This window comes from Erithacus rubecula (assembly GCF_903797595.1).
Source record: "Erithacus rubecula genome assembly, chromosome: 23".
NCBI classification, from domain to species: domain Eukaryota; kingdom Metazoa; phylum Chordata; class Aves; order Passeriformes; family Muscicapidae; genus Erithacus; species Erithacus rubecula.
The window spans coordinates 3,400,924-3,471,548 of NC_136675.1; the positions used below are offsets into that span (position 1 = coordinate 3,400,924).

Here is a 70,625-nt window from a genome sequence, read left to right on the forward strand (position 1 = left end):
TGGGGGCGATGGGGCTGGGGGCACTGAGGCTGGGGGCTCTGGGGCTGGGGGCGATGGAGCTGGGGGCGATGGGGCTGGGGGCTCTGGGGCTGGGGGCGCTGGGGCTGGGGCACTGGGGCTGGGGGCACTGGGGCTGGGGGCGATGGGGCTGGGGGCGCTGAGGCTGGGGGCTCTGGGGCTGGGGGCGCTGGGGCTGGGGCACTGGGGCTGGGGGCACTGGGGCTGGGGGCGATGGGGCTGAGGGCGCTGGGGTTGAGGCTGGGGGCACTGAGGCTGGGGGCGATGGGGCTGGGGGCACTGGGGCTGGGGGCACTGAGGCTGGGGGCGATGGGGCTGGGGGCGCTGGGGTTGAGGCTGGGGGCACTGAGGCTGGGGGCGATGGGGCTGGGGGCGATGGGGCTGGGGGCACTGGGGCTGGGGGCACTGGGGCTGGGGGCGATGGGGCTGGGGGCGCTGGGGCTGGGGGCACTGAGGCTGGGGGCGATGGGGCTGGGGGCGCTGGGGTTGAGGCTGGGGGCACTGAGGCTGGGGGCGATGGGGCTGGGGGCGATGGGGCTGGGGGCACTGGGGCTGGGGGCACTGGGGCTGGGGGCGATGGGGCTGGGGGCGCTGAGGCTGAGGCTGGGGGCACTGGGGCTGAGGGCTCTGGGGCTGGGGGCGCTGAGGCTGAGGCTGGGGGCACTGGGGCTGGGGGCACTGGGGCTGGGGGCGCTGGGGCTGGGAGCGATGGGGCTGGGGGCTCTGGGGCTGGGGGCGCTGGGGTTGAGGCTGGGGGCACTGGGGCTGGGGGCGCTGGGGTTGAGGCTGGGGGCACTGGGGCTGGGGGCGCTGGGGCTGGGGGCGCTGGGGCTGGGGGCACTGGGGCTGGGGGCGATGGGGCTGGGGGCACTGGGGCTGGGGGCACTGGGGCTGGGGGCGATGGGGCTGGGGGCTCTGGGGTTGTGGCAACAGCTGGGGCGGGGGGCGCTGGCCAAGGAGGGACCCTCGCTGTCCCGACCCACGGGCGGGCAGAGCTCTTGCATCCCGACCCCGAGCGGCCCGCCCCGGCACGCTGGGGAGCGGAGGAGCAGGAGGGAGGGGAGAGAAGGGGAGGGAGCGAGCGGGACCAGCAGAGCCGCGGCCGGCGGGGTTCGAGGCGGGCGCTGGCGGAGCCGGGCGAGAGCAGCACGGCGGGGACAGCGGGTGAGTGCCGGGAGATGCGGGGAGATGTCGGGGTGATTCCGGGGAGCTGCTGGGGAGACGTCGGGGTGATTCCGGGGAGATGCGGGGAGATGTCGGGGTGATTCCGGGGAGATGCCGAGGAGATGCCGAGGAGACGTCGGGGTGATGCCGGGGCGATGTCGGGGAGATGCCGACGGGGCGAGTGCTTGGCCCCGGCTGAAGTTGGCTCCCGGGAACAGAGTGTTGTGCTCTTCTTTCCCCGGGAAAAGCCCGGGGAGCCGCCGGGGGAGGATGGCGAGCGGGAGGCGGGGGTCGGGAGCGGGAGGCTGCGGTGCGCGGCGGCATCGAGCCGGGATCCCCGCACGGCTCCGGCTCCGCGATCTGCAGGTGGATGGGGCGGGCAGAACTCCCCGGGCATCGCCCTGCGGGGAGCGGGGACCCCGCAGCGCCCGGCGCGGGCAACACGGAATGACCGGATGGTTTGGGTGGGAAGGGACCTTTAGAGGTCACCTAATCCATCCCCCAGCCACGAGATGCCTCTTCAACAAAATCAGGCTGCTCAGAGCCCTGTCCAAGCTGACCTTGAGTGTTTCGAGCCCCAGCCTTTCCGGGCAGCCTGTAATGACCCTTTTTTTATGCTGCGTATGTGGGAGGGAAGCTCACAGGCTCACAGAGTTTTAAATGCTCATTGCAGGTCTTTTCCCCCAGGTACAGGGTAATACTGTATTAAATGAAGTAAGCACCTTTAGAAGTGTCATTTTATGTGGATTTTCCTGGGGAAAGCTTTGGGTTACTTTAAGTGTTTTCCTGTAATTGTCCCACACCATCCTGGTTTGTGTTCCACGAGTGACACAGCTCCTGGTTCCTTCTTCACCCCTGCTTCAGGTGTGATGGTGGCCAAGGGTCACCTCTGCTCAGGAGCTAGGGCAAAGCCAAGAGTGTCCTCTGTAATACTGGAACCTCAGAATCCTCACCTATCTGTATGTACCTGCTTGATGCAAGCCAGGCTTTTTGGGACAAAAACCACTATTTGCTCACATGGAGCCAATGAACCACCTGTCACCTGTTGTGTCAATGATGAATGTGAGCCACTTTGGGGATGAGCTTTGGTCTGCTGCAAAGAGCAGGGCCCAGGCAGGAACAAGGACTGCCAGCTTTGCAGTCTGGTGTTTCCAGTGTGCTGCAGGCAGCAGTGCATGAAACTGGAACATGGACCTCAGGGAGAATAATGCTTCTTCCACAGAGACAGTCCCCTTCCCAGTTGTGAGCCTAACGTGAATCCCAGGGAAAAAAACAAACTTCCTTTGCAAAATTAAGAGGACAACTGACTTTAGAGATGTGGAATTACTGTGCCAATAATTCTAACCTCCTCCTTCCAGGAATTGCTGTCAATAGAGTGTTAAACAGATTATTCCAGAAAGCAATCTGGGGTCTGTGACGTTTCTCAAGGCAAATTTACTTTTTCTTTTCATATTGTAATTAAAGTTAAACCAGCATCATAACAAAGGATTTAGGATGTACATCACACATGCCTCTCAAATATTTAAATTAGTAAATATCAAAAACATAGTCAATTTGTTGTTTTCCATGTAAAGTTCTCTGGTTTTCACATTTACTCCCAGATCTGGATGATCTCAGAGCAGCATTCTCACCAGTCACTCATTAATTTTCTTCTGAAGTATCACACTTGTGATGGGCTGGGAATCAAGCACATTGCAGTCCAAAAATTCTGCTTTTCACCATTTTACATGGGGTAGAATAATTCACTTGGTACTTCATTGGTTTAGGGAAATCACACTTCGAAAAGATGATGTGACCTCTCCTTGTGACTTTGTGTGACTGAGATTTCACAGTGTCTCTAAGCAATACTTTGTTTCACTACTCTTACTTTCTCCAAAGTTTTCCTAATGGCTCACTCTTCCTTGCTGTAATTAAGTCCCTCTCCTTCCAGTGATATTAGTCAGAGCCACAGGGAACAGACTATTCCTTCCTTTTCTGCAGGTTCTCATGCAAAGACTGTTGAACACCTCCCTCAGCTGTGCTCAGCCCAATATCCCTGTTCCCATGCAGTTTATTCCCATACATTTTCTTCCCATACATTTTTTTTCCTGATGATTCCTGCTGCTATCTTCTGATCTCTTGCTGTGTGCTCTGCATCTTCTTGGGAACAGTGCCCAAAGCTGAATGCCAGGCTGTCATTTGGTCTTGTTCAAAATGAACAGAACAAGATTTCTTCAAGGCCTTATTCCAGTTCCACACTCACCAAGGTGTTTGCTGTTTTGGTACAATGTCACTGGCTCTGCTGACAGTGCACATTTGTCTGACACTGTGCAGAGCCTTTGCTGAGCTGGTTACTCTCCATCACTCAACAGGGGAACTGTTCATCTCTGCCTGAGCTACACACCTTGCACTTGTCCTTAAGCTCAACTTTAACCTTAATCCCCTTCCCTAAGTGCTCTGAGCTGGAATTCCAGCAGTGTCATTCCACTGGCTGAAACACACCACCTACTTCATCACCCAAACAATTACTGAGAATCCCAACTACTTGGCCCCCTCATTCCTATCATGGCACAATTGCTGTTAGAATTGTGGAACTGGATGGTAGAATATGTTTCATCCTGCTTGTTCTAGGTAAAACCTCTGTATGTTCCTTCACACACCTCCTGCAGCTGGAGGTCATTCAGGCAGAAATTGTTCCAAATTTTTTCCTGAATTGCCTTTAGAACAGAGGGTAAGAGGGTCTAGGGTGCTACTTCCAATAGGAGTAAATCACATTTCTGCAAAATTTCATTTATTTATTAAGTGAGGAAATGCTGCAGGAGGAGCCTTCTGAAGTGCTCTCATCCTCATTGTTGGCAATCAGGGGTACACTCTCACTCAGATTTTATAATTAGGCAGACCAGTAATGATCTTTCATCACAGCTTGTATTTTTAAGGCATACCTTTTAATGTCAGTGCAAGTATTACCACACCAACCAATGCCTTCAAACCCCTTTGCTGTCAACCCTTTGAGATCCTTTCTAGAAAAAAATAAAATTCTTGACTTCTGGACTGGACAAAAAGCTCAGGCAAAGAGTAATGGCCAAAGCAGAAAAGTGAAAATATGGGTAGCCTTAAAAAATCTGAATGGACTGCTGTGCTCATGGATGAAGTCTCATGGGAGTGGCTGTGCAGATTGAAACTGAGTTCAGTGAAGCATCAGTAGAGGAGCCACAGAGCTGAACCAAACAAGGATGATGTGGATGAGACTTGCAAGAACTTTTCCATCTTTGCAGGTCTCTCTAGCATTTATCATTATAGATTCCAGCTGATTTTAAACATTGGAAGGTTTGAGCACTGAGGACTCTGAATGCACTGGCATTTTCCAGAGAACCCAGTATGAGCCTTATTCCCATTGCTCCATTGGATGTATGGGAACATTTTGTTGACTTAAGAATAAAGGTATTTAAACATAATTAAACACTTAGAAAAGTTCCCAGGCCTGAAAACATCCTAGAGGTACAATGTAGGAATTTTTAACAGTGGTTCCCCATTCTTTTTAGCACTTCAGGGCAGGTACTTGGGAGACCCCACCTGATCTGTCCCTGCTCCAGCTCTCCTGCCATCCCCCATTGCTTCCAGACATCAGGCAAGGCTGATAACCTCAAGTTAGGCTTTTATAGGGTGGTGTCACCCTAGGTCCTTGTCAGAAACTGGAAATAAATGGGCACCACTCAACAGCTTCTGGAACAGTAGAGGAAAGTAATTTCCATAGCTGAGTCTGAGCTGAACAGCCACTCGTGTGCCAGATAAAAATTTCTGTGTCACTTAGCTCAGCCAGATCAGCCAGTGTCATTCTGCTTGCTCCAGATCCCACTTTGCTGGCTCTTGGACAGTTGGCATTACAATCTCACACCCCACTGGATTTCTTTGGCCCTTAAAATTCCACTGATTACATGACACTGAGTCATAATGGGAGAAAAAAATGTGAGAAGGAAGAAGTTAATTGGATATTTTGCATGGTGGATGTTTGTCATTGGAGAATTTATGGCTGAGAGCTGAGTGCTCCAGCCCCTCCTCCCTCCAAAGATCTTATTGGGAACATATTGTAGAGTCTGTTTTTGCAATATAGTATTTACCAGGATCACATTAAATCCCAGACTTTCTCTTTGATAAGTAATATTTAGTTTATAAGTTATATAAAAAGTGTAACAGCAATTGTAACTTGGGAACTAACAATGGGTTGGATAGCTAACACATATTGGTGGTGTGTAAATAAAGGTAAGAGAGGAAAAATACCAATAATTTCTTAAAAGCTAGCAAAAATAGAGGGTGGGGAGAAGAGAACAGAGATGTTAAACATTGCTAATATTTGCTTGCTAATTTTTGTAAAATGAGAAATATTTTGCATATAGTTTCTCACATAGAATGCCATTTTCTATATCAAATGGACTAAATAGGAATGCTTGATTTACTTGGGAAGAGTCACAAGGCAGATTAGACACCTAGCCATGCTGCATGTGCTGTGCTGGAGTGAACACTCTCTGAGTCAGGCACTTTCCCAGCAGGATGAACTCTTCTCTACCAGCTCCCCTCACTGGCTGTGAAGGGAGATGCTCAGCCCTAAAGGGCTCAGCTACTGCTGGGCTTGAGCACAAATTCAGATGCAAAGAGGATTTGCATAGATTATACCTTTGATTTTTCAGCATTGGCTGATTTTCTCCCAGCAGCTGCATCCATGTTTGGTTATGGATGGGCAGATTCCTCCAGCTAGTACTAAATGGATTTCTTGTTTTGTCTTCAGGTTGAGCTCCATACCTACTCTATGATGTATGCTTGAGTCAATTGTTCCAAATATGCAAGAACTTATAAAAAACAGTATGTTGAAGATTTAGAACTCATTTGAACTCTAGACTAGCTCATGAGACTGCAAACACCATGTTTCATATCAGTTTATTTTTCTCCCACAGTGACTTCAAGCTGGTGGAAGCAATAGGACTAACAGGCTTGTTCAGGTAGGTGAGGGGCAGTCACTTTAGTTCACATTGCTGGAATGTTGAAACAGAGAGAAAAAGCTGATACAGAATATGGGAAAGGCTTGATATCTCTTTTTTTCAGTGACAATTGACAGCAAGGTTGGATTTGGCTTTGATTTTTAGGTAAAACAGCCATTTAACAGTCTTTAATAGTGCTAATAAGTCTGGCTGGTGATTTTAGTTTAGATTTTCTCCTGTGTGGGATGTACAATCAGCCCATTATTTCAGGTAAGGGATTTCTTAGTCCCTAAAAATGAGAGTTCTGAAGTGAGCCATTACTGTGTTAAAGGTATGGTAAAAATAAATAAAGGCAATTCCTTAGAGAAACTAGATTAACTTCAGCATCTCTATTCACTAAAGAGAAATCAGGAGATATTTACAAGTGGAATCTTTATTTTTGGCCAAAGGGGACAACAACAACAAAATTTTACTATCAGACAGTGCTCAGCTAGGAAGTTCAATGCAACTGGAAGTGTGATGGTGGCATCAGCAGGGGTCAGCCTCTACTCAACTCCCTCTGCAGCTGCCAGCTGCAGGACAAACACTGTGGTGATACCCTGAAATCTGAACACACAGCAGAAATTACAAGGAACAGTGTATTGCTTTACACACAATAAATATGGTGATTTGGGTAACCTCCTACTTTAGTAAAGGAAGATGTGCTTCAGCAATCTGGTAATTAATTAGAAAAGTTGGTAAGTATGAAGTGAGTGAAGTCCAACTAATAAAATTATTTAGACTCTCAAGAGACTTTGAGTGATGTGGAAAGTCCATGAATAGTGTGGTGATGGCATCTGATGATTAAACAAAGCTCTTCAGGGTATTAAAGACAAGGACTGACTGTACAGAGTTGCAAAGTTACAAAGTGGGAGAAGGAATACAATGCTCACAGATGCAAAAACTGAGCAGACAGGGGAAAAAAGCTGATATCACCCAAGGTATTTGGAATTACATTAATTGGGACTGCTCTGTGGAAATGTCAGATTGGTGCTATGCAATGATTCAAAAAGCAAAATACTTCTCAGAAATCATTAGGAAATAAACTGAGGAAAAACCCACCATTATGCTGAAGTATAAATCTATGGATTTATCTACATCAACAACTGTTTGTGTTTCCTTCAGGTTTGTGAAGACTTCAGGAGATCCAGTCCTGGTGAATACAAGGAAAATGCAGATTGCATACAGTGCAGTAATGTGCACCAATGCATTGGGGTCTGGTGCTCAACACCTGATTTCAGCATTTGAAGACTAATTGTTGAAGAAAAAAGTCTGAATAGTCTGAAGAAATAAATGAAAATGGAGATCTGCACTTGAAGAAGTCTTGATTTGCAAATCTGACAAAAAATATGTTTACAGAAGGAATCCAGATGTGTTGGTTTATATGTTTGGTATTCTACTAATAAAGGGTCCCCTGTAAATACCAAAACCATGACCCATACTCAGCTATTAGAGAGAAAAGGAAAATATTCTTGAGTGTAGCAAAGGGGCATCAACTGCATGCCCAGATGGTTTTTCCCATCTCTTACTCTTCAGTATTGATTTAACTTTGCAGAAGATTATACCAGAAAGGAGGTGTGAAAAAAACTACAATAAATAATTATTTCATTTTCTTCAACGTGAAAACCACCTAAATTCCAATAATTTATAGTACTGTTTTCATTGTCATACACCAGACTCATATCTGGATGATATTTTGCTTCAACAATGGTGTAATTGATGTGATGTGATGGAAAATATTGCATAGGGGAGTACCTCATCTACTGCCTCAGCTGAAGTTTTCAACAAGTCAATAATTCTTCAGTGCAGGACCAAAGTATGAAAAATTTTATTTTATCAAAAAAAGTAAGCATCTTCCTTCATCATCCCAGAAATATTACACTGGAAGGTGAAAGCAGAGCAGAGGATGGCTCAGTACAACCACTCAGCACAGTTCTCTCTCCAAAGCCCAGCAAACAAATCATTAAATGTCACTGAAACCCCACTGTCTTGGGATGAAAGGACCCTCTTAGGGCTGAAGATCTCACTGTCCATCCTCCTGTCCGTTATAACTTTGGCCACAATCCTGGCCAACGCTTTTGTTGTCATCACCATTTTCCTGACGAGGAAGCTGCACACACCCGCCAATTACCTGATCGGCTCCCTGGCACTGACCGACCTCTTGGTGTCCGTGCTGGTGATGCCTGTCAGCATTGTCTACACTGTCACCCACACCTGGGCCTTTGGCCAGCTGCTCTGTGACATCTGGCTGTCATCAGACGTCACCTGCTGCACAGCCTCCATCCTGCACCTGTGTGTCATTGCTCTGGACAGGTACTGGGCCATCACTGATGCTCTGGAGTACAGCAAGCGCCGCACGGCCGGCCGCGCAGCTCTCATGGTGGCCGTGGTCTGGATGATTTCTGTCAGTATCTCCGTGCCACCGTTTTTTTTGGAGGCAAGTGAAAGCTCCTGGAGAAATTGCAAAATGTGCTGTAAACACGGATCAGATTTCCTACACGATTTATTCCACTTGTGGAGCTTTCTACATCCCAACCGTGCTGCTGCTGATATTGTACGGCAGAATTTATGTGGCAGCTCGGTCCAGGATTCTGAAGCCACCCCCCTTGTATGGGAAACGTTTCACTACTGCACACCTGATTGCTGGTTCTGCAGGCTCTTCCCTCTGCTCCATCAATGCCAGCCTCCATGAAGGGCATTCCCATGCAGATGGATCCCCAATATTTCTTGGTCATGTTAAAATAAAACTTGCAGATAGTGTGCTGGAAAGGAAAAGGATTTCTGCTGCGAGAGAAAGGAAAGCTACCAAAACTTTAGGCATCATTCTGGGAGCTTTCATTTTCTGCTGGCTGCCTTTTTTTGTCATATCCCTGGTTGTTCCAATCTGCCAAGATGCCTGTTGGTTTCATCCCATCCTACTGGACTTTTTTACCTGGTTGGGTTACCTAAACTCCTTAATCAATCCAGTCATTTATACAGCTTTTAATGAAGAATTTAAACAGGCTTTCCAAAAACTAATACTTTTCCAGAAATGTTCCTCTTGAGACTCTTCTCTTGTATAACTGACCCTTGTGCATTCTCACAGCCCACCTGGAACTTTCCACGCTTTAATTCCTGAGGAACAGAGTAATTGCCATCTCTGCTGCTACCCTGGTCTGTGCATGTAACTGGAAATTTCTTGCCAATTTGATCTTTCTGTCTGGGATTGTACATGGCATGAACTTGTCCATGGTCTCTGCAGTGATCATGGCTGTAAATAAGATCAATGACACATGAAATAAACTCTGCAACAAGACAAGATGTGTGACCCAGGGAGCTTGTCTTGTGTGATGAGGTGACACATTATCCCATTTTACCACGCTTTCTAACCTAATGGGATGACATTGTGTGTGTATTCACAAGATGTTTGTGTTTCTGCTGTATATTATTAACCATTTATGTAGGCTGAGAAAGTTTCTGAAGACCAGCATCTAATACTTACATTTCCTATGGCATGTATCTTACCCATGTGAAGCTGATAAAACCTGTAACTTTTTCAGAAGATGTATGACACAGCCTGACTATATTCAGCAGCAGGGCAGAGCAGCATAGCACAGATTGTTATGTGGATATTTCACAAATGCTGCATTTGAAGTTATGCTTTTGGTGAAGTGTAGAAAGGAGACAATATGATTGAATTAATTATGACACATTTTATCATGAATAGAACAACCAGTGCAGAAATGCTACAAAATAAATAGCATGAAAATGATTGATCTTACATTTCTGTCAGTTAATTTTTTGCATGCATAAACTGAAACAGAAGAATATGGTTAGTGCAGTGGGGAATGACTAGGACCTCATAAAATATCCAGAAGGTTCACTCCTTGATGACAAGATATGGGAAGTTAGAGAGGGGAGAATGAAGTGACACACTAAAGAAAAGTTTCAGAGTAATTAAGGTTGTTGGGGTGGATGCAGCACCCCTGTGTCTGTTTAAATGGTTTAAATGCTGCTCAGATAAACTGTGGTCAGAAATGACTGTCAGGACCCTCTGCTGGGGTCACAGAGCAGGTCTCTGCTAACATGCACTTCTCTGCCTCTGGGATTATTTCTCTGATTTGGGAAGGTGGCCCATGGAGGTCTTGGATGAGGTCTCAGACAAGACAGCACACCAAGAGGTGCAGCCCAAATTTCATGCAACGTTTTAGTCTCTGGGTATTTACATCAGAAGTGCCATGTCTATACTGAATATGAGCCACACATTGCTTTGAAAATCACCCCATGATCCTTCTGAGTGCCCTCCCATCTCTCAGCCTGCCCCAATTCATCTCCACCATCCACTGCTGTGGCCACCCCAAACACTCCACAGTGCACATCCACCCCAGGTTTCTGCCTCTCCTTTGCATTTGTAGCACAGCTTTGCAGCTTTCTCCCTATTGCTGGTGCCTGTGCTGAGGATGGAGCATAAAGTGATGCTGCAGAGTTAGACAGAGCAGTTGTGTGGCCAGAGAACAGCAGTCCTCTCTCTCACTGAGGGCATTTTGAAGCTCCTCTGTTTGAGACACAGCCCCTCTACTCTCCCAAAAGTGCACTGATCCAGCTCTGTCAGTTTTGAGGTGCCACTGGCCATGTCCACACAGTCTGTTTCCAACTTGTGCCAGGGCAGACTGCTGCCTGTGCTCACTCCTGAGCTGTGCTGCTGCACTGCCTGGGGACATGTGAGCTGAGACAGGCCACAGCTGAACCATTAACTGTGCAGATATTCACTGCACATTAACCAGTGCAGACAACTGAGCTCCCACACTGGAACAGGCCCTGGCACTGTTCCATTTGCTGCTATAACAGCAGTCAATTTTTCATCCTCCTCTGATGATGTTTGTCCAAAATGCTCACCTTGGGCCAGTTTGTGATGAATTCCAAGGTGCCTGGGTGATTCACCTGCTCAGTGTGAAACAAAAAATGACAAATCATGGTCCTAGAAGGGCCTTTGAGAGGCTGGCTAGTCCATTCTTTACCTGTATCAATTATGCTTTTTCCCTTTTCCTGTGTTTCCTACTCGTGATTTGGAATGAAGAAAAGAATGGCAAAATACAACATAGGAAGATGATCCACCATGCTTCTTTGATCCTGTTTAATTCAAGAGTAAACAAAGTAAGCCCTTTCTTTGATTAGATTATAAGTGAATTTTAAAAGGCACTTGATCTAATATTACACCATTCTTATTGTTAGTAAATATTAGATGGTGTGCCTCAACAATTTGTATCAGAAAAACCAGTGATATGGAATTGGCAGATGAAAACACTTGCTAGGAATGATCATAAATTAAAGATAAATAACACCCACAGCCTCTGAGTTGAAAGGAGGAGACTCTCATGTCTCAGAGATCAATGTCCATATTTGCCATGTTTTACAATGCTCTGTGAATTGCAGTCCAGAGCACACAAATGTATTTCACAAAAGGTACATGAGGGCTGAGTGATATCTCAGTGCATCTCCAGTGAAGCTCTTGCAATACAGAGCACAAAGGTAAGTTAAAACATGTTATGTTTGTATAGAAATATTGATATTGATGTGTCCAAGTAGATAGATATTTCAATGATAATGTAAAATTTTTTGAAAATAGAAGAAATAGCTAAATATATGTCAAGGCATGTATGTGCACTGCAGCACACTGCAATTAAATTCCAGTGCAGGTTATTCCTACAAGCAGGGAAGAGGATGAGTTTCTGCAATGAGGAGTCACCATGACTGAAGACTGGCAGGACAATGAAAGTGGAACATGATCACTCCTCCCAGGACAAACCTGAATCTTGCTATGTGAAAGAAAGATGGTCATTGAAACCTATGGGTTGAAGCAATCCTACCATGCTCACCAATCTGAGAACAGCTCCTTGCAGGGGAGTTCAAAGGAACAAATGCTGTATATGTGACTGCTTAAGTATATGAAGCCCTAGTGATGAGCTGATCACATCCTCACAAACAAATCTGCCCAAAAATCCTCTTCCTGTTTTGTATATCTATGATAAGAATGAAATATTTCTGCAGAACACACTTTATAACACAGCATCAGAATGCTTTCATTTACAATTATTATACCACTCTGATATTCTAATACATAAGGTATCTTGGTACTGTGAAGATATGGTTTGTATTTTCCTGTCTATTCCATAGCAGTTAATGATGGATAGACAATTTCAAATTCTGAACTACCATGGAAACAACTCAGTACCCTGCTTTTCTTTTTTGAGTTCACAACTCCCTCTGCAGTAAACCTTGTAAGTCCTGGAATGAATGTCAAGAGAGACAGATGTAGCTGTATGGTTCCCATGCAGTTTATTTTATGACAATTTTGCTACAGGTTCTCAGTGCCTCTTGTCACTCACAGGTGAGGAATTCCCAACAGCTCCAGCAAAATGAATCCACCTTTTCTGAACTCTTTTTCAGCCAAGATGATTCACTTGAAAACATCAATGACTAGGCACATATTCCATACACTTCTGGTCAGTAACAGATTTTTACATTTAGATTTCATCATCGCTGGTGACAAAGAAGGAAATGAGAAGTTAAGAGCTCTTTCTGCCAGATTTCATCTATGTCATCTTTTTCACATTTATGGTACCTCCAACTTCTGGTGGCAAGTTACATCTCCTGAGCAGCTGTTTCTTGATCTCTTACTGGGGAGGTTCTCTTACCCAGCCCTGACCTACAACATAGTGCAATTGCTCTCCACAATTTGGTGTTTGGTTTGCAAACCTGCTGAGTGTGCAAGATAACTCATTGTCCAGGTCATTATTAAAGGCATTAATCACTATTAACCTGTCAGCATGCATCCCTGATGGATGCCCCTAGGAACTAGTTGCCCACTGGGCTTCATATTGTGGATATGAACCTTTCAGCTCAACCACCAAGCCACTTCTTCATTCCCTTCACACTCAAGTCCAAGATCCAGTCCAAATCTCACCAACTTGCCTACAAGTAGACTGTGGGGATTGTGTCAAAAGCTTGATAAAGCAAACACTACAATCAATCAGTACAACACCAGGCCTTCCTGTTGGCAACACAGGCTGCTGCATCTTTGTAGAAAGTAATCAGGTTGGTCAGGCAAATCCTTGCTGGCTCCTGCCAGTCACTTCTTAGTCCTTAACATGCTTGGAAAATACTTCCAGGAGGATGTGCTGTCCAGTCTTCCCAATGGCTGAGCTGAGACTGACCAAAGAGCTGAGTATTGCCTGAATTCTCCTTCTTGCCATTCTTGATGACAGGTATGATGACATTTGGCTTTTTTCAATCACCTTTTCAATCACAATTTCAAAGATGCTAATCTTGAAATTATTTTGGCAAGCACCCTTGAAATCCTGAAATGCACCCTTTCCAGCCCCATGTGTAGACCTAATTCAGCTGACATTTAAAAAAATGTCTGCTCCAGGAAGAGGTGAAACATCCCCTCAAACCAACTGACTTTATTGACATTATTTACATTATCTAGGTTGTAAGATTGAAATGAGACTTGTGTAGAAGAATCAGTAGTGGAGATGTCTGATGTATTCAGACAAACCCTACTCATAATGTGTGTAAATTCTGTTTATTATTTCCAGCAACTGCCACTCCCCATCCTGGTGTTCTCCAGGTGTGTCAGGTTCTGGCTCCTTATGCAGCTGGTGAAGAGTGATATGATGAAGACTCAGTTTGAGGAGATGGTGTTTATGCTTTCTGACTGAGAGGAAGACAGCAGCAGTACAAACTTCCATCAACCCATTTCTTATGTGCTGCAGGCTTCTCAGCGTCTTTGTTACCATTCCTTGACATGGTTACAGACTTCTCTGAGGGCTTGTGGTGGCACCTTGTTGATTCTAGGAACAAGAAACAGTTATACACACAAAACCCCAAATCAAACAAAACTTACATTGCCCTATAGACTGCTGAGAATGATGTGAGACTCACAAGCTATGCAGCACATTTGTCCACACAACCACAATTCTGTTTCTTTTTCCCTGAATGCTGTGTTTAGTACTGCTCTGAAACTCTGTGTGGCATCTAGCACAACCAAGGCTCCAGCTCTGTCAGGAGTTGTTAGAAATTAATTCAACAAGTATCAGGATCTTATAATGACTCTGATCTTCTAAATATTTAAAACCTGAACAACAGAATCAGGTAATAACAGGAGAATCTCCACTTCTAGTTTGCAGAGAGAAGCAAATAACCACTGGCTTAGAAAGCAGTGGGCTAATAAAACTCACTAGAGGCAGAGAAGTATTCACTCTGAGTTAGTTGTCTGCCAGTCTGATAAACTGAACAAATCCCAGAACTGGTGTAGAAGAAGCAGCACATACACACAAGTAATTTTAGGAGGGACATTCAACTGCATGCAACAAGATCAACTCAGACACCTCACTTACATTCACCATACAAACAGAGGGAGTACAGAATAGCAATACCTGAAGAGTCAGTTCAGGGCCTTCATGAACTGGAAGATGACCCAGATAGACATTTTCAATAACCACTGAGGAATCTGCTCTCTGTAAGCTTGGCTAATCCCTTTTGAATCTCATGCCTCTGGTGTTCATGGCATCCTAGAGCCATCCACTTCTCACGTTATCAAGCTGTGCATAAGATGCATGAGTTAATTTTATTTGTTTAAAGCCACTACACCCATGTGGATCCTCTGTTGTCAGACACACTGACAGCTCCCGCTGCTTCCGCATGTCATTCATGATTTTATTGTGTTTGTCATCTCCCCCTGCCCATCATCTCTGGTCACACCTGCCCACATTACTTACAGCTCCCTTGGAACTGTACAGCCTTTCTATCAACCATTGTGGGGACATCTGGGGACTACCAGTGGTGCTGGCACCCTGTTTTGGGTTTTGGAAACAGCACCCATCCTCCTAATCCAAGAGATAAGCATTGCAACCATGCCTCAGGCTTTGGTGAGTCCTCATCGTGCAGTATGGCAAACAAGAGCAAATGCTCACTAAGGGCTGAGACTGCTCATCCTCCTGTGCCACCAGATCCCAGCAGCACTGGCACAGTGAGCTGCTGCTGCAGGGAGAGCTCAAGGAGTGGGGTAAAATCCTGACCACACACTGATGGAAGGAGGCGAGGGGAAACAAACTGAGCTGAGCTGATAAAGGAGGAGAAAGAAGCCCCTCACCAAGGTGGCAACTGAAGCAGCTGCTGGGTGGGGCCTGCGGTGTGAGGAAAAGAGGGAATGGAAAACCAGAGAGTGATAAATATCCAATCTCTGGATCCAAGTGAGACAACCTGCCTGCTGTGTGTCATGCAGAAGCAGCACGGACACAGTGCCTGTAGCAACAGGAACTGCCATTGCCCAGGCTGGTATTTTGGAGAAAAAAGCTTAGTGGTGTGAAGTTAGAGACTTAGAAATTTCTGTCCACGGAAAGGAAATGATGTAGAGGAAAACTAAGGAAGCTCTGGCTGCTCTAAGAGAAAGCAATTTTTTTCTTTAATAATGTTATTGATGGGGACTTAGTGCAGTCAATGGAAGCTGCAGAAATACAGAGATAAGTGGAATGAGAGATGTTAGAGGTGAGGAGGCAGCTCCACCTTTCCCCCAGATGTCCCCACAGTGGCCAATAGGTTCCAAGGCTGCCACGTCTCGCTGCCTGGCCGGGAGGCTGGAATCACTCACCGGCCTCTGAGTCTGCCGGGGACTCAGCCGGGCGAGGGCAGCGCGGTGACGGACAGAGCGTGGGGACACATCCCGGTGTCCTTGCCCACCCGCGAGCAGAGCCCCCGGCCAGCGCTGGGGGAGCTCTGCTGCCTCCGATCCCATCTCGGCACCCCCGGGCTGCACACACCAGCCTCGGCTGGGTTCACCACCGAGTCCCAAACTCTCCAAGAGATGGCACTGAAGTGGGGAAAGGGGGGTGGGACGGGAGAAGAGGAAAAATCCTCCTTGTGCCACCTGGTGCGGGGCTCTGCCCTGCTTTTAAAGAGCCGGGACCGGCGCTGCCCGCCCCGAGGCGGTGGTAGGGGGCCAGGGCTGGAGAAGGGGCTGTCCGGCAGGCTCTGCAGCACGAACCCCCCGTAAAACCAGGGCAGCGCCTGCGCTGCGCCTCACCCGCGACTCCCAGGCCCGCCCAGCTCCTCCCTGGCCCCTTTCGCAAAGTTTCCCCTCCCTGCCCCCAGCGCCCTCAGACCCCCCCCAAAATGGCGGCCGGGCCTGCCCGCCCTCCTGAGGGCCGGGGGCGGACGCGGCGGAGCTGCACGGCTGCCGGGCCGGGCGCCTCCGCCCCGCTCCCGCTGACGTCAAGCACCGCCCGGTACCGCGTCCCTCCCCTCATTGTCAGCGCCCGCACCCGCCGCCCGAGCTCCGGAGCCCCTCGCGGGCTGCGGCTGCCCAAGCCCGGGCTGGGAGGGAGGGAAGCCTGGCGCTCCTGCTGCCCAGGTAGGCAGAGGTGGGCGATGAAGGGGCGGAGGGCGGGGGGTGCCGCAGACCGGCGGGGCGGGGAGGAATTTGAGGCATCCGCTTTGTCTTTGACCGCCGCCGCCTTTCCCGTCCCTTCCCGTGCGGGCGAGCGGGTGCCTCAAGGCCGGGCTGCCCGCGGGCGGCGGCGGGGACCCCCCTCGGGAGCGCCGGCCCTGAGGCGCCCGCCGGGGCCTCGGCTCCCGCTCGGAAATGGAGCCGCCGTCGGGCTCCTTCCGACGGGACCGGAACAGCCGCTTTCCTGAGCGGAGATCGGTGCGTCCCCGCCCGGGAAGGGCTCCGTCCCGCCGCTCCTGCTGTCGCGGGCTGCCCGCAGGGAAGTTGCTGAACCCATTGGCTGGGGCTTGGTTGAGATTTTGGAGGTTTCCAAGCGTTTTCGGTTGGATAACCATTTTTTTTTTTCCTTGCCGCGGCCACATACTCCCTTTCCTGTTGCTTATTTTTTCTCAATTCCCCCTTCTTTCCCAGGGCGCTCACGTATATCATGTAATTACTAACGTTCTTTTATATACGTGCTTTACTGATGCTCTGACTTTGTTAATCACTTCATTCTTCTTTACTCCCCCGTCGTGAGGGAATTAATTGATGGAGCATTGTGAAACTTTTCTTTGCCTCTTTCGAAAATTTCTGAAACTTCCCCCGTTTGGCTTTGTCAGGTGTCCCATGTGCTGGCATGTGAAGCACGGCAGACCTTTGCTGGTTGTCCTTGGTGATTGCGCTCTCATTGCAAATCTGCATTTCCCCTCCCTTCTAATGCTACATCTGAAGCCTTTAAACCAATTAAACACAAGTTAAAGTGACCATCCCGACTAATCAGCACATTTGAGTTAGGTGCAGTGGGATTAGATTTTAACCGGTGCGTAAATTCTGTTACAATATTCCACAAAAATCGGGGGAGGGAGTGCTCAGCGCTGCCGCGTGTGTTGGGGCTGTTGCTTATGGCTGGGGTGGGCGAGCTCCTCTCCCAGCAGCACTACAGCGATGACAGCGGGAAGGGGGATTTTTACAACCTGGAATCGTCTGTGGCATTCCGCGTTTAGGAGGAAAAAACGCAGTAACTCACCGCATGCCTACAGCCTCATGGCAGAGGTATGCATCTGCTGAGCTGCGGGGCTCGGAGCGCACGTCGTTCCCCGTGTCACAGCCTGTGCGATGGTCAGTGTGTGCAGCCCGTGGCCGGCTGGCCATTCCGGCAGGCACGGCGTGCTCTGGGGCTGCTTGGCAGAAGTGTAATTAATTCCTCCATTGCCGCGGCTCCGCAGCAGCGGGGGCTGCACAAAGCAGTGTCTGCCAGGCTGACGCCCCACCGCGATTTGTGATCCTTGTGCAAGACCCCTCCTGGACATGGGACCCTCTCGGCAGGCATCGAGCCTGGGGCTGCTCAGGGCAGTAACACTGCAAGGAGGAGGAGGACATGGAGAGCCGATTGCTGTGTTTCTTTTGGATATGTGTCTGAAAGTTCCTGGGGGAAGGAATGAGTTGGGGCAAAGGGAGTGTGGGAGAGCAGCACAGTTCAAGAGTGATCAGGTCCCCATTAACTAACCCCTGCATCTCCTGGTCTAAGTCTCCTCAACCCCAGCTGCCTCCCAATGCTATGAAATGATAAAGTTTCTGCACTCCAGTACAGGCCAGTGTTGACTTCCTAAGAGGTAGAAATAAGTTACAAGAGCACAGACTTTTCGCTGGCCTTCTGACTGTCTCTGTGTTCTGAAAATTGCCCAATTGAGAGTAAGTTACTGATTTTCTGTATTTAATATGAGGCTAGGAATTGTAGGCAAAAATAAGTCTTGTTTAAAAAGAGAACTCTCAATTGTGGCTATTACAAGAAATGATAATATTTAAAAGCCCAGTATGCCTTGCAGTCTAGACCACATTATTTTGTATGTTCAGATGGGTTGGTGATTACGTCTATGAGTGTGACCTTACCAGAGTATTGTACCCAGGCATTCTGAGGCTGTGCATGTCCTCCATAAAACCTTTTCTTCCCACCATGGGCTGCAGCTGGTGAGGAACCAAAGATCTCTTTCCTCATGGAAGTTTTTCACAAAGTATGGCTGTCATTACTGAGCGAAATGAGGGAAAAAAAGGAGAGTTTTGATACAATTGTTACACTGCAAGGAAGCACAGTCTCTTTAGGAGGTCGTTTTGATTGGAAGATCCCCACGAGGGTGATGATTTGTAGCAGTAATTTGTCTTTTACTAGTGGACTGCAGATCATGGGAACCCTTAAAATGTGTCAGAATGGTGAAGCTTGTTGTGGTGGTTATGGCATGGTTACATGGTTACAGATGTCTTCACACCTCTAAGGCCTGCTGTACACACTTTTTGCCTTGGGTAATGGTTTATTTGCACATGTGGAGTAGAAAGCATGGATGTTTTCAAATACTTGGTGACAGCTGATGAGCAGGTGTTGCTTGCTTGCATTTCCTGCATTCCCAAAGCTGGTGGTTGGCTTTGTCCTTCCATACTGTTATTCTTTCTGCTTTCAGTGAGCTGAATCTTTGGAGGGCTTTAGTCTTTTAACTTGATCTCCTCTTCTGGTAGCCACCAAAGGTGTGATTCATCTCTCTGTCCAAGCTCAGCTGTTTGCCAGGGTAACAGGGGCTGGCAGCCTTCTCCTAGTGGCAACTGTCACATCTCTCTGGATTTGAGGGTTTAGAGCTGGTGGCAGAATCAGTTTGGTGGAAAACCCACAAACCATTTGCCCTTAAGTGTCCAGATTTAGGAGCCTTCATAACCACCCTGCCTGAGAAGGCATGCCAGGCATGCCATTCCTGTGAAGTCGGTGGGGTTTGGGTTGATTCAGCAGCCTGAAAACCAATGTTTTTGAAATGATCAAATAAAAAGTGTGGCATTGCATGTCAGCCATCAGAATGTAGAATTTAGGCCTTAATGCTTTTGTGTCTCTCGTGGTGTCTTAGGTTTTGGCAGTGATGTTCCCCTGCTGAGGCCCTAATGTTGGCAGAGAAGGGGCTGTAAGGATGTCTCAGCCCTGTGTGCTTTAACCCTCACCAAGGTGGAGTAAGTTATGCAGGTGCAGCACACAGCTTTACCTATTTACCATTCATGGAAGCATGAATGCTATGCACAGGCAGTTTGTGTTTCTGTAAAAGAAAGCTGAGAATATTTTGGTGCTTTCTTGTGATATTTGTGCAGGAAATGTAACATTTGTATTCCTGAACATTTGAGTTTCTCATAGAAACACAGTCCAGAGAGGTGAATGCAATCTAAATATAGCTGTCTCTGTCACCACCATGCTTTCACAGTGAGTTTGGATGTGCTACCTTTGCAAAGTTCCTGCTTGTGCTGCCCAGGTTTGGGCAGAGGAGTAGAGACATCGTGTTTAGAGGACTCCAGTAGAAAATTTTCTACATGTATTAAGTCCTAATCTTTTTGGCCCTTTTGTCAGAGCTTAATTGAATTGAACAAACCTCAAATGTCCTCCTTGCAAAGTGACTTCAGAGTCCTGTCATCTGGGCTCTGAGCAGCTCTATTGAACTTGGGCCAGCAAAGTGCACCAGTCTCACGTGTAAGTGCTTTGTGTGAGCTGGAAACTTCCGTGTGGCTGCTCCTTGGCCTGCTGCAGCAAAATAGCTGCCATCCTGCCCTGCCCTGCCCTGCCCTGCCAGGGACCCACTGTCCACAACCCAGCCATGCTCACTGTCCTCCCTTCAGGCACATGCACCTGGCCTGCTTCCATGGGCAGGTTGTTCTTCTGACAGGTGGGCTCCTGGCTGCTCTAGGATGAAGTAAAGGGAGACATGCACTGTCAGCTGTGGATGCTTCCTCATCATTCCTCCTTGCTGTCTGCCCTGGTTTGTGAGGAATGTGGTGGTTTTGCTGCTTTAAGTCACAAAGGGGAAAGTGTAGGCTTTAACGATTTTTAATCAGTACTGGATGGACAAGCCCCTGCATGTAAACATTTATAGTTCTGAATTTACTTAGCTAATTGGTTTTTAAGTCATAGATTAAGTCATAGTTTGGCCTGCTGTACTGCCCAGGCCATAGTATCAAACCTTACTTAGTATTGAATTAACTCATTAACTCAGCCGATTTTGAGGTTTGTGATTTCAACTTGCGAACTTGATGCCTGGAGGGGGGGGAAGGGGCGTTGATCTAAATAAGATTTTTTTGCCACAAAACTCCCGTGTTCCTTGCTTGGATTTGTGGTTGTTTGGCTCAGAAGTAGCAGGACTGATTTCATTCAGACCCCTTGCAAATAGTGTTGTGGCTATCCTTGATTGTGCATGCATGCCTCTGAGAAAGCAGAGCAGCAGGAGATGAGAACCAAGGCTTTCTTAGCCCTGGTAGGATTCGGCTTTGGTGGTTAATATTACAAAACCACTGGAGCTTGGGGCTCATGTGTCAGGCTGCAAAGTAGGAGAGGAAAGCATCTGTGTCTGTAGGCAGGTGATGTGAGAGGGCTGCTGACCTGTGCCATGCACAGCAGTCCTGTGGGGCTGATGAGGAAGGTGCTTCTGGTGACACACAGCAGCTCTGCTCCAGGACAGCAGCCAGTGGGCAACAGGTCCCAGAGTGGGATCTCATTGACTGCTCCTGGCTCCCCTGAGGGTCCTGGGGCAGGTCACAGCAAGTACACTGCACTGGAAGTGCCAGTGCCAGGGTAGGTGAAGGTTGTGTGGCAGCAAAAGAGGGAGCATGTTGTTGTGTGACTTGTGTAAGTGTTGCAGCGTTCTAATTGACCTCTAAAAACAGATGCTTCATCCTAAGCTGAAAATGTCTTTCTACATGACTGATCACGATGAACATAAGTTCAAGCAACTCTTTAATTAGCTCAAGAATGTTTCTCTTTACCTTGAATGCTTACTTTTCACATTTTCCTGTGTTGCTGCATGCAATGCAGTGCTTGCAGAAAAGTAGCTCTGGGCTGTGCAGCAGGGAATTCTGAGAGTGTGGCTGTGCTGCTGGGTGCTGTCAGCCCTGCCAGGCATGCTGCATGCAGCACAGCTCTGTAATTTGGGAGTGACAGCTTTTGCTGCATGCAGCACAGCTCTGTAATTTGGGAGTGACAGCTTTTGCTGCATGCAGCACAGCTCTGTAGTTTGGGAGTGACAGCTTTTGCTGCATGCAGCACAGCTCTGTAGGATGGGAGTGACAGCTTTTGCTGCATGCAGCACAGCTCTGTAATTTGGGAGTGACAGCTTTTGCTGCAGTGCTGCACCCTCTGTACGTGTTGCAGCAAAATCTGTCAGGCTTTCTTTTCACGTTCATTCTCAAAATTGCTTTAATTAAAATTGCTTCTGTATGCATTATCTGGCTCTTAAGGTGCAGCACTGGCTTGTGTCTTCCCCACTGGATTGATTTGAAAATCATAGGATTTTCTGAGGCTGCAGAGGCTCCAAGGTTGTGCTGATCATCTGATTCCACTGCAGCACTTTCAGTTGCTTGTGCCTTTGAGGTGCCTGTGCCTCACGTGGGAGTGCAGTGGGTTACCTTAAAGGGAAAATCTGATGAAACTTCTTCAAGAACTTGTTGTTACATGTGATATCTTAGTGGAATTTGCCGGAATAGAATGGAGATTCCTGACCTAGGATCTGGAACAGAGCTGCAAAAACATTAATTTCTCAGGTAGTGTGAATCATTTGGAAATATGTCTGTTTTTACTGGAAAACAATAATTCCTGGATGATAATAAATAACTACTAGTACTGCTTTGTGGTGAGAATTTGAACTTGAAGCAATTGAGAATTCCTAATGAAGTCTCTCACTCTTCTGTCTGCATCCCATTCTGTATAGCTGTTCTTCAGGATTGTTTTTAATGTTGCTGAGTGTGACTAATGTCTTTGCATAAAGGTGTCCTGTGTAATGTGGGTGTTGATGTTTCTGTGTGAGTGTTGGCTGTTAGTATATTGTAAACTGCATATACTCTGAAATTCTCTGGATGTTACCTTTTTTGCACTGGGCAGAGTATGGGAACAAGAAGCACAGTTTGGAGCAGGGCTTTTCCTTTTGCCTGTACCCACTGTCAGAGGTGCTGTGAAGGGGATGCAGAGTGTCAGCAGTGCTTTGGGAAAGCTGTGGAGTGGTGTGTTTGAAGGTGACTGCAGTGACAATGCTGCAGTGGAGCATTATTACCAGCTGTGGAGGTGGGGATTCTTTTCCCACCCATCCATTCCCATTTTTCCAGCAGTGATGGGAAGATGGGGAGGCTCTCTGGGGTGTAGTTCTGCAGAGCATAGAGCACAATCAGGCTGCTGGGGTACAAGAGCTGGGCTGAGAGGCTGCCTGAAGGTGCAGGCAGGGAGAACCAGCAGCTGTGAGTGCAGGGAAGCAGCTGTGCCTTGCTGACTGCCCTGATTGCCAGGTGGCATTCCTTAGGGTCACCTGCCCCTCATTTCCCTCCTTCAGCAGCAGGAGTGGCAAACCCCATTCTCTATTTTGCTTTCTGGCAGTTTTACAGCACAAACATGCTCCCAAGTCCTTACACACAGATCATCTTCATTCACTTTTCCTCTGCTGCCTACGCTCTGAGCTGATTTGCAGAGAAGGGTGGGTTTTCTCTTTTTTTTCCTTTTTTTAGTAATCTCTGCTCTGTGTGCATCTAGTGACTGCTACAACTGCTGGGGTGTGTGGGCTGGGAGTTCAGCACAGCCCTTGCTTTGGAGCCCAGCTGTGTGTGAGTTGGTGGGGCACACAGAGCATCTCTCTGTGCAAAAGCAAGAAGACAGCAGCAAGCTGGAGAGGCTCAGCAAAGCACTGGCAGCATGGCAGTGACTTCAGTGAGGCAGGTCAAGAGAAGGCTGTTCTTACCTGCTCAGTACTGGTGAGATGGTGGCTGAAGTGTCATGAGATTCAAGTGGATATTTCACTAGACCAGGTTGCTCCAAGCCCCATCCAACTTGACCTTGGATATTTCCAGGGATGGGGCACCCACAGCTTCTTTAGGCAAGACTTGTGCCAGTGATTCACCACCTTCACAGGGAAGAATGTCTTCCTAATAACCAAACTCCCTTAGTTTAAAACCTGTGCCCACATCCCATCACTACAGTATGTGGTAAAAAGTCTGTGCCTTTCTTATAAACCCTCTCTATATATTGAAAGCCCAATATAAAGTCTCCCCAGAGTCTTCTCTTTTCCAGTCTGAACAGCCCCAAGTCTCTCAGCCCTTCTTCACAAAAGTATTACAGCCCTTGGATCTTTTCTGTGGCCTCTTGTGAACCTGCTGTAGTCTTTCTGAGGACTCCAGAACTCCAGATGTAGTGCTCCAGGTGGGGTCTCATGAGAGCAGAGTGGGAGAATCACTTCCCTTGACCTGCTGGCCATGATTTTTTTTGATGCAGCCAAGGACCACTGTTGGCTTTCAAGGCTGCAGACACATATTGCTGGGTCATGTCCAATTTTTTGTCCAGCAATACCCTCAAGTCTGTCTCTGCAGGGCTGCTCTCAATCCATTCATCCACCAATCTGAACTGATGCTGGGTATTGCCCCATTCCAGCTGAAGAAAGTTGCAGCATGGTAAATTCTGACTAATTCTGACACTTCTGACTAATTTTCTCCCTGAGATTGTTCTGACAGGAAACAGAGCCCAAGGGATTGGAGCATTTCTGACCCTGGAGATTTTCAGAATTTAATGCAGTCCTGAGCAACCTGCTGTAGCTTTGGACACCAACCCTGTGTGAAATTGGAGCTGGACTGATGTTAGCTTCATCCCCTTACTGCTAACTGAGAGAAAATGTGAATTTCCCACTCTTTCCCTGCAGTGTAGAAAGGAGCAGCATGGTGGGGGAAGCAGTGTGGTCCTGTCTCAGTACAGCCACACCAGTGCTTCCTTCCTGTGAAACATCCTTCCTTCAGTCCAGGGAGTACAAGGGCAAAAAGGACACATAAATAACAATGCAAGTGAGCATGGTTAGACAGCCATGCCCTGGAAAAGTCCTGGAGGGGATCCTGTGCTGCCATCTTTGCCTTGTGCTCAATTTCTCACTCTCCATTTCTTTAACATGCTGCAAGAAAAGCATATGCCCTCATGGCTCTGATCTTCATTTAGGATAGGATTCAGATAAATTAATGCTTGGCATTAAGCCTGCAGATTTTGTCATTAGCATCTTGTGTAATGCTTGCAGGAATACCTGTGCTCCCAGAGCAGGAGGGTTTGTCTGTCTGTTGTCCATAACCAGTGTACTTAAAAGCAAATGCAGGCTGCCCTTTAGAACTGCCTTGTTAATACAAGCTATTTTAAGATTGATTTTCTAGCAGTGTGAAATGCAGAATTTGGAACAAAATTTTCCCATGATAGTCATGAATTGGGTGGCATCTTTAACCCTTTCATATCCTATGGATAAGAGGCTGGTGGGAGATGGAAGAACTTTGAAGTTGGTGACATTATTCAGCCTTGTCCATGACAGAAGTATGGCTCAGGACCTTCCTGATGGAAATCCTGTCCTGCATTTCTGACTCCAAACATCTTCTTAAGGCAGCTGGATGCTGAGGATGGTCTCTCTGGGAAGTTACAGCTGTTCTGCTGTTTCAGTGCCCCCCCTTTATCCCCAAGCACTGAGGAGGCACTTTTCCCCAGGCAAATGGGGAATTACTCTGGCCCATTTTTGGAAAGAAGAAGCAGAGACCATATACTCCTCTATTATCTCTTTCTGCTACAAGCATGGTCTCACAAAGGCAGCATGTTCCTGTTTGTAAATGTTATTTTATTTACTTTTTTGTTACCTGAGGGTATTTTCAGCAATAAATTGAACACAAAGACTATTGTTAGGATCTTCCAATCCACCCTGCTGTCCTCACTGGGCAAATCATATTTAAGAGTGATTTGTAAGTTCCTGAATACCCCATTTCATTTGACTTCACACTTGCCAGTGAACAAAAAAGCTGCAGGTTGAGAGCTCAGAGGGGGTAAAAAAAGCTGGTTATTATAAGGGAGTCCATGATCACAATTAGTATTTGTGGTACAGCCAGGGGACAGTTACCAGCTGTTTGTTCTGGGAGGCCTTGAAGGATCTAGAGATTACTCATGGTGTCTTGGTCAGCCAGCCAGCCTTCTTTTACCTGCCCAGGTGCTTGTGAGACTCTGTAGCCATGGTCCACCCAGTTCACATGACTGGGGAGAAATCACCCAGGCTCTGGCTGCACTGCCTGTGAGTCAGTGCCTGCTCTGAGTGGGTACCTTGCTAATGGAGCTGCAGCATCGTGCCTTGTCTCTGCCTGCTGTCCTGGACACTTGCTCAGTTCAGCTCTTGTCCCCACAGGGCAGCTCTGGAAGACACCCTGAGCTGGTGATGGCACCTTGCTTTGGTAACAGCACCCAGTCTTGCTTCAGAGCATGTGGATTTCATGGGTTGCAGCCAAAAGGGTTGCCTGAAGCTGGAGGTGATGCTGCTGGTGTAACCCCAGCCTGCCAGCCTTTATGCCAGAGGCATTTCAAATGGCTGACAGGCTCCTCCTGGATTTTTCATGGCAGTGATGTTAACCCTGCTGTTCCCCAGGCAGCTGAGCTGAGGTGTGCTGCTAGTCTCTCCCACATCTCTCACAAATGTTTGTGCAAAAGCTGCAGAGTGGCACAGCTGCAGTGAGCTCCAGCACACTCTGGAGCTGCTGCAGTGCTGTGCCAGGCACTGCAGCTCCCCTAACACACAGCCCTCTCTAAACTTCAAAACTTCTAAACCCTGGTTTGCTCCAAGAGCAGCAGTGGCACCTGTAACCTGAATCAGATTCCCTGGCAGCCTCAGGTGCCTTTCCACAATTCTGAATTGCTGCTAATTGCAGACTTTGTTAGGCTGTAAACACAGGGCAGGCCAGACTGCTGAGTACTGCAGAAGTACTGCTGTCCATCTGTCCCAGGACAGCTCCTGAAAACCTGCCAGCACTTTCATCTTCTGCATCTGCACTAAGCAGGGCAAGTGGTGGCTGTGCATGGGGGAGGCTGTGCCAGGTGTGAGCCAGGCCAGGGCAAGCTGCTCACAGATGGACAAGGGGAACAGCAGCATGGCCTCAAGAGGGATCCCCTCAGCAAGAGCAACTCTGCAGAGACTTGGGGTAAAACTTCTGATTTAGGAGATTTCTGATGATCATGGTTCTTCCTAGTGGTAGGGCTGTTCGGTTCAATGGGTGGATAGCAGTGCTAATGATTTATAAAGCTGACCTACTAGACAGAAGTTAAAACTGGGTATTCAATACTTAAGTATTGAATTTTATCAGAGTAATTAGTCCTAGATGTATGCCTAGAATTTTTGAGTTAAGAGGCAATTAGTAAAGATTAATGGAAAATTAAAATTGAGGCACTTACTGAAATAGGATAATTTTTATTTCAGGCCCCATTTTATTTCCTTGTGCTATTATGTCATCAGTCTGAGGGTCTGTGCAGTGCCTGCTGGACCTGCTCAGAACAAAATGCTGGTGCACAGAGCAGAAGGAAGTGCAGAGCAAGGTGTGTAGAGAGCACAGGGCACCTTTCCTGAGATGAAGCTGAAGTTGACTGTCTTAGCTGTTTCCAAAAGATTTTTCCTGTTAGTACTGAGGAGTGGGGACAATCCTGATCCATGGATCTCTGATGTCTGCCTTATATTTGTACAGTTCTTGCCATGACTTGGCCTGGATCTTCCCAGACATCTTCTGGGGATGGCTGAGAAGTCAGCAAGGTGTGTCATGTTTGGAGGCAGAGCAGTTTGAAAATGGCAGAGGTTGTTCTGTGCCAGTTGGCCTTGGCACAGAGGAGAGCCCTGAGCCAGGCTCAGGTGCTGATACAGGTGGACCCTCTGCTCTTTTTGGTCACTGGTGACAGTGCAGAGCCATTCATCCACCTGGCCTTAACAAACTGGAGGTGAGCAATTATCTGACAGTGCTGCAGACTTTTTTTATCTGTGGGGAGTGCCTGAATATTTTTGTATTGAATGCACAGCTCTAGCAAACTGCATTTGGGTACACACACAGGCTGGTTGCCTCCCTGTCCTTTCATTTCTGTCCAAGGCAGAAAATGGATGGACTGGGAGCTGCAGCAGTCCAGGAGAAGCAGGAACTATGGCAGCTCCTCAGGCTGTTCCTGTGGCAGCTGTGAGGGAGCTGAAAAACTTTCCTTTTATCATTTACAAACTTCATTGAATGAATTTCTCCAGGGAGAAAGTCACAAGAGTTGCCAGTTGTGCTACAGAGCTCATGAGCTTGTTTTTTTGGGAGGACCTTAGGGGAAATCCAAGTTTTCTGCAGGGTTTATAGGGACCTGCATGGAAACCTCTGAGTGGCTGAGCCAATCTTTTAGCCAGAAAAACACAGCAATCAAAGGAGTGTTCCTGCAGAGCTGACTCAGATGTCCTTCTACTCTGTTAGGAGAGTGGAATGTGCCCTGTATCAGACAGGATGCAGGGAAACACACAATACTCTGTAATTTTCATGCCAGCAGGGATATGTTTGTAGCCATGTGGCTCTTGGGTATAGTGTTGGGAAGAATGTGAAGGTTAGAGCTGCCTATGCCTAATGAGCAAAATGATTCAGAGAGGGTTGTGAGTACTTGAAGTTAATCTTATTAAGTGCATTGTACCAGGCAGGCCTTTCCCACCTCTGTAGATGCTGCTGGATAAAAAAATTGTGTGGGTTTATGCTTTTGGGTGTGTAACCAATTTGCAGTGTGGTACTTGTCAGTTGTGCAGTGTTAGTCCTGTTTCACTTGGACAAGTGTTTGTGACAGGACAATAAAGGAGCCCAGGAAGATAATGAGAGCTCTACTGGGTGACAGCAATGCCTGGAAATGGACACCTAGGAAGGAGGGAGTGCAGCCATGCAGATCAAAGGATTCTTCCTACCTGCAAGTTCTGGCTCAATTGGCATTGCTGAACTAGGAGTGGGTCCCAAGGAATGACCTTGAGGGATTTTTCTTCCATGAATGTATCTAATTGCTTCTTTATGAACCCATGAGGACTTCTAGCTTCCATAACATCGTGCAGCGAGAAGTTCCCTATGCACCACCACATACAAGCAGAAATAGGGCACTGAACAGAGACAGGAGGTAACAGGATGGGACCAGGAGGAGCTGGGATTGATGTTACTGACCCAGCCTTCAGCACAAGTGTGGCAGAAGAGTAGAGGGAAGGACATTGTGCTTGAAAGTGAAGATTTACAGTGGCCAGATGAAGAGGGTAGAAGAGCAAGTTCAGGAGTCAAGCTTATTGAAGTGACAGTGTGGAAGATAATCTGAGAAGAACTTTTACTATATGCTAAATATCTGGGAATAATGGAAGTTTGGGAAGCACAAAAGATGCAGTGGTGCAGGAGAGAAGGAAAGGAGCAGAGGAGAAGGCACTGAGGTGCCTGTCTCCTCAACATGCTGGCTATACTGGCAGCCCAAACCAGATGTGGGGAAACAGGGAAATAATGAATGTGTTTCCCTATTGTCTGCTTCTAGGGATGTCCTGAATCACAGAACTTTGAGTTCTTTACATTCCATAATCTTTGACATATTATTTCATTCATTTATCTAAAAAATTTCTGGATCTTGCTTGCCCTGAATCTTTTCAGTTAGTCTGGGGCTTTCAGCTTGCCCATAGGTGGCTCAGCTACCTTCATGCCAGCACTTATTTTGGGGCTGAAGTGATGGTGAGAGCTTTTCAAAGATGAGCTTGCTAGAGATTGGATGGAGGGTGAAGGAGGTGGGAGAGCTCTGTGTCCAGTAATTATTACAAAAGCACCACTGAGCTGGGGCTGCTTTTCCCATGCCATCTGCAGGATGCTGCCAAGTTTGTGACTCGCTGAAGAGATGCCTGCATAGTGTTTGTGAAATCAAATGTGACAGTAAAATCTGCTTCTGAGGACAAGACAAGTGGCAGCATGGGAAGAAATAAAACATGTTTCTCAGCTTTGATTGCAGTGCAGGATAGCACATAGGAGTAGCATGCTGAGGGGCTTTGGAAGTATCAATCCATTTCTGATCAAGAGCTCCAGAGTGTGGGTAACATCTTCTTTGCCATGGGGCTCCCAGGACAAGGATGGCCCCAGCAGCCCTCTCATTGGCACTTGTGCAAGTTAACACTGTTCTGTACTGCTGAAAGGAAGATGCTGCAGCTGGGCAGCAAATGCTCAGACCTTCTTTCAGTGGCCTTTGCAGTGTGAGTCAAACTGTGATTTCATGGGGGAGCCAGAGGAGCTTTGTAGAGGAAAGCAAAATCTCTGCTGTGATGTGCACAGTAAAGCACAACTGCTGAAACCCCAGTGCTGCTCAAAGCATCTGCTGTGAGCAGCCATGGGAGCCTTTATGCTCTGCTGCTTTTGCATTGGCCCTGCCAGCTCCATGTTGGGAGACTCAGTTTGAATTGCAAGGAGAAGAGCAGTGCTGAGGAGTTCACTGGGTGATTGGAGTGCTGACGTAGGGTCAGTGTGACTCAGTGATGTGCCAGATCCTCTCTGGCATCTGCAGAGCCTGCTGCAGTCTCTCACATTGCTGTGGATGCTATTGTGTCATAATTTGAGTTTCCTTGAAGGTTGTGGTTGCTGTGGTTATTTTTGACTGCTGTCTCATTATTTCACATCTCCAGTCTCATACTGTATTAGTCAATAGTCAATCCACTTCCAGATTGCTGAGCTTTTTTCTGACTTTTAGAGTTTTCTCTCCCACTAGATGCCATTTCTGAGACAATTCCTTCCTCAAAATATGTGCATCCCCAAAAGTCACTTGGCATTTTGCATTTGTGTTCAGTGGGGCCAGGGAGCCCCTGTCCCCTTCCCATGAAAGCAAGCAAATATGTTCCCTGCCTGCTGAGCTGTCCCAGGAGGTTCTTAGATGCAGGGTTGATGTCACATAGGGGACTTTGGCTCTTGTTCAGTCTGTCTTGTTTTATACCCTTTTTCTTTTCTTGAGTGTTTTTCTCCTGTTCTCATGACTGTGTGTCGTTGTGTCAAGTCAAGAACCAGGTGCTGGAAAGAATTTGCAAAAGGCAAAATCATATTAAGAAAACCTTTCCTTCTCTTTTTAACTGATGGAAGGCTCTGGCCACAGTATTGCCATTTGCTGCAATTTGTGACATCTATGTCCTTCTTCTATATAGATGGTAGAGAAATTTTACTTCACAAATAAAGAATGACGTGCTGGACTCCTCCCAGCCCATTTCACCCTGGGGCAGGGAAGAAAAGTCCCAGTGGTGCTCACAGCACACTGAGCTGTGATAGAAGCATGATTCATCAGCAGCATTACTGTCTGTGAGCATGACATGTTCACACTCCCTTGCCTACGTATGCAACACCAGAAACCTTCTAATTAAAACTGCAGGTGTGTGTGCATGTGGGCAGAATCCAACCAACACATCTAACCTATACTTCAGCTGGAAAAGTATCCATTAGAACAGGAGGATGGTTTCATCAGCTTCTCCCTGGCTGCTTGGCCATTGGGGGCTGCTCAGAAATTCCCTTTCTAGCCCAGGTGTTGCTGATGTACATCCACAGAGCTGTCCTCATGCCTGAAGTGACCAGTCAGTCAGCACTGAATGAAATCTGAACACACAGTCTGAGACCTGCTTTGCTAAGGCTCCCTTTCCCCACATGTGTCCAAACACTCCCAGCATTGTGCTCAATGCAAAAATACAGTTTCCCAGGGATATTCTGAGTTATAGTTTAGCAGAAAATAGAATGGGGGGGATTTAAGTTCACCCCAGCATTTGGGGAAGTGGAGGGAGTAGTAGCAGATATATGCTCCATCCATAAGAACATGGACAGTAGCCCTGCTCTGCTCCTCACCTGAAGCTGAGCCACCTGTCAGCTGAGGAAGGCAAACCTCAGCCTCTGTGGTTTCACAACACAGAGGATCCCAAGGACTCAAACTCCAGTGATGCAAATTGCTTTTCTATTCTCTGATTATAGCTGTGCATGAATCTGTTGATTTTCTATTGCCTTTGAGTGGTGCTCTCTAGACTCTGGGAAACCATGGCAACTTCAAGAACAAACAAATAAATTATTAAAAAGAGATTGCAGGCTAAGCCATTAACAATTATCATTCCTCTTTAGGATTTGGTAAAGCCAATTGTATCATACATGCTGTGATGATTGGTGCTGTGGCAGACCAGCATCACTGGGAGCTCAGGCTCTCCCAGCCACAGTGAGGGATGTTGCATTATCAGTAGAACAGTGCAAGCAAAAAGATTAAAAACCTCAAAGATTAAATGCAAAATGTACTTGTGAGAGATATCAGTGTCTCCCAGTACTCAACAAATGAGTGTGGCAGCTGGCTGCACTTTTATCTTGGCATTACAGAAAGAACAGTAGGAGTCAGTTCAACAGTTATGGTCCCACATCAGTGTTTTGGGGACATCCTGAAATCAAGAGCAGTGGGTGCTTGTGGGACTCATCCCAGGAACCAAATCAGAGCAGGGAAAAGGATGTGTAGGGTAAGAACCAAATCAGAGGAGGGAAAATGATGTGTAGGGTAAGAACCAAATCAGGGCAAGGAAAAGGATGTGTAGGGTAAGAACCAAATCAGAGGAGGGAAAATGATGTGTAGGGTAAGAACCAAATCAGAGGAGGGAAAAGGATGTGTAGGGTAAGAACCAAATCAGAGCAGGGAAAAGGATGTGTAGGGTAAGAACCAAATCAGGGCAAGGAAAAGGATGTGTAGGGTAAGAACCAAATCAGAGGAGGGAAAAGGATGTGTAGGGTAAGAACCAAATCAGAGCAGGGAAAAGGATGTGTAGGGTAAGAACCAAATCAGAGCAGGGAAAAGGATGTGTAGGGTAAGAACCAAATCAGGGCAAGGAAAAGGATGTGTAGGGTAAGAACCAAATCAGAGCAGGGAAAAGGATGTGTAGGGTAAGAACCAAATCAGGGCAAGGAAAATGATGTGTAGGGTAAGAACCAAATCAGAGGAGGGAAAATTATGTGTAGGGTAAGAACCAAATCAGAGCAGGGAAAAGGATGTGTAGGGTAAGATGCTTCTGTGCATCTGGAGAAGAACAGCACTGTGGGCCTAAGGAACTTTGGCAGAGATGATGTGAGTAGGTCTCAGGTAGTGGTAATTTAATTGCTGTTCCTGAAATAGATGATTCTTACCTCCCAATTCATAAAGTGTTTCTAGCAAATGTTTCTAGCTGGAGTTTTTTCCCTCGGTTCACTGCTCTGAACTGACTATGTGTTTTGTGCAGGCAAGATAAAGTAGTTCCAGGGGAAGTTAAATCTAATGATTCTGCTAAAGAAAAGTTTTCATAGAAATGTAGATAATGAGTGAAAGTGAGTGTGCAGAAAAAATTAAATTTAAGAACATGAAGGGTAATTGAGAGTTATGATTGTAGTAAATGTCTTGAACACTGAATTCTCACAGCTGTTTAACAGGAAGCTGTAGCCAGAACCATGCAGAGTCAGAAGCTGTCTGGCTTAAACAGTGGGAACAGGCAATTGATAATGCTAAATATAAATTAGTTAGGAGATATGCACACTTGCTGAAGAAGGTCAGAAAACCTGATGATAAATCCGTGGGGAAAAACAGAATCAGAATGAATCATTTAAATAGTGAATTCTGTTAAATTCCCTGCAGTGTTTGGTATTATGTTACCACTTTGGATTGGTTAAAATATGTGAAATTGGGGTTTGACTTCATGTGCTCTGATAAATACATTTGCCACTGCCACAGTTTATTTGCTGTTTATGAAAGTTATCATCTTTTCTTCCTGTGGTTTCTTTTGTTTCGGTTTGGGTTTTTGTTTTGTTTCTTTGTTTTTGAGTGGGGTTTTTGCTGTTGTTTGTGGCTTTTTGTGGGGGGGTTTTTTGTTTGTTTGTTTTTGGGGTTTCATTTTGGTTTTTTGTTGGTTTGGTTATTTGATTGGGGTTTTTTTTCCAAAAATTGTAAGATACAGGTAGGCTGAGAACTGCTCACTTTTTCAAAAGAGAGAGAAAGAGAGAAAAACATGAAGTCCATACATGTATATCAGATTGTTCAGTACATTTACAAGCTTTATGAGATTTAACAGCTCCTGTTTAAATATCCACCAACAATGTTAATTAGCATTAATAATAGTCCCAGTGTTTGAGTCCTGTACCATTCTTCCTGATACTCTGATATCATTGACAGACTGGAGAAGAACAGTCACAAATAGCCAGAGTAGTTTATGCAGGAAATCCCCTTGAGTTCTCTGGTCCAAGCCCTAACTCAAATCATGACTTCAAAGCAGTCACTACCTAAGATAATATTTTATATTGGCCTATTCAATCTTATTGTCCCCTCAGTCTTATAAATGTGCACTTTATTTGTAGTTCTGATTTGGTCTGGTTCTATCTCCAGGCACTGGCTATGCCAGGAATTTAAAGGGCCTTCAGCTGGGAGACTTGTAGATCCTTCTCTTACTGTGTTGCTTTACATCTCCTTCTCCTTATTAAACTAATCAGATTGAGCCTCTTTCCTCCCTAGCAGTAAATCATGTCAGCTGGGGAGGTGCTGGGAAGCTCCAGAACCATCTCTGGTACAGCCCTGAACCCCTCCATGGACAGAGGTCCCCCAGCCTGTCTGGACCCTGTGGCAGTGTTAGACCAGAGGCAGCAGCAGCCCTGCACAGCTCTGCCTCCATGCTGCTGGCTTAACCATTAACCATTCACTCCCAGCTCCATGGCAGGCACAGCCTTGTGTTTTCAGAGCACTGCGTCTGCTGGCTGTGGCCCTTCCTGTGCTGGCCCAGTGGCATTTTAATGGGGCTCTGCTGGGCTCTGACAGCCCTCCCTGCCTGCAGGCAGCTGCAGTGGCTCAGGGGTGTGTGGCAGCACGAGGAAGGTGGCCCAGGAGCAGGCCATGGCCATGGTGGTAAGGGAGGGGCAGGCACCTGGCCAAGGCTGGCTGCTCTGCTGCCAGGACACCAAGGTTCCTCTCCAGGTGCTGTTTGTGGTGCTCCTCTCAGGGGCTGGAAGGGCCTGAGCCCAGCAGGGAGGATGGTGATTCCCCCAGAGTGAGGAGGGCCCTTCAGGAGATGGGTCACAGGTGCCAGTGTGCACCAGGAGGGTCCCCAAGGTGTGTGGCCAGGTGTCCCCAGCCCAGGGCCCCTGCCTGCCTGGAAATGGATCATCTCCAGCCCAAGGCTGTGCCCAGGGTGCTGCTGCCTCCTTCACTGCCACTGTCTCCTCCCCACATCCTGCCATCACTTCTTGACACTCTGGAATAGGAAATTCCTGCGTGTTTCCTCTGTGGAGAGGTTCACAAAAATTCTGGAGGTCAAGTCCTGCTGCAAGACAGACTGCCTGAGCAGGGGTGCAGATCAGAGAGCTGCACTCACCCTCCCTCCACTGAGGTTTGCAGCAGCCCTCACCTGCTTTGGGCCATGTCTCAGGCCCAGGACAGGACAGAGCTAATGCTGAGTGCCAGAGAGGGACTTCAGATCCTCCCAGGGGCCCCTTCCTGCTCCTCCCTCAAAGCACAGAGGGGCTGCTTAGAAAACAACCCTGCCAGCTCTGAGTTGAGCTGGGAAGAGTTCACACTGAGTGTGTCAGAGTGCACTGATGTGTTTCCTGCTCATGCTCAGCAGCAAGGAGAGGAACAAGCAACTGCTCCTCTCCTGGGGGGATGAGTGGGTGGCAACAGCAGCTTTTGAAATGGGAGGGAGCAACTTGAAACTCCACTGGTAGAGTGTTCTTGGGATGTGACTATAGCTCAGGTGAAGATTTCTGCTGAGCAGCCTGAGATGCTGGAGAAATACTGGCAGTGTCAAATGGCAGCAGCTCCCAGTGCCCTGCATCTGCAGGCTGGTGTGGGGGGCTTGCCCCATCCTCAGAGGTTACCCTATGGCTGGGGTTTGCCTTTTTCTAACTCTGTTTATGGTTCCTGAATCTTCATCACTGGTGCAGTGCTGGAAAGAAAGAGAGGTATGTGCTGCATGTCTGGTCCTGCATGGGTGTGACCCTCTGCAGCCTGGGGTCTCACATGTGAGCAGCTGCACTGACTGTGGAGCACTGGCTGAGGATCCACTGGTGGGGCACAAACCATCTCTGCAGAAGAGGATGCTTTGTGCCCTTAAACAGACTGGTTTTGGAAATTTTGTATAACCAAAGTAAATGGACTGTGGCTCTTCTCTGCAATTTCATTTCACCTAATTTAGCACTCAGAAATATGTTTAATTAAAAAAGCTATTTATATAAACATCTATAGTCCAACTTAAACAGTGAATTTATTTATTTTCTGAGCTCTTATACTGATTTTGAGCATTTTTTTTCCTTTCAGGGTGAGATTGCCTCCACTCAAAGAAACAGCAACATATTGGAAATAAGCAAGGTGTTTACAATTCACCCGGACTAAGAAAAGCTTTATCCTTAAAGGAAACAAATAATCATGGCAGAATGTACAGGCTACAAGGAAACCTCAAATCGACACCTACGTTTCAAATTGCAGAGCCTCAGTCGCCGCCTTGATGAGCTGGAGGAAGCAACTAAAAATCTGCAGAAAGCAGAGGATGAGCTGCTTGACCTCCAGGACAAAGTTATCCAGGCAGAAGGCAGCAACTCCAGCATGCTGGCTGACATTGAAGCCCTGAGGAAGAGAGTGCTGAAGATTGAAGGCAAGGATGAAGAAATTAGGAAAGCTGAAGAGCTCTGCAGATTAATGAAAGAGAAACTTGAAGAGGAGGAGAGCCTCACTCGAGATCTGAAGTCAGAAATTGAGCTGCTTCAGAAGAGAATGGCAGAGCTGGAGAAGCTGGAGGAGGCCTTCAGCAGGAGCAAGAATGACTGTACACAGCTGTGTCTTAGCCTCAATGAAGAAAAGAACTTGACCAAAAAGATATCTACAGAATTAGAAATACTTAGAGTTAAAGTGAAAGAACTGGAATCATCTGAGGACAGGCTGGATAAAACTGAGCAGACCTTAACAGCTGAGTTAGAAAAGCTGAAATCCTTAGCCCTGAGCTTTATCACAGAAAGAAAACATTTTAATGAAAGAGAAAAGCAAAATGAAAAAATAATCCAGGAGCTAACACAGAAACTAGAACAAAACAATAAACTAAATAGAGCAGATCAAACTAGAAATGCATCCAACTTGCTGGAAAGGTCATCCAACAACCTCCTGGACAGAAATGATATGAGAATTGAAGATGACTTGACTTCTGCACTGCCTTCTAAGGAGACCAGGAGGAAGGGAAGTGTGGATTACCTGAAACATGTAGAAAATGAAACCAGGAATAAATCAGAAAACCAAAAGAATAAAAACCAGGAAGACAACAAAGTGAAAGATCTCACCCAAGAAATTGAGAAACTTAAAACTCAGATCAAACATTTTGAATCTTTAGAAGAAGAACTTAAAAAAGTGAGAGCCAAAAATAATGATCTGCAAGACAGTTACTTAAGCGAACAGAATAAAAACAAACTCTTAACCGGTCAGTTAGAAGAAATAAAAATGCAAATAAAGAAACAGAAAGATCTAGAGAATGGAGAAGTTGAAAATGAAGATACAAGTTTTTCTAGCAGGGGCAAACATGATCGACCTAAATACAGAGGTGTGCTGGGTGATTTGCCAGCTGCTAAGCACAAGGCAAGGGAGCTGTCACCACAGCAGCGCCGCGACAGGGCACGGAACAGAGACTCCTCCAGCACCAGTGACAGCTACAGCCACACTGGGAAACAGCTGCCCAGTCCAAGCTTGGTGAACAGAAGAGCAGGGAAAGCTTCTGGTGCATCTGTCCTTTCTGACACTGTTGGCACAGATACAAGAAAACTGGAAGAGAAATCTTCAGTTTCCACCCTTTCTTCTGGTCAGAAGGATGGCTGCATCATGCAGAATGAGGGGAAGAGATCCAAAGAGCAGCCATCTGTCCTCAGCAGATATCCTCCTGCTGCACAAGAGCAGAAGTCATGGAAAGCACTTTCCAAACCTGTTGGTGATACAGGCCTGAGGTCCAAGGCTGAAAAGCCATCTCAGGTGCTCCGTGGCAGCTGCCAAAATGGTGCTGACACACGGGATGAAAAGTCAAGCAAAGGAGAATCAGTGGCTTCTTTGGCTGAGAAGCTGAAAACGAGTCAGGATGAAGTCAGTGAGTGCTTGAGGGACATGCAGCTCTCAAGGGGTAACCACACCTCTTCCAATGGCACAGTCTCAGCATACAGGTACCACGTGTCCTCCAGTGTGTCAGACTCTGTTGGCTCTAAAGTGGAAGCAGTGAGCACTTTTGCTGCATCACACAGACAGCCCTCAGAGGGGAGGGCTAAAAGGGCAGTAATCTCCCAGGAAAAAGAAGCTGCAGATGCATCACTTGACAGTGTGAAGCTTTCAACACTAACGAAGCGTTCCCATCGCTCCAGGAGCCAGGAGGACATTCTGCAGATTCTCACAGGTCTGGATAAAGAAGGCACCGAGCAGTCTTCAAGTTCAGCAACAGATCATGTAAATGTGGGTTTAAAAACTGACTCCAAAACCATCCAAAGTAACCAGGAAAAACTTAATTCAGATGAAGAATCAGGGAGAGGCAAAAATCCAACCACTCAGTCAGATTTTGAGACAAGAAAGAAAATCGGTTCCAAGCAGTTCTCCAATTCTAGGGGAGTTTTTAGAGCATCACTTTTTGAAGATGACAAAAGAACTGTGAATGATGAAGACTCTACTAAGTGCATAAAACCATCAGATGCCAGCCCTGGAGGACTGAAATCCAGAAGAACCTTCAGCCCTAGAGAAGCTCTGAGATCAAAAGCCATCATTAAGCCTGCAATTGTTGAGAAGGATATGAAGGCAATCATGGGAGGGACTGTTTCAGAGGCCGAGTCAGAAAAACAGAAGTCTACTTTTAAAACAGTAACAAATAAAATGTCAAGCAGCATCACAATCTTCCCTTCTGAGCCAACAGCTCCAAGGACCACTTCAGACACAGCAGCAAAGGAAAGGCATGTTGCCACCAGCAACATCAGAGTTGCTTCAAATGAGCCTTCACCATTAATAACAAACAATGCCCCTTCACCCTTTGAGATTTCCATTAATAGAAGTGCTCTGAAGTCATCTGAGACAGACAGAAGTGGAGAGGCAGCAAGAAGTAAAGCTGAAACAGTGGTCTCAAGGAGCAGCATTATGCTAAAGACTTCTGAGCTCATGGAGAGGAGCAGTGAGACACCTCTGGAGACAATCAGCTGGAAGAGCCATGGCTCATCAGAGGCTTCATCTGAAACAAAGCATGTCACTGTGAGAAGTTCCTGGAGAACAAGACAAGGCCTGCATTCCCTGGAGGACTCTCAAACCAAAGTGGAGAAAAGTGCAACTTTCAGTGTCACAAACTTGCGTAGGTCCTCAGTGGACCTTTCAGAAGGGGAAGGGAATAGTTCAAAAACAGACTTCCTGGAGCAGGCTTCATCAAGGACGAGTGCCACTGCTAATTCTTGGAGTGCCCCTGACCCTGTACTTGGCTCCCAAAGGACCAAAAGTAACTTAAGTGCATCTGAGCTGCTGACATGCAGGAGCTATGGCAGTGATCCTACAGCAGCTGCTGCTCGGCAGAGGAGCACACTGCCTGTGAGTATCACCTGCACTCAACACTCTTTCAGCTGATGAGGTTTTCCAAGCTGCCTGTTGTAGGATGCATGATTTGAAATCCTTACAGCTCATTTCCCAAGTGCTGCCTCTCCCAGCTCCCTCTGTCTTCCTGCAGTGAATTCACAATTCACAGCACCCACAGCTTTCTCATGTGTGAATTACCAGATTTAGCCTTATTGAAATGAGATCCATCTGCTTGGGTCTTGTAATGCCATTTGAATAACTGCATAGTAGCATCAGAGAAGACATAGTCACAGCTTAAATAGGATGTGGTGTGCTTTTCAGAGTGACTTTGTGTGGCGTTTTGAATTTGGAGTAGCAATGAGAAAATGATGGAAAGGAGCAGATTTGAGTGGGTTTGTGCATGAGGAAGGGTTGTAGCTCTAATTGCAGCTGTAGAGATAGATGGAGCTCTTTTTGGTAAGAGCTTCACTGTGTCCTCATATGAAACCAGACTCTGGTCTGGAAATGTTTCCTGGGCATTCCCTAAACAGATGGATGGTGGCTGCTAACACCCTCCTTGCTCTGTGTCCATCTTCCACCTGAAAAGGAGCAAGAGCCACAAGGAGTGCAGTGCTCTTTGCCTGGTACCAGGGGGGGAGTCCCTTGAGTCCCTTGTGACACCTGCAGGCAGCTGCTCTGCTGAGATGTGCTTGCCAGTGGAGCTGCAGGCTTGGGCAGATTTCAAGTGAACTCACTGGCAGCAATGACCCTTCTGGCCATTACACCCCACACTGGTTTGTGCTGCAGCTCCTGCCTCTGCTGTTCATTTAGCAGGAGGAACCAAGCTGGATAATCTGACAGAGGGGATAGGTTCATGACTGAATGACTTTGGCATTGACAAAGATGAACTGGAGATGGGCAAGGAGTTTTACATTTTCAAATCTTCCACTTCTCTGGCTAGGAGAAACACAGAAGAATTTGCACTTAGCTTTGCAGAGTGTGTTGCCTGGTTTTAGAAAGTACAGTGTGGCCTTCCAGCTACATTTGGAAACTGAGAATACATTGTCTCCCTGGCCAGACAATCTCTACTGCTCATTCAAGAATCCAAGCAGAGCTGATATGATTGAAGTTGTCCTTCTGCATAACAGCAGTTTGTGTGCTTGGGAAATGAGAGATCCATTCCTAGGGTGTCCTTTATCCCGGGAGTTTCAATTCCCTGCACCCACAACCTTGACTCTCAGAGCTGAAGCAGTCTCTACTCACAACTGAGTTCATGTGTGGTTGTTTGCAGAGCCCTGAACAGCAGGCACTCAGGGATTTCTTTTCAGTTTTCCTCCTGGCAGCCCCCAGTGCATTGTGCAGGTGCTCTCCAGATCAGATTTGCCAGCTGTGCATGGCACCTTCACAGCAGCTGAGGTGTCCCTGACAGAGCAACCTGGTCTCTGCCTGGTCACTCCAAATCCAAATCAATGATGAGCTGGCTTCAGCCTTGCCTGTGAAAGCAACTTTAGTTCACAAAGAACTGAGCTCAGGATCTGTCTCTGTGCCATTCTTTGCAATAAAATCACCCTTGGCACCATACAGTCACAAACATGAGTTTGTGATCATAGATTGTGTACTTTCAGTTTGTAAATGAGGAGTATGAAGTTAATCTGAAAGACTGCAGATACTTAATTGTACTACATATAGACAAATGTATGCAACTTAAATTGTTGCACGTGCCCTTGGGGAAAAAAACCCTTTGAGGCTTACAAAATGCCTGATATCACAGCAGCTTGTTTCTGCTGGGATTTGTGTTTCACTGAAAGATGCAGCTGTTTGCTCTGGCAGAAGGCTGGGCACTGATCTGTCCTATGAAGGTGTCACTGTCACCTCTTTCCAGCTCCACTATCCACAGTCTGACATTGCCTTGAGAATCTTACATGGGAAATGTGGGGTCTGTGCTGTTTCTGCCAAAATCTCTCTTCCTCAGTTGCATTACAGCCTTCCCTTTGTGTATTGCTGATGCAGGCAGATACCTCTAAAGAAGCTGCAGCAGGTATTGGCTCTGTAGTGCAGCTCTGTGCTGCAGCAGCAGCAGCTGGATGGAATTCTGCTGTGGGAGCCCCAGGGAGCAGAGCTCTGCCTGGGGACCAGCTCCCTCTGCTGCTGGCAGCCACCTTCTCCAGCTCCTAAAGACCTGAGGCAGTGCAGGACCTCCAGCAGTCATTCTGTTAGAGCTGCTGTTTCACAAAGTCTGTATTCCTCTGGTGTGGTGTTTGCTGGAAATTAGTGCAAATGGCAGGCAGGGGCAGATGAGCAGCAGCAATGTCAGATGGATACATGGTTCTCTTGTGCCTCTGACAGTAATACTGGAGCAGGGCTATCTGCTGCATGAATTTGGCAAAATTCTAAAGATAGGCTGGTCTGCAAGGGAAGCCATCATCACTTCTGATGGCAGAAGTGCATCTGCTGGAAGAGTTCCCCAGGCAGTGTCCAGGGATGTGCTGCCTCTGCCTCTCCCCTGCTTTGGGGCTAATGTACAGGACATCTGTGGTGGCACCTGGCCAGCTGCCAGCATCTCACCAAAGCCCCTCTGCCACTCCAGAACTGGACAGGAGAGAAAATAGAATGAAAGGTTTGTGAGAGGAGATAAAGGCAGGGAGAGATCACTCACAGATTACTGTCACCAGCCAGACAGACTTGACCTGTGAAATTAATTTAATTTATTACCAGTCAAAATCAGAGCAGGATAACAAGAAATAAATCTCAAAACCACCTTCCCCCTACCCCTCCCTCCTTCCCAGTCTCTAACCCTTCACCCCCAGCAGTGCAGGGAGAGGGGAATGGGGTTTGTGTTCTGTTCATGACATGTTATTTCTGCTGCTGCCTGGGGAGAGGAGTCCTTCCCTTGCCAAAGCAGGGGATCCCTCCCTGTGAGTCCTGTGATTCTTCATGAACTGCTTCAACATGGGTCACTTTTCCATGGGCTGCAGTTCCTCAGGAACAGGCTGCTCCAGTGTGGGTCCCCCAAGGGGTCACAAATCCTTCCAGTAAACCTGTTCCAGTATGGGCTCTCTCTTTCCATGGTCTGGGGCTCCTCCACAGGCTGCAGGTGGGTGGGTTTCAGCCCTCCTGTGCATCTCCACAGGCTGCAGGTGGGTTTCAGCCCTCCTGTGCATCTCCACAGGCTGCAGGGTACAGCTGCTTCACCAGGTCTACCACAGGCTGCAGGGGAATCTCAGCTCTGGCTCCTGGAGCTCTTCTCTCACCTTGGCATCTGCAGATCTGTTCCTTTCACATTTTCTCACTTCTCTCTTGTCCTTGACCACAATTACTTCTGTGCAATAACTGTTTTTCCTTCTTAGCATGTTATCACAGAGATGCTGTTGCCTTCTCTGATGGTCTCAGTCCTGGCCAGTGGCAGGTCCATCTCAGAGCCAGCTGGCATTGCCTCTGAGTGACATGGAGGAAGTTTCTAGCAGCTCCTCCCATCCCCTACCAAAGCCTTGCCATGCAAACCCAATTACAGTATTTATTACACTCCCACTGACTCCACAAAAGCTTTTACTTAAGCAGCCATCCACACCATATCAGTGGTTTCATCTTTCCTTGGACCTCAGTAATTTTGTTCTGTTTTGTGACAGTGCACCCATAACTTGGGTTAAAATTACTGGGTAGTTCTTGAGACAAAATCCTTATGAAATGAGGCTATGCCAGAGCTGGCCTGGTGGTTTAAATCCCTCCTGGCTAAAGGGATTCAAGCCCACACCTTACACTGCAAACCTGGACTAGGACTCCAGTGCTGTTCCAGACCTTTCACAGACCCTGGGTCCCAACCCTTTTTATTTTCCTTCACACAGGATGAAAGCAAGGATTTTGTGTCCAGTTCCAGAAGGAAGCATTATGGCTCTTCTGAGTATCTGCTCCAGGCTGACAGTGTGGGGAAAAGGACAGTCACCAAGGACCCTGAATCCAACTCCCCTGCAGCAGCAGGGCTGCAAGGAGAGGAGCAGGTATGTAAGGGAGGGAGGTACAAGGCAAGAAGGCAAAATCTGAACTGACCTCTCAGGAGCCAAACTTACAGGAGTTGTCCAAAAAGTCTCCACTCTTGGAGGAGAAATCAAGTCTGGAGTTAGCACTTCCCAGAGATGGAGTGGCTGCTGTATTTTTTGTTCTAAACTTGTTTCAGCAGGCTTTATGGCTAAGAATATTATCTGAGAACTAAGTTGGAACTGCATCTCTGTCATCCTCTGGTACATGAATCAATCAGGGATGGGAAAAAACATTTGGAGAGACAAAAGCAGAGTCCCTGCTCAGCTGGCAGCTGTACTACCAGAGTGTTTCTCTGCTGCTACACCCTGCTGCTCTGCCACCTAAAACACATCTTTGTGGACACACAGACTGGAAAATGGCCTACATTATAGTCATTATGATTTACTGAAAAAAAAAAATTAAAAGAATGTGTATTTCAGCCTCTTCACTGGGGGCTTCCTTCTGCCAATATAGGGGTCCAGGCAGATTTCTCAGGTGGACAGATCTGTGTGATCTGTGAGCAGGGTGTGATCTGTGAGCAGGATGTGTGTGATCTGTGAGCAGTGTGTGATCTCTGGCAGGGTGTTATCTGTGCTCTCTCTCCTGTAGGATGTGATCTCTGTGTGATCTGTGTGATCTCTGTGTGATCTCTCTGTGATCTGTGCTCTCTCCTGCAGGGTGTGATCTCTGTGTGATCTCTGTGATCTCTCTGTGATCTCTCTGTGATCTGTGTGATCTCTCTGTGATCTCTGTGTGATCTGTGTGATCTCTGCTCTCTCCTGCAGGGTGTGATCTCTGCTCTCTCCTGCAGGGTGTGATCTGTGTGATCTCTGTGTGATCTGTGTGAACTCTCTGTGATCTCTCTGTGATCTGTGTGATCTCTGCTCTCTCCTGCAGGGTGTGATCTCTGTGTGATCTCTGTGTGATCTCTGTGTGATCTGTGTGATCTCTCTGTGATCTCTCTGTGATCTGTGTGATCTCTGTGTGATCTCTGTGTGATCTCTCTGTGATCTCTCTGTGATCTCTCTGTGATCTGCATGATCTCTCTGTGATCTCTCTGTGATCTCTCTGTGATCTCTCTGTGATCTCTCTGTGATCTCTGTGTGATCTCTCTGTGATCTCTGTGTGATCTCTGCTCTCTCCTGCAGGGTGTGATCTGTGTGATCTCTCTGTGATCTCTCTGTGATCTGTGTGATCTCTGCTCTCTCCTGCAGGGTGTGATCTGTGTGTGATCTGTGTGTGATCTGTGTGTGATCTGTGTGTGATCTCTGTGTGATCTCTGTGTGATCTCTCTGTGATCTCTCTGTGATCTCTCTGTGATCTGTGTGATCTCTCTGTGATCTCTCTGTGATCTCTCTGATCTGTGTGATCTCTCTGTGATCTCTCTGTGATCTGCGTGATCTCTGCGTGATCTCTGCGTGATCTCTCTGTGATCTCTCTGTGATCTCTCTGTGATCTGTGTGATCTCTCTGTGATCTCTGTGATCTCTGTGATCTCTCTGTGATCTCTCTGTGATCTCTCTGTGATCTCTGTGTGATCTCTGTGTGATATCTGTGTGATCTCTCTGTGATCTCTCTGTGATCTCTCTGTGATCTCTCTGTGATCTCTACTCTCTCCTGCAGGGTGTGATCCGTGTGATCTCTGTGTGATCTGTGTGATCTCTGTGTGATCTCTGTGTGATCTCTGTGTGATCTGTGTGATCTGTGTGATCTCTGTGTGATCTCTGTGTGATCTCTGTGTGATCTCTCTGTGATCTCTCTGTGATCTCTGTGTGATCTCTGCGTGATCTCTCTGTGATCTCTCTGTGATCTCTCTGTGATCTGTGTGATCTCTCTGTGATCTCTCTGTGATCTCTCTGTGATCTGTGTGATCTCTCTGTGATCTCTGTGTGATCTCTCTGTGATCTCTCTGTGATCTCTCTGTGATCTCTCTGTGATCTCTGTGATCTCTCTGTGATCTCTCTGTGATCTCTCTGTGATCTCTCTGTGATCTGTGTGATCTCTCTGTGATCTCTGTGTGATCTCTCTGTGATCTCTGTGTGATCTCTGTGTGATCTGTGTGATCTCTGTGTGATCTGTGATCTCTCTGTGATCTCTCTGTGATCTCTCTGTGATCTCTCTGTGATCTGTGTGATCTCTCTGTGATCTCTCTGTGATCTCTCTGTGATCTCTCTGATCTGTGTGATCTCTCTGTGATCTCTCTGTGATCTGCGTGATCTCTGCGTGATCTCTGCGTGATCTCTGCGTGATCTCTCTGTGATCTCTCTGTGATCTCTCTGTGATCTCTCTGTGATCTGTGTGATCTCTCTGTGATCTCTGTGATCTCTGTGATCTCTCTGTGATCTCTCTGTGATCTCTCTGTGATCTCTGTGTGATCTCTGTGTGATATCTGTGTGATCTCTCTGTGATCTCTCTGTGATCTCTCTGTGATCTCTCTGTGATCTCTACTCTCTCCTGCAGGGTGTGATCCGTGTGATCTCTGTGTGATCTGTGTGATCTCTGTGTGATCTCTGTGTGATCTCTGTGTGATCTGTGTGATCTGTGTGATCTGTGTGATCTCTGTGTGATCTCTGTGTGATCTCTGTGTGATCTCTCTGTGATCTCTCTGTGATCTCTGTGTGATCTCTGCGTGATCTCTCTGTGATCTCTCTGTGATCTCTCTGTGATCTGTGTGATCTCTCTGTGATCTCTCTGTGATCTCTCTGTGATCTGTGTGATCTCTCTGTGATCTCTGTGTGATCTCTCTGTGATCTCTCTGTGATCTCTCTGTGATCTCTCTGTGATCTCTCTGTGATCTCTCTGTGATCTCTGTGATCTCTCTGTGATCTCTCTGTGATCTCTCTGTGATCTCTCTGTGATCTGTGTGATCTCTCTGTGATCTCTGTGTGATCTCTCTGTGATCTCTGTGTGATCTCTGTGTGATCTGTGTGATCTCTGTGTGATCTGTGATCTCTCTGTGATCTCTCTGTGATCTCTCTGTGATCTCTCTGTGTGATCTCTCTGTGATCTCTCTGTGATCTCTGTGTGATCTCTCTGTGATCTGTGTGATCTCTGTGATCTCTGTGTGATCTCTGCTCTCTCCTGCAGGGCTCTGCCCGGGCCGGCCGCACATCCCGGAGATGAGCTGTTCCCCTCAGTGACCATGGTGGAGCAAGAGGCAGGGCACTACCAAACTCACAGGCATCACACCTGTTTGTAACCTCTCCAGAGGCTTCAACGAGCCTGAAACCAGTTTTGTAATGGGATTTGAAAGGTACAGGAGCTTTACCAGTGAATTATTTTTCTTCGTTGCTGAAGAAGCAGCTGCAGAGACTTTGCTCAGGGCACTCCCACTTCTCATCTCTGTACCTGCAATCTTAATCTTCCCTGTAGGATGATAGGTCTGTCTCCATATGGAAACTCTGACTACCTAGCCTCTCTGAACAATGGTACTCCTTGCACAAGAGAGAACTTCTTTTTATTCACTTGTGTTCACACAGGATCCCAGCAGTGTCCCTGTGGTTACATCCACCAGCCCATGACAGCTGTCCACCACAAGTGAAAGCTTTCAGTTGACATGGAGAGTTTGCATTCTGCTCATACACCCTTGCCTGGGGTAGTGGTCACCTCAGGACCTGTGTTTCCAGCACCCTTTGCCTCCAGGCAAGAGGAGACTGTTCCCCACTGGTTACTTTACAAATTGAGAGAGGAGAGCAGAAAATGTTGTTTAGAAAGGAGTTGGTTCCCTATCACAGTCAGTCTCTGCAATAAGCTTTGCATAATCTACTCATCACCAGTTGAGATCCTGCACCAAGAAGTCATCCACTGAGCCAAACCAACACAGCAGCAACACCTCCTGCCTGGGACCAGGCTGCCATTAACTGAAGCTTTATGTGTTACACTCTGCAGGCAACAACTCTGTGGCTTGTGCAAGGCAGCTGAGCCCTGAGAGAAAAAGAAACAAGTGCTTTTCCTTGTAGACAAGCAGGATGCCCTTGTTCCTTCCCAAACCAGGGTGGAGACAGCTGGATTGGCCCCTCAGCTGATCTGCAGCAGCTTCAGTCTGTGCCTCACACCTCAATTCTGAGAGGAAAATGAATCAAAAACAAAAAATAGAGCTGGTTGCAAAATATCTATGAAAATATCTGTATAAAAGGGATGTGTTTTATTGACATGATTATTTTTTTTTAGAAAGATTGTTTGGAGGAAGGGAAAAATTATTTTTGAAAAAAAAAAAAGTTTCTTTTTGGAATTTCAAAGATGTTTTCCCAAGTGCATATTTTTAACCCTTCATTTTATTCTTTTACATGTCATGACATATGTGTCAACTTGCATAACAAGACAAAAAGATAATGCTTTTAAATTAGTACTGAGTGGCAGCTCTAATAATCTTTAAATTATATTAAATTTTATCAACTGTTTTCTCTTACCATTGACATGGTAGCCAATGCTAGTAGAATGAGATAATGGGAAAAAATTTTAAACTCCAAACTAAAAATGAAAGAAAGTGAAATTCTGAAGCTAAATTCAGATTTCTGAACTGCCTCCCCCTGCCCCATGTTTATCAGGAAGGATTGGAAATCCTTATGGATTGTGCAGGCTGAAACCACAGGGGATGTCACAGTCCTGAGCAGTGGCTGTGTCATTCCTGAGCACCCAGCTCTGCTCAGCACTCCCTGTGTCACCTTCAGCACCCAGACCCAGCTGGATTTCCTGAGCAGCAGCAGCTCCCTCACCCCCTGTGCCAGCAGTGCCCAGCTCAGCTCAGCCCAGCCCAGCCCAGCAGTGCCCAGTTCAGCTCAGATCAGCCCAGTTCAGCTCAGCTCAGCCCAGCCCAGCCCAGCAGTGCCCAGTTCAGCTCAGATCAGCCCAGTTCAGCCCAGCCCAGCCCAGCAGTGCCCAGTTCAGCTCAGCCCAGCCCAGCCCAGCAGTGCCCAGCTCAGCCCAGCCCAGCCCAGCAGTGCCCAGCTCAGCCCAGCCCAGCAGTGCCCAGTTCAGCTCAGATCAGCCCAGTTCAGCTCAGATCAGCCCAGCCCAGCAGTGCCCAGCTCAGCTCAGATCAGCCCAGTTCAGCTCAGCCCAGCCCAGCTCAGCCCAGCTCAGCTCAGATCAGCCCAGTTCAGCTCAGCCCAGCCCAGCAGTGCCCAGCTCAGCTCAGATCAGCCCAGATCAGCTCAGCTCAGCCCAGCAGTGCCCAGTTCAGCTCAGATCAGCCCAGTTCAGCTCAGCCCAGCCCAGCCCAGCAGTGCCCAGTTCAGCTCAGCCCAGCCCAGCAGTGCCCAGTTCAGCTCAGCCCAGCCCAGCAGTGCCCAGTTCAGCTCAGATCAGCCCAGTTCAGCCCAGCCCAGCTCAGCCCAGATCAGCCCAGTTCAGCTCAGCCCAGCCCAGCTCAGCCCAGCCCAGCTCAGCTCTGCTACCCCTCCCCACCACAGGGAGCTGCCTCTGACTCTGCCCCTTCTTTTCCTGTGTCCTCCAAAATGAATCTGCTGCCTCAGCAGCCCAAATGCCTCTCCAGTCCCTGCTTGCTTGCCCTGGGAGGACCTTGGCATGTCTCTGCCTCTCCAGGTGTCCCAGGGATTCCCTCTGCACATTCCTAAAGCTGCTGCTGGGAGCTCTCCAGCTGTGTGACCTGCAGCAGCCACAGAGAGCCCTGCTGGCATTGCTGCTCTGCCTCCAAAACCAGCACAAACTGCAGCACAGACCTGCTGAGGAGGACAAGGATCACTCTGGGCAGGGACTTTGGGCTTTTCTCACAGTCCCAGCCCCATCCTGCTGCAGGACATGGCTCCACACCCCACAGGATGTTCCTGCACATTCACCAGCTTTCTCCTGCTGTTGGCATGGATGTGTTGGCATGGTGCTCCCAAAGAGCTTCCAAGGGAAGTGGTTTCAGTCGTGGGGAGGAAATCTCTGCATGCCTGTGCTTCAGGATGTGGGGTGAGGCTCCCCTGTGCCTGAGCACAGCACACTGGCTCACTCCTCAGCTTCTCAGCCCCCCTGCTCACCCCAGGAACACACAGCCCCGTGTGTGAAGTGCAAGGGAAGAACCACCAGCAGCAAGAGCTGTTGGGTTTTCTCCTGCCAGCCAGGACCAGGCTTTGCCTGAGCAGCAGGAGGCCTTTTCCCTGCTGCTGAGCCCAGTTCCTGCCCCAGCAGCACAGTGCTGCTGGCTCTGACTCCAGGTGCTTCTCACAGAGGATGTCTCTCCTTTCTCCAGCTGCCTCAGTTATTTGTTCAATATTTTACAGCAGATCCCTTGAACTCCTGCTCCAGACCCAGTTTCACTGCTTGTAAATACTGGACACAGATGTCACTTGGTAACTGCACACTGGTTGTTTTTGCCACAGCTGAGATTAAATCTGAGAAAGAAAACCCTACCTAGTATGGAAAGGGGCCATGCCCTCTAGTCAATGAGTGCAATAGGAGCTGATTGTATTATTAATCTTATAGCAATGACTTCAGGAAACACAATGTGTTTACTCGAATTGCACACTTTTTTTGAACAGCTGTAAAATAGAGTATATGTGTAAATATTGCCACCACTGAAGAAGTATTTGTAATTTTAGCATATAAATATAACAGGCTTTTCAGTAGGCTTGATTATGCACAAGGCCATGCATTGAGCCCTCGGGTAATTCCAAAGTTGTAAATGTATTTGCTGTACAGAGGAAGTGTGTCAGTGCTTGCTGCTCCCAAGGAACCTCAGCTGCTGGTCCCTTCTGGAGACCCAGTGCTTTCCCCAAAGGGCTGGCTCCAGTCTGAGGGCCCAGCAGCTCACTGCTTCATGGAATGGCTTCCTTCATGTGCAGAACCACCTCTGCAGCCTGCAGAGCTGCCTGCCTGCTGCCCAGAGCTCCCCACAGCCTCCACGGACAGGAGCAGCCAGGGAAGGGGCAGGAAGCACAGGCAGAGCAATGTGCCTTGCTGCTTCAAGGGACACTTGACACAAGCAATTTCCCAGCCACAGATTGAAGCAATAGTCACATTGGTGTCATCTGTAACACAGCAGAGCTCATCTCTGCCACCCTTGCACACTGCTGAAGCAATCAGGGCACTGCTCCAGGCCAGCCTGCCCCGGGCTGTGCTGTGTGTCAACACAAAGCCACTGGCTGCAGATGCCTCTGCTGGGCAGAACCCAGGGCCCAAAGGATCCTCCTGGGCTGCCCCACGGGGAAGCAGCACTCCAGGCTGCATGGAATGTATTTTTAAGAGAATAAATCTATTTTTTTGTATTTGTGAACATAGATATGGGTGGGGCAGCTTAGTTAGAAGACAAATAATGCAAGGAATCTTTTCATAATCACAGGTTCATCCAAGTTAAGAAGATTTTCCAGGGTTGCAGTATTGCCTTTTCTCCTAAAATAAACTTTGTGTCCAATAGAGCTATGAGCAGTGTTCCACCCTCTTAGAACCTGCCCTGTCTCAGCATGCTGAGCAGAGGAAAGCCAGTGCTTTCCTGCCCAGGCTGCCCATGCAGTGCATACAGATGGTGCTCACCTCCTTCCAGTGACACAGTGCTCTTAGTCTGCATGCCAAATGTAAACACACACTTATCTGCATGTCTCCTGACTCAAACACTGTCAGTGCTACAGTATATAACCAATAAACACTCTTTTTACATGGGTGTGATGTGGTGTTTACAGCAGTGCCCAGTGCTTGGGGGTGCTGCTGCCCCTGGGAGTGTGTCTGTGTATCTGTGTGTGTTTATCTGTGTGTGTGTGTGTGTGTGTTTATCTGGGTCTGTGTGTCTGTGTGTGTGTGTGTCTGTGTGTGTGTCTGTGTGTGTTTATCTGTGTGTGTGTGTGTGTCTGTGTGTCTGTGTGTCTGTGTGTGTTTATCTGGGTCTGTGTGTGTGTGTGTGTGTGTGTGTGTGTGTCTGTGTGTGTTTATCTGTGTCTGTGTGTGTGTGTGTTTATCTGGGTCTGAGTGTGTGTGTCTGTGTATCTGTGTGTGTTTATCTGTGTCTCTGTGTGTGTGTGTGTGTGTGTGTGTCTGAGTGTGTATGTCTGTGTATCTGTGTGTGTTTATCTGTGTGTGTGTGTGTGTGTCTGTGTATCTGTGTGTGTTTATCTGTGTCTGAGTGTGTGTGTCTGTGTGTGTTTATCTGGGTCTCTGTGTGTGTGTGTGTCTGAGTGTGTGTGTCTGTGTATCTGTGTGTGTTTATCTGTGTCTCTGTGTGTGTGTGTCTGAGTGTGTGTGTGTGTGTGTGTCTGTGTGTGTTTATCTGCGTCTGTGTTTATCTGTGTCTGTGTGCACAGAGGTCTGTCTGTCTGTCTGTCTGTCTCTCTGCAGGCTGGTTCAGTGCTGGAGCTGAGCACCTTGTACTTAGTTTTGTGCCTTGGTTGAGAGAGATCTCTCACAGCCATTCCAGGCTGCATTTCAGGCAGGGATGGAGCATCCACAGCACAGCCACTCCCCCTGAGGGTCCCTGAGCTGGATGTGGCATTGCAGAGACTGGGGGGAAGGGCATTATTAGAGTGAACTGGGTTGGAATTCTTTCACTCTCTGCCAGTTGATTGTACTGGAACCAGGATCAGCTCCTGGACAATGGCAGCAGTACAAGTGAGTGTCTCCTTCATGGTTTCCAGCTGTCACATACAGGATGAGCCCATGTGAATAGAACTTGAAATACATTGATTTGCAAGGAGTGCACCACAATTTAAAGAAAAAAAAAATCTTTTCCTTGTATCTGGTTTATTCTGATTGCAAAAGCAGACATGCTTTCAGGAGCTTTAGAAAATGGGTTATTATTATGGATGGGCAGTTAAGGAGTCATTCACAGCTGTCACTTCAGCTGCTGCTCCCTGGGTAGAGCCCATTAGTGCAAGGTGAAGTCCTACAGAGATAGCATGTGTTAAATACTTGTCTAAGAAAATTGAATTTGGCTTGGCTGAGCCCCTTCTGTCCCAGTTCACACAGGCAGCTACTGAACATAATTAAAGAAGGGGTTATTTACCTGTAGCTACACAATCACTGCTGTGTGTGCCCTGCTCAGAGCAGCAGAGCTGTACATGTGCTAATGGTGTCATTCTCCAAAGCTGCCACGTCTGCTCCAGTCAGTTCCATGCTGACAACTCTGGCACAGACCAGAGAGGGGCTCTTTGCCCTGTGGGTCACCACTGCTACATGGGGACAGTGCAGGGTCTGCACTGCACCACTGCCCACCCCCCATGGCATTGCTGAACGATAACCAGAAAACTTCAATTTTTCCAAAACCTTTATTTCACTCTGATTTTTTCATCAGTCACATGTGCTTGCTTCAGTGGGTTCAGGTGGACTCTGACTGCTCCAGCTGCAAAGCTCTTTGCCTCAGCTGCTCCTGTGAGAAGGTTGCTGCTGTAGATCATCTTCACTGGTGAGATGTTGAGGCAGACCCTGTGTGCTGCCCCATGCCCAGGGTTCCCAATCAGCTGCTCACAGAAGGGCAGTGTTGCATTTACCTCCAGAATCACATGCAGAGCTGCAGAGGCAGCTGACAGCTCCCCTTCACTCTGATTCCCTGTGAACAGCTGCTCAACCACTGCCCAACAAGCAGCTAATGGCCACTGGGCTGCCCTGCAGAGGCAGCTCTGCAGCCAGTCCCCCTGAGCTCTGGCTGCTTTTATCCTGCAGCATTGCTCCTCACTGGCACAGGGCACTGCCTGCCTGCATCCAGCCACTCATGCTCCCAGCAGCCTTCCTCCTGTCAGCTTCCAGTGTTCTTATCCTTCTTATCTTCACTAATGTGCTTTTCAATCCAGTCTGAAACCCAGACTCACTCCCTTGGTTTCAGCAGTTGCACAGATGAACATACACAATTGTTTTCAAGTTCTTGTAGCAGAGGCTTACAAAATAGAGTTAATTATTTAATCCAAATGATTCCCAGTTCAAATATTCATTCTAACCACTATCCTACCAGTGCTTAAGTTTCCTGTCACCCTCTTTGCTGGTTTAGTTGGAATGTATTTCCACCACTTGTGGGACATGGACCCTTTCTCAAAGACAGGCCATGGAGAGGGCAGAGACAAATCAAAGGTAATCCCAAAAGAGGTGGATATAACTGAGAATCAGGTGTCTGTCAGGGCAGGCCTGTGCCATGTGAAGGGTTCTAGGAGCAGTGGATGTTTGCCACAGGCCTGGTGTCACAGCTACCAGGTGGACAGAGTGTCCCCTGTTGTGCTGCAGGTTAAGGCAGAGGGTCACAGGAAGACAGTGCTACTGTAGCAGGAGCCAGCTCTGTGCCAGAGCTTTCTGGCAGAGATACAACCATTCCAAAGGCATTTGACAGATATTTTACAGATATCCATACATCAGATGGCAGCTCCAAAGCAGGGATTTCCAGACTGGGGATGTCCCATGTTCCTCTCATCCCAAATAGCACTGCCTGTTCTCCTGGTCCCTGTCAGGTTAAAGGACAAGCACTGGCATTCCCCTGGGATGATCATTTCAGTCTCCTTTGGAATGTTTAACACACCAGGAGGCATTCAGTGGTTCCATGCACTGCACCAGGTGGGCAGCAGTATAGACACTGCACACACAGCTCACCTCAGGACATTGGAACACAGCTCAGTACCTTTTTTTTTGTTGGAAGGATTTAATAAAACAGTATGCTCAGCATACCCAGTGATAGCAGGTTACTCTACAGCAGGATGCAGATGGTGTAGCAGCCAATGGACCATTTTAGAGAGGTGTGATTTGCTGTTACTGGTAGGCAAACAGTTGCCCCAAATTCTTGAATGCCAGACAGGAATAGAATTGGTCAAAAATATTACTCTTCAAAACAAAGCCATAAAAAAACCACAAAGAAATTTACATACATTCTACACTAAGCTAGTATCATAACAACCAGCTTCTAGAGATCCTTGTGCAATTACCAAACTGTAAATACACACACAGGTAGAAAAAAAACCCCGAAACACCCTAAAAACCCCTCCAGCTATAGAAGTATCTCCAGAGAGTCTACAATCCCAGCTTTGCAGGAAAGGATTCTATTTACCAACCCTCCAGCGATCCAGTGAAAGGCTGCTGGGCTCCATCGCGGGCGGGGCGGGATCCCGGCTCTGCTCCCATCGGTGTCACAGCGATGGCAGGGCAGGATCCCGGCTCCGGTGGGTGTCACAGCGATGGCAGGGCAGGATCCCGGCTCCGGTGGGTGTCACAGCGATGGCAGGGCAGGATCCCGGCTCTGCTCCGGTGGGTGTCACAGCGATGGCAGGGCAGGATCCCGGCTCCCATCGGTGTCACAGCGATGGCAGGGCAGGATCCCGGCTCTGCTCCCGTCGGTGTCACAGCGATGGCAGGGCAGGATCCCGGCTCTGCTCCCATCGGTGTCACAGCGATGGCAGGGCAGGATCCCGGCTCCCGTCGGTGTCACAGCGATGGCAGGGCAGGATCCCGGCTCTGCTCCCATCGGTGTCACAGCGATGGCAGGGCAGGATCCCGGCTCCGGTGGGTGTCACAGCGATGGCAGGGCAGGATCCCGGCTCCCGTCGGTGTCACAGCGATGGCAGGGCGGGATCCCGGCTCTGCTCCCGTCGGTGTCACAGCGATGGCAGGGCAGGATCCCGGCTCCGGTGGGTGTCACAGCGATGGCAGGGCAGGATCCCGGCTCCCGTCGGTGTCACAGCGATGGCAGGGCAGGATCCCGGCTCCGGTGGGTGTCACAGCGATGGCAGGGCAGGATCCCGGCTCCGGTGGGTGTCACAGCGATGGCAGGGCAGGATCCCGGCTCCCGTCGGTGTCACAGCGATGGCAGGGCGGGATCCCGGCTCTGCTCCCGTCGGTGTCACAGCGATGGCAGGGCAGGATCCCGGCTCTGCTCCCGTCGGTGTCACAGCGATGGCAGGGCAGGATCCCGGCTCTGCTCCGGTGGGTGTCACAGCGATGGCAGGGCAGGATCCCGGCTCTGCTCCCGTCGGTGTCACAGCGATGGCAGGGCAGGATCCCGGCTCCGGTGGGTGTCACAGCGATGGCAGGGCAGGATCCCGGCTCTGCTCCCATCAGTGTCACAGCGATGGCAGGGCAGGATCCCGGCTCCGGTGGGTGTCACAGCGATGGCAGGGCAGGATCCCGGCTCCTCCGGTGCGTGTCAGAGCGCGGGCGGCGCGGCGGGGCCCGGCGGGCGCGGCAGGGTGTACATGGCGCCCAGGAACTGGTCGGCGATGCGGCCGGCCTCGCGCAGCCCGCTCAGCAGCGCCCCGTGCACCGTGGCCGGGTAGTTGCGGATGGTGTGCTCGCCCGCGAAGAACAGCCGCGGCACGGGCTGCGGGGACAGCGAGGAGCGCTCAGACTATCAAACGATACTCTGAGCACGGCACAGACTCCTGCAGTTGTTATTTTAAATTGTGTATAAATCACCAAGAAAATAAAGCTCTGGTTTTTTGCAGAGCAGGGTAATGTCCCAGCTGTAACTGCAGCTCTGCAGATAAATTGTGGAATGTGTTTAGGAACGATACTTTGTAATGCTGGAATATGAACTCTACCAAAGTGAGCAAACAAAAATTTTATCAACTCACTCAAATCGGTTTCTCTTTAAACTGAGACCTTAAACCCACAGAATCATAAAAAGTGGGAGAAAATGTCTATATCTTACATTTTGCATATATAATTTTATTATACTTGAATATTTGCCCACAGCATCATAAAAAAGTGGGAGAAAATGTCTGTATATTTTGCATTTTGCAGGGAATCATTTTATATCATTTTATTAAACTTGAATAATTGCCCCTTTGAAGAGACCTTTTGATTCTTCTCAACTCTGGCTTTCACCCTCTTTCAAATCACTACAACTCACTTAAATATGGTCATGGACAACAAAAATATAGAGTACAAAACAGAGATAATTTAAAATACTCTGTTCATAACCAAACTGGCTTTCTGAATAAAAATACCTTCTTTAGGAAATGAATGACACCAAACTTGTGATGACAGAATTAATGAATGAAAAAAACTATTGTTCAGTTCCCTAAACTCGTGTTTAGATACGGATGTAAATTTGACAGGAAAATCATTCTGTTTTGAGGTTTTTTTAAAAACAACTGGGACATTTCTCACCTGTGGAGCACCTGGGATGGCTGGCCCTGGGGTGATTGGCTGAGCCATCAGGTCATAGTCATTTCCAGAGGATCCAGCAGCCACGTAGGAGTAGGAGCCCCTGGCCCAGGGGTCAGCACGCCAGCGGGACACCACAGTCTCCTTAGGCTGAGACAACACAGGAGCTTCAGTGGTTGGAAAGTGTAAATTCACAGTTTGTGATAAATATAAACAGAGCAAATTGCAACAAGATAAGGGACAAAGTCCTTGGGTTGATGTTATAAACGTGGTGGAACTCCATGTTTATAATCTCTGTAATAAATCTTTGATGGCAATTCCTTAAGTCTTTCCAATGTATCACCTGCTGCATGCAGGGCCCTCAGTTGGAACTGAGGCATTTTCAGCTGCACAGAGCTGCTGTGTGTGTTGTTTGCTCTGTTTCTTCCCCCACTCAATGCCAATGCACCTCCCCTCTCCCTCAGCCTGAGCTCCTCTCACCTGGGGCACAGCACTGCTGCCAAAGATGCCTTTGAGAATGGCAAGGCACCGACCAACAATGACATCATCACTGATGTTCTCCATGATCCCTGCTGCTTCTCCTGCCACCAGGGCCAACAAAATTGGTGCTGTGAGGAGTAGGAGAGAAAAAAAAAAAAAAAGCAATTGAATTATTGAAATTGAACATTTTGATTGGACTTGGATAGATGTGGATCTGCAGTTAATCCATGAGGTTAGAGACTAAAATCCAACAAAGCAGCCCTAAATTTTCCACCATCAAGTCAATATAACAAAAAGAAAATGAATTTATATATGCCATGGTACTACTTGGAATTATCAAGAGAATTGATGTATTAAAAAGTAAATAAATACATCAGGAATGATGTTCCAATGTTTCACAGGCTAAGCACATTAACTACTACCCAACTGTCCATGAGAAAAGGTAATTTTTTTTATTTCAGCCATCTGACTTGTGCTTCAGCATGAGGTTTTACTGCATTTCTGCCACATTTCTACCTGCTCTGCCTATCTTTATGAGAAGGAAGACACAGAATTTAGCATGTGAAGCTAATTTGTACATGATCTTTCCATCTAAACCAAACCATGACCCTACTTGTTAACTTTATAACAGAGCCATCACAAAGTCACAAAAGCCACAAGAACAGCCTTGCTCATTACTATATTCCTCCAGTAAAATCTCACCATTTTAATAATTCAATAGCCTAGAAAGGCACTTCCCTTGCACAGCAGTTTTTTTTCAGTTAACAGAGAAACATGGCCTGCTTATAACAGAATGGAAGAAAAACAACTGTAAAGCAACTAACTCACTTAATAATGTTATATTCCCATTTGCTTTTAGTCTGGGCAATGGCAGCAACAAAGCCAGTACACTTAGTGCAGAGATCTCCTGACAATCCATTGTGGCAGCACCAGCCACAGATAAACCAAAACTGTCCTGCTGTGGCAATAATGCAATTTAACAGGCCTGGAACCCAGCATTAGTAAACTCACACTCACCTGTGTGCTGCCCTAACCTACCACAGAACTGTCTGCAATCAGTGCTGCTCTTTGTGCTGCCATTTGTCTTCCTAAAAATCCTCCCTTCTTATCATACCCACATGTGAACACTAACAGCATTTTAAAAAGTGGCTTTTTCTAGATCTGAAACTATACAAATGAGACACTGGCAAAAGCAGACATGCACCACAGCTACCTTTGTACAGGTTCCAAAAGAGGAAAAGCTCTCCTCTGCTTGCAGTAGTGCTCCCAACATGGCCAAACAAATTGACACTTGGATCCCAGAAGACACGATCAAAACACAACACAACCTAGAGAGAAAGTACCAACAGTCAGGAAAAGTGCAGGGAAAAAATCAAAATGAAGATAATTACACTCATGGATGTTTATCACTGGACACATCATGAAAGGGAAATCTGGTGAATATATAGTGTATATACATAATACATAGAGGTGTTTGCCTCCAACTGCCTTCCCACAGGTTACTGTGCTCTCAGAGTTTACCAGTTTTCTGGTTAACAAGTTCCACCAGATCTACTTCTGCAATTTAATTGTGGGAAGTAGACAAGACAAGAGGCCCTTGTAGTTCCTCAGACAATTTTGATCAGCAAACCCTAACAAAACAGCTGTGGAAAAGGCACTGACAGATTCCACCAGGCAGATCCCAGCCAGATTTGAGCTCCTGCCTATGGAGCTGTGGCCTGTGCAGCCCCAGTGACAATGCACCTTGTTCAGGTTGCCAAATCCCATCCGTTGCACTGCAGAGGTTTTCCACTCAGGAAGAGGTGGCACAAACTGAACTGCTGGAGGCTGCTGCTTCAGCACTCCCAGGGGCAGAGTGCACAGCACAGCATCACACTTGTAGATGAAGGTCTGGCTGGTAGATCGGGTATTTACAGCTATCACTTCACAGCCTGCAAAAGGGAGAGAAAACCAGTTTAATAAGCCATGAGGAAAAGCATTGGGTTAAAAATAAAGAAATTACCATAACCACATCAGAGAGTATTTTGTTTATGGACAGCTTTATACTAACAGTACTTAACTTGTAAGCAAGTTGTTACTGGCTATTTAGCTCTATTCCAGGAAACACAATTAAAGCAGCATCTGAAAATGGTCTTACTGGGATAAGCCTAAAGGTTCATCCAGGTTAGTAAATATTATTTAAATATATCCATAAATAAACAAGTAGAGAGTGAGTCTCTCATTACACTGCTCTCCCAGCTGACAGTTTCCCAAGCCCAATGTTTTGAAGAACAACAAAAAGATACATTCTTTCCATTACATTCATTTATATTTCTAATACCAAGTCCTGTGGCACCAAGCCTTAAAGCAGTCCAGGATCTCTTACTCCAAATGCTTCAATCAATGAAGTAAATAAATAATGTGAACAATCAGCAAATACATCTGAAAAAGACTGTGCCAAATGAGTCACAGAAATAATCAAAAAAACCACTCAAGATTAATAAACAACTTCCACAATCCCAATAAGAAACATGGCAGTTTATCTAACCCCAAAGCTGTCATGGGAGGGGTTTTACACTATCAGTGCTCACACTGACTGCCAGAAGCACAGAAATCAGTTTCCATGTTGACCCTCCCTGCAGCAGTTTCTGCAGCTCCATGTACCTGAGGCTGTGTAGCGAACCTGGCGCACGGCCGTGTTTAATTTAATGTCCAGCCCTTCTGCTAAAGCCACTGGCACACAGGAATAGCCATTCCTCACAGTCAGGTGGCTGCCTGTGAATTCAAAGTCATCATCCTAAAATGAAGAGGGACAAAAAGAATGCATTCATAATGAAGTCCCCAAAGTCAGTAGAAAATAATCAACAGCTCTGCACAACGGCAAAAATTATTTCAAAAATTTTTGTTAAACAGTCAAATAAATGTGAAATTCTTTCATCAAGTAGTAAGTATGGAAACTTTCAGCAGACAGTACTGTTAGAGATTGTTTTGGCACTAATAAAAAGTTGTCTGGAATTTCATCATCAAATAATAATCACATAAGAATTCAGTACCTGCACAAAAGCAGACACACCTAACAGAAACTCTTGACATCAACAAACTTTCATGAAAATGAAATAAACATAATTTAAGTTTTAATAAATTGTTGAGTATTGACTACCTACCTGGTCCCAGTGCTTCAGTGAAAGTGTGGAAAGGGGTGTAGCATTAGCAAATTCTAGGTTTGCAAAATGCCAGTCAAGTATTTGCCTGTCCCTTGATGATAAATAAACATCACTAGAAAAAACAAATAAAACACAAAGCCATTTAGTTTGTTAGAAAAGCATATTGTAAATGCATTGCTTCTGAAAATTTCTTCACAAGTCACTTTGGAGTATCTTAGTGCATAAATAAAAACATTAAAAACCAAAACAGATTCTGTTTCAAACATCTGGACCTCTCTCATGAAAGTTGAGTATCAAAACCCAGCAAATTCAAGTTTTTAAAGCAAAGTTCATGTAAAATACTCAAAGAGAAGCTAAAAATTTCAGAAATAAAAAAGGTTACATAAAAATGACTAAGTAAAATTGCACAGAATAATAATATGCTACCAATATAAGTAGGATTGTATGCTATCATCACTGACAGGTATTCAAAACCTCAAATACCTTTTGAGATCAGGCACTGATTACTGCCAGGATTTCTACAGAATCAGCCTCTCAGAACAACCTTTTCTGTTTGAGTCATCTCTAAAAAATGAGGAAGTTGAGCTCAAAAGCTGAGGGAACTCAAACTCCATGTTTGTACCTTTGTAACCTGTTGAGTTCCCATAATAAAATCATTCTGAAATTCAAGGAAAAGGCAGTAAAAGAACTGTTTTCCTAAGTATTGATCCTTTCAGTTTGCATCTTTACCTTGGTGGGTTGGCTTCAAGTTCTTGTAATTTCTCTTCCAGTTTTCCTTGTGTTTCTGCCAATTCATCATATTCCTATTAAAATTAAAAGCTAACATTAAAACCAGTTCACATGTAAAAGGACTTGAAGACATCATGTAGCATCAGGAGAAATGCCTAGAAAAATCACTTCATGGATTTAGAGGAAGCTAAATTAAGTTTGTTATTTTTTTCAATATTTAATCCAGCATATTTTGCTTTTCTGCTCTTTGTATATAGAGAGCTCTGTGTCACACTGCAGAAAAGATTAGTTTGGTGATAATTCAAGAATTTAAACACATTACACTCCTGATATTTTAAGGGTTCCTGTGGTTTTGAGAGCTTCATATTCCACAAACTATTTCTTTTATTCTTCTCTGTCTTAAAAGTTTATATCTAATATTGAACATGGAGATTTCCAAAGCAGAATCAATCATAAGTAAAAACCAAAGACATTATCTAGTTCAAGCTTCTTCCTGATTTAAAAAAATATAAGTAAAACTAGATATAAAGTTAACAGTCATTTTCCTTCTAAGCACAATAATTTGGAGTGTCCAATAAAAGCAACAGGAGCACAAAGCTGTTCACTGGTGTCAAAACAGAAGAGCCACTAATTATGTATATACAGATACAAACACAGCCAGAGCTTCCAAATAAGGATTCATATTTCTGTTTAGCAAGTAGCTGAAAAATTATCTTTAGTTCTACCTGACCTGGGTTAGAATCTGTATTCACCATCATAGATGGCACAGTTTTTACAATTTCCTTTTAAAGGCACATCCCTACATCAAGATATTCCCAGAGAGGGGAAGTAACTCTGCTTGTCAAGACAGAGCTCTGTGCATGATAATCTTTGGATAGAAACAAGTCTTTTAGTCAAGAAATCATCTTTATTTATTTTAGAGAAAAAGTAATTCTCTTGAAATGCAGATTTTACTTCCAGACTATTGTGAAATCTAGCTGTATTCAAGACCAAATATGATATAAATTCATCTTTAAAACATTACATGCTGACATGAGCCAGCAGAGATTTATCTCAAACTGATCTTTAGCATTCCCCAGCTAAAGATAATGCAGACCTATCACAGTTACTGTTAATTATGTTCTCTTGAAAGCACTGGATCACAGGGAGAGATGTGGAAACTTTTATATTGGCTGATTTTATCTGGTTGCTCCAGTCCTTAGAAAACAGATTAACACACAACATGTATGACATCCCTCACCTTGCAAAGAGCAGTCAGGTCTCTGTGCTTGCTTTTCACAAGGAACTCTGCTGTAATATCTCGAGGTGGCTTCACTTCTGATGCTTCCTTATATTGCTGATGAAGTTCTTTAATCTTCTCCTTTAAATTCACCATCTTTTAAGATAGAAACAAAGGGGGAAAAATGATGAAAGGCAGATTTCAACAAGTTACTATGTAAACTGGATATTCACCTCAAACTATGTCATGATACAAAAGAGATTTCCTGGTTTTGGCAGGTATCACAGATACATGCAAGAAGCAACAGTAAATACCACCAACCCTAACCATGGCTCAAACCCATCATCATTGATTTCTTACAGTGTTGCAAGTAATTTCAGAGCAGTCCACAAGTGTTTGCAATTTGAGAAACTTTCATAGAAAAGTAAAGATGCCATTCACCACAAGCAAAAATAATGGAAGTAGTCCTAAGCCACTTTTTCTGTACTGCAAATCAGATTTGTAGTGAAGACAGTAAACATTTCTAAATAGCCTCCAAAAGCCTCAGCCAGTATCAGCATCTCTAAAGGAAGCTATGAAACATGTTTATCATGCCTTCCTTTCTTTTCCCATATTATGTTTTATGGTTTTCTGCCTAATCAATTTTTCTCCTCCTCAAGCAGGAGACACCTTTGTCCTATCAGGCCTTCTAAGTAGATCTTAAGCAAAGAGATACTTTAAGAACAGCATCAATAGCAACTTTCTGATAATTTTCTTTGGACATTTTTGTATGTTTTGCCACTTTCTGAGGAACACAATGCTTACTATCTTAAATATCTCATCTGACCTTATTAAGAAGATCTTTCAATTCCTCCTGTGTTTTCACAATTTTTTTCCAGTGTTCAATCTGCTCATCCTTCACATGTTTCTCCTGTAATCTGGAAAAGGTGAGAAATGAGTCAGGTCAACATAAAATGCTTGTGTTAATGGGAAAACTTATTATCACAATCGTGGAACACGATAAAACTGCATGTCATGGGATATTTTAGTAAATACTTGTATGTCAATTAGAAAATTAATGCAAGTTTCTATAAATAAGGGTACATGACTAGCTAAAATGTGAGTGTGAAGTTACCTTCTGCTATTAAAGGGCATTACAGTTGCCATTGGCTTTCAAGCAGAGTTAGTGCCCTGTATGGACACCAATCACACTGAGTGGCTGCAGCAATGATTTTAAGAAGAGATGTTTGTTCCTTTAACCATCTGTGAGATCAAGCAGCTGTATTAAGAGGGTAATGCTTACATCTAGGAGCACCAGAATTGTTCCAGGTATCTTTTGGAAATTCATCCAAAAAGAGAGAAGTCACTTACTGTATGACAACCTCCAGAGCCTGACCTAGGGAGACAGGCTTGTTATTGAGAACATTAAAATCCAGCTGATGACTGAGATAGGATGTGGCTTCCAGCAGACGGTTAAATTCTTGCTCCACCATTTCATCTTTCTCTTTGGGAACCTAGGAGACAAAAAGAACAAGCATTGTTCTTAACCCATTCATAAATAATACAGTTGCTGAGAACAGCCTTTGGAAAAAAAAAAATTAATACCCTCAGCTCTCTCAAATGATCAGACACCAAGGTCTGTACAACACAATGTCACACTTTGCCAGGATGGGCACAAGAAGAGCTGTCAAACCACAATGACAACAGACTTCTCTTGCAAGAGAAACCAAACTGCCTTAGGGGCTCATAAGATTTCCTTACTGGAAAGAAAGGTGTGTTCATCAAAGCTACAGAAGCTTGCCAAAAGACTCTGATGGTAGAATGGCTCTACACAATCACAAGGCTTTGGAGGGCTTGGCATAGCTCAGTGAAGTAGACAGACAGTAATTTATCTTCTGGAATGGTCACTGTGAGTAAGAAGTACCAATCCAGCTTTTCTAGGATGGTGGTGGAAACACTGCTGGACACATATGGAATGGTGGTATTTAACTGTACTGATGATACTCAGTTAAATAGTGAGTGCTGCCAGTGTAAAATACCTGTTACATGATGAGAGCTCAAGTGCTGGAAAGAGCAAACCTCACATCTGTTAAACAAAGGAGAGAGAACTTGGCTTCCACAAAACCTCTGAAATGCAAAGGTAAAAACTCATGTGGAAAGAGCAGGTTTTAGAAGAATATGTGCAGGTATGCTACAGTATTACTAAAATGCCTAAAAAGGGACACACACTTTCCTTCCTCCCTCTCTGGAAGCCACCTCATGCTACACCAATAGCCTGGTAACAAACAGACTTGAGATATGACTGCTTTTTTAAAAGGTTCATGGAAATAGTATCAGACTTACAGCTTGTCCATTGGCTTCATAAAGTGGACATTTTTGTTTGATCTTTGCCAATTCCATATTTACTTGTTTGCTGACCACAGCCATTGGATTTCCTCCTGGAAAAGATTTTATATAGTTAACAGAGACTCCTGTAAAATTTGTCCTGTAAAATTAAACAAAAACTCCCCAGTCAAAGCAATTTCAGAGACTAAAACACCAACTTCAGTTGCATTCCAGTGGAACACTGCCAAAGGTCTGCACTTCACAGTGATTCCTGCAATGAGAACATGGAAAAGAAACCTGCCTAGCAAATATCTACTTGCAGTATCTGAAGGGGTTCTACAGGGAAGCCAGAGGGACAAGGGGTAATGGGTACAAACTGAATGAGGGGAAATTCAGGCTGGATTATTGGGAAGTACTTTCCTGTGAGGGTGGTGAGAGTGAGATACTGGGACAGGTAACTCAAGGAGGTTATGGATGCCCCAAGCCTGGCAGTGCTCAAAGCCAGGCTGAACAAAGCCCTGAGCAACCTGGTCTAGTGGAAGGTGTCCCTGCCCATGGCAAGAGCAACTGGCACTAGATGATCTTTAAGGTCCCTTCCAACCCTTAAGATTCCATGATTCTATGAATTAAACATAGAAAAATTACAGTCTTTCAATAGGCAAACTGAAATCTGTTTTTTCATGACTGTGCAAGTTCAGTTCTTTGTCTGGAACCAGTTTCTGTATGAAATTTAATGAGACTAATCACAAGACACACCAAATTTAGGCTGTCAGTAAAAACTGAGGTTTATCATAGGTTTTACAGCATTTTATCATTTTACTACATTGCTGAGGGATATTCTACACTTGTCTGCACTTGTCTGTCTTAGCAGAGTAACCACATCAATAACTGATGCCATCCCATAAAATAGTAATAAATAAGAAATTTGGCTTGTTTGCCACTATTTTTACAACTGTGCTTGAAATCACGTGCAGAAAGTACTTTTGGGGTTTAAACTCTGAAGGGCTTTCTTTTTAGAATGGCTCTGCATTTCCCCTCCTCCCTTGTTTTCCCATGTAAGCTGAAAGAATACATTCTGTCTCTTTAGGGTGTCTCCCATCACACAGCTTTGCTATTTATGAAAACTACTAACTGCTAAAAAGGCTGAATGAGAACACACACCTCTAAAGAGTTAAAAATACCCATGCATTTTGGCCATGAAAGAAAATAGCATTAAGGTTTCACATATACAGCATCTTGCCTCTCAGTTCTCCTCCTTGAAGAAATCAAATCCCTTTTTGATTTTGGAAAACTCACCAAGTCCTGTTACCACCATTGCTCCCAGATCAGCAACATAATTCCCTTTGCGAAATGTGGCAACTCTTCCTCCCACTCGGTCCTTTGAAAAGCACAAACAAGATTTTAAACCTCCAGTGATATTCAGTAAGACATCTCACTGAAATATAATCACTGAAACATCTACAAAACATGGTGCAAGTATTCTCTTAACTAAACAGAATGTACTTTTCCAAAAACCTCTGCAAATGAGCTCAATCATAATTCATTCGCCTAAGTTAAGGAATAAAATGCTTAAGTAGCATTTTAAAAAAGGAGAAGAAAGAAAAAAAATTAAAGAAATAGGAAAAAAATATGCCTAATCTGATTTGGGCAGATTTTACACAGTATTTCTACAGTAGGATCCACTGTGATTCCAAAGCCAAACCCTTCACTGTCCATGCACAAATTTAGTTATGTACCAGATTTCCTCCTCTCCCTCATGCCTAAAGAATTTTAGCTTTTTATATATTTATCATATATTTATAACTTTGTAGATTTTCAATACACAGTTATAACTTCTAGTATTTTTCCTGCCCTCTCCCACAGTTTAACAAACTATTAATAATACACTCTTGAAATTCTCCTGATAGAACAAGCAGCCAGTTCCCATACCACAAAATGTAGCACTGATTTTAAAGTCTCTTTTAAGCACACAGTAATAAAGAATTAGTCTAGGTTTAAAATCCCACCTGATGTTGTATGTTCCAAGCCACGATTATATTTAACAAGCAAGTTCTCAAAGTATGGACATGCATTCTGCTTTCTGATAAAAACCAATTCCTAATCATGAAAGGTTGTTGTAAGCTGTTCCTGTGTAAGCACACAGCAGTAGCACCTGACTGTGCAGCCCAGCTCTGAGAAGGGAGCAGCCAGCTCCCAGCAAGAACAGATGCACTCAGGTCCTTGTGAGACAGGATCAGCAATTCATCCTGGGACAGCACACCCAGTGACCCACCCTGAGCAGCTGCTGGGCCACAGCCCTGCTCTGGTGCTGAACAGGGTTAATGAGTAAGGTGCTATCTAGAAGTGAAAATAGCACAGAAATTCATACTCTGGCTTCCAGAACTGTGACATCCATTCCAAAACTCTGCAACTGGCGAGCTGCTGCCAACCCAGAGACTCCAGAACCAATGATGATCACCTTTCCTGTCTTCTTGGCTGAAGAAAGAGAAAAATCAGCTGTAGTCATTCTTTATATGTGCAGTACTAAATTGCAAACAGTCATGTTAAAGTTGCATTTAAGAGATATCAAGAACAAAAAACAGCTTTCTTCTCTTGAGTAGTTCTGAGAGAACAAAATCTTTAACAAGAGGAAAACTGAAGTAATTCTGAACTTAACACTGAGACAGGTAAAAGGAAAATACACTAGCAGTACATCTGGAACAAGGAAGGAAACAGGAGAAAAAATGCTTCCAGATTACTGTGTGAAGAAGAAAGCAACTCCTATTAATTACTGGGGACAAAGTATCATAGTTTGACTCCTTTCTGCTCCAGAAGAAAAAAACTTTTAAAGGGCAGAGAAGTTCACTTCCAAAATTCAAGAATCACATAAGCATGTAACAGATCTAAGTACAATATTGTGCTTCTGACTTTAGTTATTCAAATGAGCAACCATGATAACTCATTAAAAAGCAACAGTCACTGAATTATCTACAGAAAATTTGCCAACATTTTTTCCTCTCACAGTGATTTATGTAAATACATGGCTTCTCTATGCCAAAATAAAACATATTAGCATCAACACTCAGATGAGTTTCCAGCCCTTTTTTTATTTTCTTAGCACTGCAATCTGAAAAAAGAGCACTCAAAAAACAGTCCTAAGAAATCATGGAACAATAAAACAAAACTTCAATTAGAAACAATGTTTCTTACTTGGAAGGGGCTTCACTCTTTTGTAGATGCCAAAGTTGATGAGGCCATGACGCTCCAGGTAGCTGTGAACCCTGTGAACCAGCACTGTGTCACCTAAAACAAAGTTTCAAAATTATTCTGTATGTTCAGCAGCACTGTGATGTGAATATGATATAAATATGAGCACATATTCACAGTAGCAATCTGGTCAAGTCCCACTAAGCACAAAAACCATATGATTAATAATATTTTACAGCTCAAAACCACCAAGAAGCTGCAGCAAACCTTAAAAGCTGCACATGAATTAACCCCACTGTAACAATCCATCTTTTTAGCAGCTTTTATGAATCCTGTTAGTGCTATTTCTTTACCAGACAATGAACTCTACCAAATCTGAACCATCAGTATAATGCATTATCCCAGTCTATGCAACACCACTCATGGAGCTCCACTAACAAAGGACTGAAGCAACAGAAGCAGCTTTTCCTCAAACAAAAGTGAAAGAAAACAGCAAAGATAACACAGTATGATTTTGGCAATGAAAAAGTTGACTTACTATTATAAGGTGCTTCTAATTGTTGGATAGTTGCTTCAAATGTCAGCTGAATCTTGGGGTTATCCAACCAGAGCTGCAGCTGGATTTAAACAAACAATGGCACATGTTATATTGAGCAATACAAAAGGTGTTTCCAGGTGTGTGTTTGCTACCAAATACTGTCAGGAGATGAAACCTCAGAATGAATTAACCTTTGGCATGACTACCCAAACCACACTGAATTTCACCTTCCAGTGTTTTTAAGGTGCAATACAGTCTGAAATTCTCACACCACTTCAAACAGTGGAAATGCACCAAGGTAGCACCAAGATGTGTGTGGCTGGCAGTGTCAGCCAGCACTGTCTTTTAGGCATCAGATTTCATGTTTTCATAAATCTACAGCAGTACTTTTCACATTATAAGGTTTATTTATCCCTGACATTTAATGATCCAATCCATCTTCACCAATATAAGACCATGGACTACACTGGCCACATATACACAAAAAAAATATTTACAGGACATTTACAGTGCAAAAATGGAGCAGGAAGCATTTTCTGTGATATATTAGTAGGTCAATTCATACTAGAAAATAACTGCTTTCCCAACAAAACTCCTACTTTGTAGCAGAGAGGCAGGAGTTAATAAATAGTTTTACTGTTCCATGCCTAGATCTAGGTCATACATTTCCACTCCATTTTGCATTCCATAATTAGACATTTATTTGAGGATTTCCCTAGAGTTGCATTATACTCTATAGGAGTATAGTGGTGTAAGAGCTTCACAGTTTCTCACAGATACCACATTAAAGTGGAAATCCTACAACTATAATGAATAGAAAGGATAAAAAAAATAATTTCCTTATAATCTGGGAGGTTATTTGAGGCAAATGGCTCATGAAGAGGCTGCACACTGCAGTTTGCAGTTCTGCTGAGCACTGGCTTCATACCAGCTGTGCACAGTCTCTGCTGTTCTCACTGGACTCTCACAAGCCTTTCTCAAACAGGATTCCTGCTCAGGAATTTCTTCCAGTTCCTCTGTAATCAGTAAGGCCCACAGAGCAGCAGTGCTGCTTTTCCCTGCAAATATCTCTCTCTAGTAATTTCTTAGTTTCAGTGGAAGGCTTTCCTGCTTCCAACACTTTTTGTGCAAATTGTTTTCCAAACTTTTTGGCATGCTCTGGCCTGTTTTTACAGATCTCATGACTTCCCAGAAGTTACAATTTGAGTTAGAGGAAAATTTTACAGGAATAGCAGAAGTCATGCTCTTAGCATGAAGATGTTCACCACACATAAATCTTAATTAACTTCTTTAAGTAATTAAGCACTGTGTGTTACCATGATCAATATCCTGTGATGTTTCTTGATCTTCTTTAGTCTGTGAAAAAACCTGAGTGGTGCATAAAGTGTTTTGTCTCTTAATTATGATAACACAACAATTTTCATAGTATTTCTTGCTTTCCTACTATAATTTCTCAAATGTGAGTTCAGCTTTCCAAAATACTCCTTTCAAAATACAGGAGAAAACTCTGATCCTTGTTTTGGATGTTGCAAATACTCCACATAGATTCTTTATGCTGCTCACAACACTGCTTTGATCAAGAACTGGATAACACATTTCTTAACAACTCAAGAGCATGACAGATGCCAGAATTGAAACCCCACTGTCTCAAAACTAAAAATTCCATCCAACATAGCAACAACCCAAAAGTCTCAGCAATGTACACAAACTTCCTGCCCTTTTTTTCACCAACACTTTACAACAAACTTACGGTGCGGTTCCTGATGTACAGAAACACCTTCTGAGTCTGCTGGGGCCCACTGATTATGTCAGGGAAGCAGGCAGCTTCTTGAGATGTCATACGGTCATGGGGAAGCCTGCTCTGGAAAGCTGCACCCTCCACACCTACAAGAAAATGACAAGTAGTCTACAGGCACTGCAAAGGAACACTACCCCCTTCCTAGGCAGAGCATTCAGCCAGGACATGGTACAGGGGTCAGTTTAATGGGATGTTTTCTATTTACTTCTGCAGGATATACAGGTTTCCATGTCAACAGTTCTTTGAATTACAGGTATCTAGAGATAATGAAAAAACTACACTATAAGAGAGATAAAGCAAACAAAATCCCTCAAAAAACAAAGCCTGAAAAATACCACATATCAATACATTGTATATAACACACACACACACATGCACACATATGTATTAATAATAAAACATTATTATTTTAGATGCTGTCCTTAATTTGAGTGGTTTCCATTTTTTAACAGAACTGGAAAACCATTTTAGAACCTGTTCAAAGCCAAAATATCTGTAACATACAAGCACAGCATCTACCATCCACTCTCACCTGCCTCTCAAAGTTTAATTTGCACTGACCTTCTCCAGCTAGAGGAACCCACCTCAAACTCTCATTTTGCCTATTTGATATATTTACAGCACACAGTGCAATGAAATAGAATCATACTTATAAATTTCCTGTGCTCCCTCCCCAGGTGCTGCCTACAACAACACATTTCCAACTTTTCTTTTTAAATGTTCCACATGTAAAAGACTGATGCTGAACCCATACAAGAGAGGTGTTCTCTAAGAAAAGCCTTAATTCATATAGGAACCTGCATTCTACCAATTCCCACTGGCAGTGATCTAACTACATTTCTGGACCCTGCTTCCTTTAGTCTCTGTTATGTTGTACTACAGAAAAAGTGACAAACTAAGGCACAGCTGCATCAAGTGCAACAGCACAAGTGCAGAAAGCAAATCCTGCAAGCACAGCGAGCAAAGCAAAGTCCTGAGATGTGAAATACAGCAAGAAAAATATTAAATCTCCCATGGCCTAAAAGTGACTTTGATTAGGACAGAGGATAAGATGTTCAGTCTAGAAAGACAGAAACCAATACATCCCAGGGGCAAAAAAACCCCACAAGTAACACAGCATGATTTAGATCACTTGCTGAAACTGGAATTGCTCAAAAGATTACAATAAACAGCAAAGTAAATATAAGCTTGCAGTGTTACACTAACCAAGACAACTATTTAAGAGTTTGAAGTTCATGTATA

The 70,625-nt window shown here is 45.9% G+C and overlaps 3 protein-coding genes across 3 annotated transcripts in view; 2 read left to right on the forward strand and 1 right to left on the reverse strand.

Moving 5' to 3' along the window:
- Positions 1-1,146: 1,146 nt before the first annotated feature.
- On the forward strand, positions 1,147-9,870 carry HTR1D (5-hydroxytryptamine receptor 1D). Its single transcript, XM_079325682.1, is given in 3 exon segments — positions 1,147-1,182; positions 7,299-8,598; positions 8,600-9,870. Coding segments are annotated over 2 exon segments (1,137 nt in total). The 5' UTR covers positions 1,147-1,182; positions 7,299-8,079; the 3' UTR covers positions 9,218-9,870.
- A 6,555-nt stretch (positions 9,871-16,425) lies between these two features.
- On the forward strand, positions 16,426-47,144 carry LUZP1 (leucine zipper protein 1). The gene is made up of 4 exons (XM_079325543.1): positions 16,426-16,563; positions 35,738-39,001; positions 42,808-42,960; positions 46,066-47,144. Exons 2-4 carry the CDS (start codon positions 35,846-35,848, stop codon positions 46,099-46,101), a joined length of 3,345 nt encoding a protein of 1,114 aa, XP_079181669.1. The 5' UTR covers positions 16,426-16,563; positions 35,738-35,845; the 3' UTR covers positions 46,102-47,144.
- A 6,068-nt stretch (positions 47,145-53,212) lies between these two features.
- Positions 53,213-70,625, reverse strand: part of KDM1A (lysine demethylase 1A) — a 28,067-nt gene continuing 10,654 nt past the window's right edge. Inside the window, exons 4-21 of the mRNA XM_079325740.1 lie at positions 69,336-69,469; positions 67,586-67,664; positions 67,051-67,143; positions 66,230-66,336; positions 65,158-65,239; positions 63,880-63,974; positions 62,908-63,050; positions 62,384-62,474; positions 61,579-61,713; positions 60,339-60,412; positions 59,610-59,721; positions 59,110-59,242; positions 58,210-58,397; positions 57,680-57,794; positions 56,467-56,594; positions 55,990-56,136; positions 54,861-55,198; positions 53,213-53,961 (exon numbers count right to left, since the gene is read on the reverse strand). Of these exons, the coding sequence (XP_079181866.1) occupies positions 55,025-55,198; positions 55,990-56,136; positions 56,467-56,594; positions 57,680-57,794; positions 58,210-58,397; positions 59,110-59,242; positions 59,610-59,721; positions 60,339-60,412; positions 61,579-61,713; positions 62,384-62,474; positions 62,908-63,050; positions 63,880-63,974; positions 65,158-65,239; positions 66,230-66,336; positions 67,051-67,143; positions 67,586-67,664; positions 69,336-69,469 (2,030 nt within the window). The 3' untranslated portion in view covers positions 53,213-53,961; positions 54,861-55,024. The remainder of the gene's footprint in view (positions 53,962-54,860; positions 55,199-55,989; positions 56,137-56,466; positions 56,595-57,679; positions 57,795-58,209; positions 58,398-59,109; positions 59,243-59,609; positions 59,722-60,338; positions 60,413-61,578; positions 61,714-62,383; positions 62,475-62,907; positions 63,051-63,879; positions 63,975-65,157; positions 65,240-66,229; positions 66,337-67,050; positions 67,144-67,585; positions 67,665-69,335; positions 69,470-70,625) is intronic.

What these genes read in the sequence shown, in the direction of transcription:
- LUZP1 (XM_079325543.1), top strand. Translation starts at nt 35,846, where the DNA reads ATGGCAGAATGTACAGGCTACAAGGAAACCTCAAATCGACACCTACGT. An exon ending in GGCAGAGGAGCACACTGCCT is followed by an intron (nt 39,002 to 42,807) that starts GTGAGTATCACC and finishes TCCTTCACACAG; the next exon opens with GATGAAAGCAAGGATTTTGT. An exon ending in GGCTGCAAGGAGAGGAGCAG is followed by an intron (nt 42,961 to 46,065) that starts GTATGTAAGGGA and finishes TCTCTCCTGCAG; the next exon opens with GGCTCTGCCCGGGCCGGCCG.